This window comes from Mustelus asterias, chromosome 6, assembly GCF_964213995.1.
Source record: "Mustelus asterias chromosome 6, sMusAst1.hap1.1, whole genome shotgun sequence".
Taxonomy (NCBI): Eukaryota; Metazoa; Chordata; class Chondrichthyes; order Carcharhiniformes; family Triakidae; genus Mustelus; species Mustelus asterias.
This window is the reverse complement of record NC_135806.1, coordinates 42,071,989-42,130,339: the sequence shown is the minus strand read 5'-3', so window position 1 is coordinate 42,130,339 and position 58,351 is coordinate 42,071,989. Positions and strand designations below refer to the sequence as shown.

Genomic DNA, 58,351 nt, shown 5'->3' with positions numbered 1-58,351 from the left:
GATAATATAATCAAGACATCTCTAAGCACTTTGCAGCTGAGAATGACATGACCAACAATCAGTCGTTACATGGGTAAATATGACAAATAATATACGATTAATGAATGAATGACTAATCTGTTTTTATATGATTTTAATTTGATAATTGTAACATTTAGTCTGTATCTAATGGATAGCAAATGGCACTTTTCAATTTTGATATCACGGAGACAGGAATTCAAATTCGGTAGCATCTTGCCAACTGCCTCTCATCAGTTTGAAACTATTAGTGTGACAAAGAAGGCTGCAAGTTTTTAAGATTGCCTCATGATTTGAATTTCAGTAGAATATCACTTTAATATACTATGGCAAAGATCAAGAGATCCTTGGAGAGGCATTCTGTACCAGCTTAATCAAAATGTTTATTATATAGTTAAGTAAAAGTTATAAATTAAATATTCTATTAACAGTGATTGATCATAGATCAATGTTATTGGGACTTGGATGGTTTGGAAGGAGGAGGTATGATGGGTCAAATTTCTCCTCTTCCACACTTTTTGCTGGGTTCTTGGTAATATCAATTCAGATCATAGAATCCTGTAGAATAGAAAGCCATTTGACCAATTGTGCTTGTGTGACTCTTAAAGTTCCCCACTCCTTTCTCCACAGTGCTGCATTTTCTATCTTTTTCCTGTGAATATTCAATTCTCTTTTGAAAGTTAGTACATTTCAGAATTTGAATTTGTCATCTGGTCACTGATCTTCCTTTCAGTAGAAACAGTTGCTTTTCATTTACTTTATTTAAACCCCCTCAAAATTTGAGCATCTCTGTTGAATCTTCCCATATCCTCTTTGCTGTAAGATAAAAATAAACCCATATTGCAGCAGGTGCTCAGGTTGGGAATGAGGTTCAAACTGAAACTTTGCAGTTGAGAGCATTGTTGGATTACTTCTACGTTCAGTAATATAGGATGCTGTGAATACTACAAAGCTGTGTGTATTGTGGTGAGGTTTGAGGGGAAAACTCATGTTTGGCTTGTCCTTACAAGACTCCAAAAATAGCATTTCCTTTACTCTATACTTTTGTAACTTGGCTGGAAATTGACATGAACCCAAACATTTTTTATGTGCACTTGCTTTATATGCTGGTATTTCTTTGAATTGTTTGACATTGGAAGCTCCTTGCCTAGATTGCTGCTGTTTATGTATGTAGGCTTATCCATTCTACTCTTTGGAGAGAATGGGCAGAGTTGTGCAAAGTCAGAGGCACCAAGAAAAGCATTTGGGCCATTGGATGCATTTAGGACAAGGGAACACATCAAGCAGATTCTTGGTATTCAGGCAGAATTGATTGCCTACCCTTTGTAGAACCTGCCTGATTTTCATTCTGTTGATTTCAGTGCATTGAAGATTGGTCTGCTCTCTGCCAGGTAATCTGTAGTTCGGTACTGGATAACAAGTGTTCCATTCCTTGATGGTTTTTCTTACCTTGATTAGTGCAATCTGTAAAATTAAATTCAGTACATGCAGAACTGTGTTTCATCGAATACTCATACACCTATTACACTCTTCGTTGGATAGGTATCAATGATCATTTTTCCTCAATGTTTATAGGTGTCACACTATGATTATGCATGAGATCTGGCCACTTAGTTACTACAAATTATTCAATGCTTTCTAAATATTCTCAGGAACTGAAATTTCAAAAGCCCAAAATAAATGTGCAAACAATTTTATAATATACAAATTTTACAGGATTAAACTAATTGTGAATTATCTTTTTAATCTCTTAATGCTTTTGTTAGTCTTTATTGAAAGACCTTGTCTTTTCTCAAAAGCCCAAGCTTGAACTTGATATTTTTTGCAACAGCTGAACTTCGATTATGCAGTCAGAGTATATGCATTAATACAGTATGATTTTCTTCAAATCATTACGTTCTCTATTTAATTGTGGGAGAGCAGTAGAAAACAAATGCTAAAATGGATGTTGTAGCTTTGATTTTGTATTCAAAATTTGGATGCATTAAGCTGAAGGGGAGGGAGAGAGTTGATGTTTAATTTTTTAAAAATAGAATAGTTGAATTTTTAAGTCAACTAATTATTTAAAACTCTAAAAAATAGCTAGGATCTCTGAGGGAGACAAAGACAGACAAATGTTATTGCTAGAGTGAAATGGAGGTGTTGAGTAACATTTTACTGGTAAGATTTTAATTGGTTTTCAGCCAACATTTTGTCCTGTGCTCCTGCAGAACTAGACAGAGCACTAATTGATGATCCATCTTTAGTCATTGTGCATAAGGCAAGTGACTAATTATCTGGTGTGTTACTGGGTTAATCTTCCTCCGATGGCATTACAGCCAAACTCAGTGCATTCTTGCCCTAGCTAATGGCATTACCAGTTGACAGATTTTGTAACATGTAGACCACGCTTTGTTGCTGTTGTCTTCACACTATCTGGTCTAATATGGTGAAGAGATCCCATGGCTCAAATTGAATTTACACTTACAAATTGGTTCAGAGGCTTCATGCAAGGTGGGACTAGAAAAAAACAAACATTTTTTCATAAGCCAACAGGGAAAAGAATAGCAATGATGTTGTGATAACCTGTTAATCTGCAAAAAGGCTTGGGAGAATTGTTTAATGGTAATAAACCTAGAAATTGAAAAGCTCATTCCATATATAATCAATTTCAAAAGAATGATTGAATATAGAGTTCTAAAATTTTACCATTTGTACTTGAAGTAAAACCAAATTGCATATTGTCTAAAACAGAGACAGACTTCAGCTTCTGGTGAGATTTCAAATGGCCAGTAGTGGCTTGGTTACCTATTATAGGACCCTGCTGATATTCATCTTGCAGGATTTTCCTTTTAAAGTGCACTGTTGTTTAAAGTTTGCTCCCTTACTCTTAGGTTTCTAAATGTTCAATAATTGATTTTATTGTCCCCACCTTATCTTTTAAATGCTAATACAATCAACTGAGGTTGTATAGAGAAAAAGTTGTAATTACTTGTAAGTGTGAGGTAGCTGTTCACATTCTACCTCAAGCATCTCCCTCGAGTCCAAATAAGAGTGTGATGAGACATGATCACAATTATAATAGGACTCCAAAAACAACAACTTTTCAATTTCTATTTTATTACCATTAAACAATTCTCCCAAGCCTTCTTGCGGACTGACAGGTTTTCAAGACGCCATTGCTATTCTTTTCCCTGTTAGTGAAAAATGTTTTTTTTTCCAGTCCCACCTTTCCCCACCCCTACCACCTGTAACTTCAGAAGAGGAGTTACAGTACAGTTTATAGTTCTCCAATGACAAAGCCCACAACATGATATGAAATGTTCTTTTACTCTTGAAGATAAAAACTTTAGAAGGAATTTGGTACTAGTCCACAAAGAAAATTAAAATTTTACGAAAAATGAAATGTATGGTAGCTTCTCAAATAGGTGAAATTACATTCATAACCATCACTTATTTAAGTGCTCAGAGAAATCTTATTTCTGTGTAGATGTCAGCTCAAAACAGTCATGTTCAGAATTGCATGGACACGAGAGTAAACGTCATCCCTTGTTACATTGCAGCTGGAGTAAAAATACATGTATAAGATTGGCAGCTGTTAATAATGGTACGAAACTAGGAACTTTAATAAGCAGGTCTACACTTCTATTAGAGGGTTGCACCATGTTATTAAACTCCAAATGGAGATTGCCAACAATAGAGGCATTTATTTGATTATATTATCTCCAAGCTAACCTGCGAGGAAGTGAATTAATTAAAGACAATGCCTCCAAGTTTCTTTTCCATTATTAAAAACACGTTTGATACAGGAATTGAGGCATTAAATCATTTTAGTGGCACATTCTGTACCAGTGCTGATTTTAATTAATTAAAGGATGGAACAGAAAATGCTCCCGTTGTCATGGCAGCCCCCTTCAACCCTTGCAGCTATTCGAGTTGTCATGGATGCAACTCTTTGACGAGTCTGAACCATGGAGGTGGCTCGATTTGATCCATCAACAAGTGGCCGTGCTGGAGGATTGTCCAGTTTCCAGGCTATGCCAGATCTGCAAGAACTAACAGAGAAATGTTCCATTAAAGACGTGAGGAATATTGTTTACAGGTTTCACTTGATATCGTGCACAAGCAACAATGGTGTTCAACCCACAGGCTGATACAATGAAGCAACCATTACTCAGTCTGTAGAGAAAGCCGAGTGACTAATCTCATTCATTCTTGACATCAATTCCCATTTGCTGAAATAGCGCTGTATTGTACAAGAACCAAACCAATCACATTTGAAATAGAACGTATAGCATAAAAATCTCAAATGCATTAGTGTTGACGTGCTGCAGTTTACTATAAAAATTATAAAGGACATATCCAGGTTTGGAGACCACCATGGATATACTGTGCTCACCACTTACCCTCATTTAGGTTAGAGGGATTAGCCATGCTAAATATGTGGGCAGGATATGGGCCTGGGTAAGGTATTCTTGTCAGAGAGTCATTGCAGACTCAACAGGCCGAATCGCCTCTCTGCACTGTAGGGATTCTATGAAAGGTCACTTTTACATGAATCTTTATCAGACTATTGTAATAAGAGTTATTGAAGCAATCAAACTTTACCTGCTACCTTGGCAAAGATAAAATGGAATAAACCATCCAGGAAAGATGGTCCCATGTTTCCCTCCGTCATACTTGAGAGGTATCATTTCAAGACTAAGTCAAGAATTTTACCATGTTGTGCAAGACGGAGTGCAGCAATTAGTAATACAAATGGAAAATGATTTATAGGAGACGCATCATGGCAAGCATTCCAAAATAGTAACAGGACTACATCCAAATCATGTTTGTACCAAAGCACTCAGTATTCGTGATGGGGACTGTATTCACAGTTTGATGTCATAGCAGTGAACACAACACTGAGCATGTTTAATGTCCCCTTATCAGTAGATAATCGTTGTGGAGATCATAAAACCCTCCCACCATTGGAATATAATCATTCTATTGAGTGGTATGATGATGATCATGGCCATGGAAGAAGTGTTCACACTACCAATCAGCCTGCAAATTCTTCCAATACTTCACATTTTCCTCTAAAGAAAGAATGTGAAGATTTGAAAATAGCAAATAAACTTGTTAAAATCAGGAGTGTCAATACTGACTCAGATATGTCTCACTGATTTCCCACTTTGAAAAGTATTAAGGAATAACAAGTAAATATAATTTCCAATCCTTTAAAACCCCAATGAAAACCATGGATGTATCTAAATATACATCTCTTCATCCACACAAAATTAACTTTGACTCTTTAAATCCCAATGTATTACATTTCCCTGAAATGTAATTGCATACATTTGTCTTTAGTTAGCATGAAAGAAACAACTTTGAATAAAAGAGCCTCGACAAAGTTAGGGAGAGAAGCCATTAGCTTTAGAAATAGCTTGTCCACTGGAATCAGGTGGTGCTGATGCTACATGGATATCAGAAGTAAATTGGAGTAAACAACTGATTCAGAGATTCTCTTTCTACTCAGAATGAAATGATTCCCTGCAGATTACTTTTTTTAGTTTTTCTATCTTGTGGCATAAGAGCTAGCACTTAAAAAGGAAAATTCACCAACTCCACCCTGCCTTTTAAAAAAAATTTTTTTACTCCATCCTTAAAATTACAAAGCCAATGCTCAGAATGGACTGGGCAAATCCAAATCCGTTCCTTGCTTCAAAATCCAATTGAATCCAATTCATGTCCCCAAAAAAGGGACAAAAATTATCCAAAGCTGACAAGATGAGGCATTATACCGCATCTTGGAATTGGTCTGATTGCTTGATCTTAGCCAAAAGACCGAGACTCCAGCCTGCCAGCAGAATACTGAGCTCATAGGGAGGAAAGGATTAAAAAACGCTGTTCCAGGCCACCCACTGAAACTTGTCACCTTTGAGTAGCAGTTGCTGCAGGAAGTGTTGAATTGATTAACTTATCCAGCTACCAAGCCCTTAAACTGAGCTCACACTTACTCTATGATCCATTAGAAAAGCCTCACTGAAATTCAGTCTAACCCTTAGCTTTCCACTCTCAATACTGATTCAATCCCAATTTCAATTATTCGAGACCTGCCAAGTTTGGTAAACTATGGGCAGATTGGCCAGCATAGCATTAACACACTGGTACACGAGGGGAGAAATTAGACCAGGAATTTTAATAACTTTAAACTTCTAATACAGGGTCACACACAGACTCCTGAAGCATTCCCAATGGATCCGGAAGATGGAAATATACTGTTTGGCATATCACAGAAAGATCCCATGTTAATCCCTGGCTTTATCCAATCAAGTTACAGCAGCAGTAGGGGTGCCTGAATTAGTCTTGGCACTATGGGCTGACCACCTCTGAATAACTGTTGCAGTGGATGAATTATGTGCTGATGGGATGGGTCTGTGACGTAACGCTTAGATGCGTTTTGCTACAGGTGACAAAAAACAGACAACTGCTGTTATAAGGTAAGCATTTTTTATTACTTTAATTGGAAGGAGAGGTTGTGCCTCACTAACCTGATTGACTTTTTCGAGGAAGTGATGAAGATGACTGATGAGAGTAGGGCAGTGGATGTTATCTACATGGACTTCAATAGGGCCTTTGACAAGGTCCCTCATGGCAGACTGGTACAGAAGGTGAAATTGCACGGAACTGGCTCGGTCATAGCGGCACGGTAGCACAGTGGTTAGCACTGCTGCTTCACAGCTCCAGGGTCCCGGGTTCGATTCCCGGCTCGGGTCACTGTCTGTGTGGAGTTTGCACATTCTCCTCGTGTCTGCGTGGGTTTCCTCCGGGTGCTCCGGTTTCCTCCCACAGTCCAAAGATGTGCGGGTTAGGTTGATTGGCTAGGTTAAAAATTGCCCCTTAGAGTCCTGGGATGCGTAGGTTAGAGGGATTAGTGGGTAAAATATGTGGGGGTAGGGCCTGGGTGGGATTGTGGTCGGTGCAGACTCGATGGGCCGAATGGCCTCCTTCTGCACTGTAGGGTTTCTATGATTTCTATGATAGGAGACAGACAGTAGCAGTGGAAGGGTGCATTTCTGAATGGAGGGCTGTGACTAGTGGCATTCTTCGGAGATCAGTGCTGGGACCTTTGCTGTTTGTAATATATAAATGATTTGGAAGAAAATGTAACTGGTTTGATTAGCAAGTTTGTGGACGACACAAAGGTTGGTGGATTTGCAGATAGCAATGAGGACCATCAGAGGATAGAGCAGGATATAGATCGGTTGGAGGCTAGGGCGGAGAGATGACAGATGGAGTTTAATCCGGACAAATGTGAAGTAATGCATTTTGGAAGGTCTAATACAGATGGGAAATATACAGCAAAATGACAGAACCCTTAAGAGTATTGATAGGCAGAGGGATCTGGGTGTACAGGTACACAGGTCACAAAGTAGCAACGCAGGTGGAGAAGATAGTCAAGAAGGCATACGGCTTGCTTGCTTTCATCGGCCAGGGCATTGAGTTTAAAAATTGGCAAGTCATGTTGCAGCTTTATAGAAACTTGGTTAGGCCGCACTTGGAATATAGTGTTCAATTCTGGTCGCCGCACTACCAGAAGGATGTGGAGGCTTTGGAAAGGGTACAGAAAAGATTTGCCAGGATGTTGCCTGGTGTGGCGGGCATTAACTATGAAGTGAGGTTGGCGAAACTTGGTTTGTTCTCACTGGAACGACAGAGATTGAGGGGTGACCTGATAGAAGTCTACAAGTTTATGATGGGCATGGACAAAGTGGATAGTCAGAAGCTTTCCCCCAGGGTGGAAGAGTCAATTACTAGGGGGCAGATGGTTTAAGGTGCAAGGGGCAAGGTTTAAAGGAGATCATAGAATCATCATAGAAACCCTACAGTACAGAAAGAGGCCATTCGGCCTATCGAGTCTGCACCGACCACAATCCCACCCAGGCCCTACCCCCATATCCTACCCACTAATCCCTCTAATCTACGCATCCCAGGACACTAAGGGGCAATTTTAGCATGGCCAATCAACCTAACCCGCACATCTTTGGACTGTGGGAGGAAACCGGAGCACCTGGAGGAAACCCACGCAGACACGAGGAGAATGTGCAAACTCCACACAGACAGTGACCCAAGCCGGGAATCGAACCCAGGTCCCTGGAGCTGTGAAGCAGCAGTGCTAACCACTGTGCTACCGTGCCGCCCCTTATGTATGAGGCAAGTTGTTTTTTTTTTTAAACAGAGGGTGGTGGATGCCTGGAACTCGCTGCCGGAGGTGGTAGTGGAAGCAGATACGATACTGACTTTTAAGGGGCAACTGGACAAATACATGAATAGAAATAGAGGGATATGGTCCCCGTAAGGGTCGTTCAGACGGGCAGCATAGTCGATGCAGGCTTGGAGGGCCGAAGGGCCTGTTCCTGTGCTGTAATTTTCTTTGTTCTTTGGAAAAGGTATTCACATAAAGTTAAAAGCAAGCCAAGTAATAAAATTCTGATGGTTTATTTCATATGCATCAGTCTTATGATATAACCATCATGCATTTTTTTTAAAAATGGAACTGAAATTGTCAGGTTAGGAGAAGTGAAATTCCAGCAGGTGCACTTCCCCCCACCTCTCTCCAAACCAGAAATCCTAAAATGGCAGGTCCCACCCTAACCTTTCCCAGCCTGAGAAAGTGTAGGCAGAAAGAGAAGAAAATAAGCAGGTAGAGGACATGACCGCAGTGCAGATGGCCATGTGGTGGATGACATATTTATCTAAGGAAATTTTTTCCGAAAATAAATAACTTACAAAGAACAGAACTCACTTTTTGTTGCAGGCTAAAATTTCATTATTCTGCACGGTACATCTCTCTGGGTTTTCAGTTTTCTCCAAAATAGTCTTCCCTACTTTTCCTCTGAAGATTTGATTCTCTTGCACTGCTCCCTTAGCTTGGTCCAAGATTGCAATCCCATAGTCGTGAAGAGATTGGATTCTGTTCTTTGTCACCTGAAGCAAAGCGCATCTAGGCATTAGGTCACAGACTCATCCTGTCAGTACTTAATTCATCTACAGTCAATGAAAGTGCAGGGTATTTTAACATTGATGAGTAATGTAGCCTAATTAGACAAGATGATAGAGGGAGACATATTCTGGATTACACTCTAGATGCAAAATACTGCAACTGTACACTCAGAAAATAATGGTCAAGGTTACTAAAAGACAATTTAAAATTCTGATGCAGAACCCACCTTCATGTCTGCATTCTCGAGTAGCTGCAGACCACATCCATGATTTCCCAGGATGTCATTTTCCAAGACAGTGCCTTCTCCCTTCGAGGTGACACCATGGCTGCTGTTGTCATAGATACCATTCCCCCGAAGTTCAACTTTGCATCCTGCTTCTACAAGAACTCCACCTACACTGTTGCAGGTGATGCTATTGTTTGTGATGTGGGTGAATTGACTGCTCTGATAAACTGCAATCCCATTGTCATGGTTGGCATGGACTGCATTGGCTATTATGTTGAGTGTCTCGCTGCTTTTTATGTACAGTCCAGCAGCTGATAAGAAATGAGAGGAAAAAGAACATCAGCCAGCACATGAAACTGCAGTAGTAATAAATGCACAGGATGGAACAGGAAAAGGGAATAAACAATAATCCTTTCTATAACCAATTTAATTGCATTATGGCTAAATTTCTATCGATATGAACTGATAATTCCAATTATGCCTTTTTGGGAGCACCATTACTGCAAGGAGACGGCCCAAACCTTCACAGGGCAACTAGACTTGGGCAATAGTTATGGCCTGGTCAACGTCACCCACATAGGAACAGGAGGAGTAAACCTGTTCTGTCATTCTATTAGATTACGGCTAATCTGTACCTCAACTCCATTTACCAGTCTTTGATCCAAATCTCTTGATAACCTTATAAAAAAACATTTAATCAATCTCAGTCTTAATTTCAACTGACACTATCTTTCAGGAAAAAGAGTATCAGATTTCCACTACCCCTTTCATGCAAAGAGCAGTAGAGAACAAAGCAAAAGACTGAACAACATGCCACTGGGACAAGTTAATGGATGGGAGAGCATCATATTATTACTGTGGGATAATATAATGATACACCTGGCCTTTAAATCAGGTTGCTTGAAAAGTAACAACCCAGATATCAATCCATACAGCCAATCCTAGTGATGTTTCTTGTTACCATCACTTCTCAATCCTCTGTGCACTTTCAGTCTTGGCAAAAGCTACTAACTGCTGAGATTACACTCTTAAAACCTTTCAACATTTCTGACATGTCTGTGGAGCAAAGAGATATTTCAACTTTGGCAGCAAATCAAAATAAAAGCAACAGAAGATCAGGAAAATCAGGATGTTGTGTATAATGAACAACCGATCTGCCACTGCCTGTTCTTCCCACGCAATGAAACTGAATTTTAATCTTCAACCAATTATATTGCACATACATGCAATTTTCCATTCTCAGTGCAAGTACCTACATCAGCTAGTATTTGCAAATAATTAAGGAAGTGGGCTGATCCAGAAATCTTGAGTGGTGTTCGCACATTGTGGGAGTATAACTGAAGTCAACAGAAATGACTGAGAGAATGTTTAATGGTTGACTGAAACAAAACTACTTTTTAAATACCATCACCCCATGTCAAAATTACTTTGGTGGGGGTGGGAGGGATTTAGAACTGAATTATAACAGTGTTCTTTGCATGGTACGATGCCCCTTTCCTTGTAACACAGCCTATCTTCCAATATACATTGAGCAGCAAATGGGAGATTTGCTGGTGGCTAAAAAAAAACACTTCACCAGAGGCACCTCTTCATTCAGAACAAAATTGAAACCAAAGAAGAAACCAGCACAGAAACTGGTCATTCAGCCCAACAGGTCTTTATCAATGTCTAAATTCCATATGTACCTCCATCCACCTTCAACATTAGGAGCATTCCCACCAAGTTTACAAGCTTTTATTAGAATTACAAAATGGTTTTATTTTCAATAACAATTACTTTATAGTCTCCATCAGCCAAATTGTGATTTTGTCTTTAAATTAAGTTATCCTACCTTAGCTTTGTGACCAAATGTCTGAAGACATTTAAAATCAATTAGTCACACGTTTTTCTCAAGCTACTTACAAAAGTTGCTGTGGCTCGGATTGCCCACTTACCGCCATTGTGATTGATGTTGTTAAACTCAATCAGTGCCACAGTGATTGGCTTGTGTGATGTGTATCGCTCCTCATCACTGTCAAAGTCATTTTCCCAATTGATGATCTCCCCTTCGTCATTGAAATTCTCATTGCCTCCTTGGTTGTTGAGGTAGTCATTTGCGTCATCTTTACGACAGAAGACAGCCACTCCGTAGATGTTGTTACGGCTGATCTGATTATTGGCAATGTGGGGGAGACTAGAGGACATGACCCACACACCACAACCCTTGTTACCTGCATAAATGTTTACCAACAAAATTAATTTTTAAAATTGGGATTCAGAAAACAAAGAACAGTTTTATTTAAGATGCATTTTTCTTTCAGATTCCCCCCTCCCCCCTCTTTAGAAGTGTGTACCCACACAGGTGTACAATTCCACCAGTAATCCCACCCCAGGACTTTGTCTAGTAACTGATCTTCTTGCAGGAAGTTAGGCAGTGAGTACTGCCACACAAATCGCAGAGATTGTACCCCATTCGCACAGATATGGCCCTTTCCAACTGCTATTTGTTGACAGCAGCTACTGTGGTACTGACTAGAAATGGAAACCAAGACCATTCTGGTCACTGTGAGGGGGGTGCGGGATAGTGATTTTAACCCTGCCTAACTGTTATAAGAAAGCAAGGAAAGCATTACCTTTACAGGGCAACTGAAGTCTGGCTGACTGACAGGATGGTAATGAGACTAACACAGGGATGGACTCTCTATATGAAGCACTAAAACTATAGCTTATTCAGAATTTTCAGATACCAGTCCGTTTACATTGATTTATGGAAATTTCTAAAGAAACCTTTCTCCTGTAATCACAAATTTACAACACAGCAACCAGCTGTTTGACTCAACTAATCTATGCCAGCATTTATGCACCACACAGGCCCTTCTTTGTCTAACTCTAACAGCACAGCTTTCTATTCACAGAAACAGGAGGAGTAGCTACTTAGCCTCTTGAGCCTGTTCCACCGTCATTCAATGTGAGATCACAGCTGATCTGGGACCTAACTCACATACCCGCTTTTTAATGTGAAAATCCTCTTGATAGAACCACAGGAAATTACAGCTCAGAAACAGGCCTTTTGGCCCTTCTTGTCTGTGCCGAACCATTTTTTGGTTACCTTTGGTTTAACAAAAATCTATCAATCTCAGATTTAAAATTAACAATTGGTCTAGCATCAGTTGCTGTTTCCACATTACTGTGGAAACAACAGTATGTGAACAAGTGTTTCCCAGTTTCACTCCTGAAAAGGCTGGCTCTAATTTTTTGACTATGTCACTTAGTCCTCGGCTCTCTAACTCACAGAAATAGTTTCTATCCACCCTGTTTCCCCTTAATATCTTGAAAACTTCAACCAGTCACCCTATAAACTTCTAAATTCCAGGAAATACAACCTCTACACTGCACTCCAGCCAAATCCAATACATCCTTCCCAAGACTTGGTATCCAGAACTGTGGTGTGGTCTGACCTGGGCTATGTATAGCTGTAGCATGATTCTAAAGACCAATATTCTATTAGCCTTTCTGATTATTTCACGAAGAACACTTGGACCCTATCTCAAATCTTTGGAGCTCCAGTGTTTTGAATTTTTCACTTTTTAGAAAGACCGCTGTTCTAACCATTTAAAGTCCAAAGTGGATAACCTCACATTTGTCTGCATTGAAATCCATTTATTACAGTTTGCCCATTCACTTAAATCTATTAATATATTTTTGTAATTTTATGCTTCCTTCTAAACTGTTTACAATGCCACCTACCATAGTATCATTGGCAAATTTAGATATGCAACTCTCTAGCCCATCATCCAAGTCATTAATGAATAGAATGAATCGTTGAGGCCCCAATACAGATTCTTGCAGGACACCACTTATCACATCCTGGAAATAGAGCACTTTCCTATTATTCCTAGTCTCTGGCTCCTGTTTCAGCAATTTCCTAACTAGGTTAATAATTTGCCTTCAGTTTGATTAACTTGAACTTTAGCTAACAGAATGCATTTAATAAAATCCCTCTTGAGAGACTGAAAGTCTAGATACATGACATGCATTCTGATGAAAGGTCACAGACCTGAAAAATTGACTGTGTTTCTCCACAGATGCTGCCAGACCTACTGAATATTTCCAACATTCTCTGTTTTAATCTTTATAAACTCCCCCATCCACCATGCCAGCTACCTGTTCATAAAATTCAAATCAGATTTGTCAGGCATTATCTATTCTTTACAAATCCATGCTGGCTCTCCCTGATGAGATGAAAATTTTCAAGGTGGTCAGTCATCTGATACTTAATTATAGACTCTAGCAATTTCCTGACAACAGATGTTAGGCTAACTGTTCTATAATTCCCCAGTTTCTCTCCTAAACAGAGGAATGACATGCACAATTTTCCAATCTAAAAAAAGGGTCTCTGAATTGATAGAACTTTGGCAGGCTATAGTTCAGGCATCTGAAATATTTTGACCGCCTTCCTTTAAAATCCATGGAATGGAAACAATTTGCTCTGGGATTTGTCATCTTTTTTTGGTACAGTACCAAAACTTTTATATAGATTCTACCCAAGCTCCTAAACAAATACAAGCAGAATTACAAATTTAAGTCTGAAATTCCATGGAATGTGCACTCATTTCCTCAGCAGGACATGGCCTGTGGTTTTATTGTGTTTTGAAAGATGAAGATGATATTTGTCGTCCTTTAGTGTCATCAATTTTTCCACAAGTTATCTTGCTAACGTTAACTTTTGTTATGTCACCGATTTAATAACAGTTTTCTTGGGGATGTCTGGCATGCTGACCTCTTCCTCTATTGTAAATACTGAAGCAAAGTTTTGCATGCCTAGAACTTCCTTATATTCACTGACATCACCATTAACAGTTTTGAAGGAGCTCACATTCCTCCTAACCACCCTCTTTTCCTCATCAAATTGTAAAAGTTTTGTTCTGTTTTGTGCTGATTTTGATAGCCCTTGCCAATTGATTTTGATGATCCTTTTTTGTAGCTCTCACTATTTGCTTGGTCACCCTTTGCTGCTCAGTTATTATCTTTCCGTTTGTCAGGATCCACACTTGTAAGCTTTTTCTTTTTAGTTCTATGTTGTTTTTTAGTTGTCTATGGCTGTCTTTTTTAGCAAGTAAAATCCTTGCCCTTTTGAGGTAATTACAGGTTGTATTCTTTTAAGAATCAGATTTGCCCAGTTTACAGTGGACAGTCTCGACGTCATCCCATTGAAGTCAGCCTTACCGAAATCCAGAACCTTAGCTGTTCCCTTTCAACCACTGCACTGTACGCAATCATATAAATAATCATTATTAGTGTTCACACATCGTTAGGCTATTAACTAAATATAAATCTGGCACATGCCTAAATTCAATACAGTTCACCTTTTCCTACATATGTTGTGTGTAGCTTCCCCTCAAATGTATCTATGCCATTCACTTCAACTACTTGTGATAGTAAATTCCACATTCTCACCACTCAGTGAAGAAGTTTCTCCTGAATTCTATACTGGTTCATTAGTGACTGTTGTATATTTACGACCTCTAGTTTTGGTCCTCCTCAAATGGAAATATTTTCTCCAAGTCTAGCCTCTCAAATCCTTTCATCATCTTAAAGACCTCTATTCGGTTACCTCTTCAACTTTGTTTCTAAAGGAAGTGCCCCAGGCTGTATAGTCTTTCCTAGTGAAACAAAAATATTTTCTCTTGTCTTGATTTGTTGCAACCAGTACTTGGGCACCCCATCCTGGAATAGTTTCTACATATTTTACTATAGAATGGAATGCACCTGGGCCACAGGAGTAAGGAATGGTGTTGAAGCAGATCAGTTTAAAGAGATCAAGACCTTAGTAAGTACAATGTTCAACATGCCCAACCAGTGCAGAGCAGCAATCAACAGAGCTCAATAGGATGATAAGCAACAGTACATCATAAAACAGTAAAATACAAGTCAGAGAAATTAATGATCTCTCAATTCTGTCATCCTTGTGAACCTTTTTTGCATTCTCTCAGCCATCTTTATATCCTTTTTGCATTATAGAAACCAGAATTGTGCACAGTACATACCAGATATGGCACATGATGATAGAATAAAACAGACATACTGGGAGCATCATTTTGAATAATTGAAAAGACTAATTGGAAGCCCAATTCCAATGCAATTGTAAAGCATTAATAATATTGCAAACAAACTTTACAGCGAAAAAGCAATACCTGTTCAATAAAGTGCCAGAACTCCCTAATGAAAAGAAAATAGACACAAGCGCCCAAACGTGTTCAGATTTTATTCAGCATGATTAATTCCAAATGTAAAAGGTTAATTTCCTACTCTGGCCTTGTGATGGCTGTGAAGGAGGTTGTTAACAGAGCAGACTCATTTAGGACTATGTAAATTAAATCAGGGAGATTAACTGCATTGCATTCTCATCACAGCTATGGAATTCAGTGCAATGTTTATATGAAGTCATTGTGAATTAATAACACAGTTGTTGAACCTTCAGCAGTCCTGTGCATAAAAGAAGTGCAATGTCAAAAGATGATGTAATTAAGATTGTGAGGGTCTATCAACAATTTTCCATCCAGTTAATTAATCACTTATTAATTAAACTAAGAAAGCAAGATGCTTTTCATGGTCTCCAGATTTGGCCATACCTTATGGAACTGTCCAAGCACCACTTTTACAGTGCAGAAACAGGTCATTGGACCCATCATGCCTGTGCTGGCTTTTAGAAAGAGCTATTCAATTAATCCCACTCATCTGTTCCTTCCCCGTAGCCCTGCAATGTTTTATTTTTAAGTATATATCCATTTATCTTTTGTCTCCCTCCACATTAGAATATCCAATTGTTTCTTAAATGATCCAAGGGGTTTCATTATTCCACCCAAGTCCATTCAAAGTGTTGACCACAGTGTGCGTGAAGGAACTTCCTAATATCAGACCTAGATTTGTCATTTACAAGTTTGAATCTGTGTCCTATTTTCCCTCTCTGATGATTTAGTTTTGAGCAATTCTCTAATCTACCTTTTCCATTCTGTTTATAATCCCATAAAGTTCTACAAGGTCATTTCTTGGACACCACCTTTCTATGCTGAAAAGCCAAGCTTTCACCTAGTTTTACCCTTAACAATGGGAGTTTAGCCTTTTGGCTCTTTTCTGCATGACATAATCCATTGAATGCCTGTCTTGTGTCTCGGTGACCAGAACTAGACACAATGCTCACAGTGCCATCTTACCAAAGCACTATACAGTTTGATCATTAATTTCTCTGACTTGTATTTTACTGTTTTATGATGTACTGTTGCTTATCATCCGATTGAGCTCTGTTGAATGCTGCTCTGCACTGGTTGGGCATGTTGAACATTGTACTTACTAAGGTCTTGATCTCTTTAAACTGATCTGCTTCAACACCATTCCTTACTCCTGTGGCCCAGGTGCACTCCATTCTATAGTAAAATATGTAGAAACTATTCCAGGATGGGGTGCCCAAGTACTGGTTGCAACAAATCAAGACAGAAGAGAAAATATTTTTGTTTCACTAGCAATCTATTTGGATACAGCAATAGGATGGAAAGAGTTAGAGTCAGCTTGTGTGGAATATAAATGTTGGCATAGGATTGTTGGGCCAAATGGCCTGTTTCTGTGCTATAGCATCTATATAATTCTGATTGGTATTCTATAAATCCCTTTCAACATTAAGAAGATCTTTGCCACATCATTAATTGGACAGGACATCTTAATTATAACCAACCAATCTGCACTGAGGCTAATGTAATTAACAAGAACAAACTTGCGTTGAGATTTGATTACATAAGGCATAAGATGAGTTGAAATATAATCTATTGCACTCTTACCATATATGGTATTTCCTTCTATTAACCCTTTCCCTCGCTCTCCCACAACAACTCCATCTGAATAACCGTAACAGATGAGATTCTTTCTCAGAATAGGATCTCCTCCTCGCCGAATATCTGCACCTCCCCAATGATTTTCACGTATAATATTTTCTAAAATTGAAACAAAATGTAGGTAATATAGCCAGTTGGAATGCAAACCACATTAAATGTCATAGAAGTACTTACTCATCTGTAACCAAGTAACTAAAGTCAGTGGATTTTTGGTGAAGCTGGCAGTGTTTACCTGTTCATGCCCATCTCTGGGGCTAGGGGTTGAACCTCGATAGAAATTACCAGTGCGATGCATATTAAACTCTAAGGAATAGGGCAGTGCTCAAGGTGCATACTTGCCTGTAAAACACTGCGCTGTGCCTTTGCCAAGACTATTTACAGCAACTCTCCATCATTCTCTTGTTTCCAATCCTCTGCTGAAGACTGTGACCAATGCTCACGCATGCTTCTATGAGCTGCAGACACCCTGCTCTAGCTATTTTTCATTTGTGGGTCTAAACAGTAAATGTCACCAGGTTATATGACAGTAAGGAGCATCACAGCAGAGGTCAATCCTGCCCTAACCTGCATACTTCTCCAGCAGCTGTACTGGGCAAGGAATAACCATAGATGATAGACACAAATTATTTTAAAGTTTCAATTAACAGAAAAGCTCCAAACTCCAACCAGAAGATCAAATCATGAACAGTCAAGAGTTGCACACTACATGTGGGGAAAATTTGAAGAAGAGAGCCCTCCCCTGATGGATGCAGTTTTTTGAAAGGTTGTGAATATTAAGTGGGAACGAAAGATGCTTTTTATTCCAAAACAACAGGTAAATCAGACATGAGAAAGTTTATACAAACAATAAGGATAATAAAAATACACCTTCTATCAGTTTTTTAAAAAGCAGTGTGTTTGAGTTCTTGATACAATATAGAATAGGAAGATAAGCATAGACTCATAGAATACTTAATTCAAATACTTGTGTCTTGGTTAAAAAGCCCATGTTGTAAAGCTGCATACTGACCTAATATTTGGCCCCTTCCATTTTCATTCACTGCAACACCTGCAGCAAGTCCTTGGTAAATGTGATTCCCACTGTGAAGAGACACATTATTAACTAAACACACACTGCATTAGAGAGTGTTGCTGTCCATGCTGATGACAGTTGAAGGGGGAAATCTCTGACTACACCTGCAAAGTCACCACTGGCATACCTCAGGATTCCAGCCTTACCCCCCCACCACATTCTCTCCATTAAATGCTCTTCCTCTGGAATGTTACCCAGAGGCTTTCGCATGCATTTCAATGACATTCGGCACTTTGAGCGAGTGAAAAAAGAAACAACTTAAAGTTATTTAGCATCTTTCATGATCTCAGACTGCCTCACAGCCAGTGAAGTGCTCGTGATGTGTAGTTACTCTTGTAATGGGGGAAAGGCAACCAATTTAGGCCAGCAAGATCCCACAAACAATAATGAAATAATTGATCAATTTGGGTTTTTTTTTCAGTGATGGTGGTTGAGATAAATATTGCCCAGGATCACCTGAAGGGGCAGACAGGACCGTGGCTTAATGCCTCCTCAAAAAGAAAGCACAACATTGAAGCATTCCCTCAGTACGGAGTTGAAATGTCGATCTGGATTTTGTGTTCAAGTCTCTGGAAGGGGACTTGAACCCATAGCCTTCTGACTGAGGCAAAAGTGATACCATGGAGTCAAACCTCTACCATCAACACAATACTTGGGTTATGACAATTTGGGAGCTAAACAATGTTACTATCTGTTTGAGATGCCATAAAGACATTCATTGCCATATCACCAGCACCGTTTTAACCTAGAATTCATGCTAAAACAGACATAGCATAGTCTATTAACTGTTTGATAGTTAACTTTATCACAAGTCATTTATAATTGACTTTTAAAAATAAATACTCAGTACCTACATATGACCTTAGCTTGGGAATATTCCATAGTATCCTTTTAAAAAAAAATCAATGCTTTGAAAGCATGTTTTAGTAAAACTCAGTGGAATGGCTGATATCCAGGCTTCCAGACTTTGTTACACAAATGGCACAATGTACCTTTTTCCACTGTTACTTTTTAATGAAGATGTGCAGATTACATTTAACTATTCATGATATACACACAAAGGAGGTAATGCAACTTGGGATTTGTAGATTCAGCAATTACTCTTGACAAAAACATGGTGTATTGACTATTTATACCTCAGGTGCTAAGCAACAAAATGCAATTCTCAGTTACTACAAATGTATTTAGAAGATTCCTGGTCATGCAAATATCTTTAATGCTCAGTCAGGCATTACACAAACCCCAGGAATCACAGCTGTGCCTGAGAGATTAAGACCAAAATGACAGAAGCTGCAAACGAGACTGGTTACTGGAGCACTCACCTCACCACAGGGTTTCCGTTATATAAAATGTAGATGCCAGCTTCTTTATTTCCAAAGATTCGATTACTGCGAATGATGCCTTTTCCATTCCCAAGCACAACAATTCCAGAGCGATGGCCACTGTGTATCTGGTTACACTGCAGAGCAAAGCAAAAAAGACAGGGAACTGCCACAGTTAAGTATTGCTGTTTGAATGCCATCATTAAAAGATCTAAACATTCAGACTCAAACCATGAGGCCATTGCAAAATAGCTCAGATAGAGCTCAAGTTGAGTAACTGACCCACGCAGACAAGAACATCTCTCTTTCTCCATCCCGAACAGATTCAGTCACCAAATTCATGTTGCTAGGGATGCTCGGGTGGTGCACACAGTTAGGGCACTCCTCTGAGATTGGGAATAAAGGAATATTATTAGGCCAGAATAGATAGGAGTTTTATGGATCCAAGTTTGGATCCTAGACCAAGTTTGGATGTTCAAAAGAGTCAAAGTTAGTGTTAGTGGGATGGAAATGTGCTATAGTTAATCTCAGACCATTGGTTCCAGCTCCCGATCACAATCCAATGATTCTTTTCAGATGTCAGGTGATGACAGAATTGCATTTGTCTGACTGAATTAGCATTATCAGTCTTCATGAAGAAAAAAGTCAGTTGCTTTCTGGCCAACAGATCAGTGTATCAGTTTTGATTATCAGGGTCTCCAAGTTGTATTTCTAATTGGAGTTTGTTTTCACCCAGCCCAATTTCCTAATCTAATAAAAAAAGACTTAAGCAGTCGGGGAGAAAACAATAATAGGAGTAGGATAATTCAAAAATTGTTTTTTTTTTGCACCCTTCTGTACAGATTGAAGAATCTGGCTGTTGTAGAGAGAAGCATTCACCACACTGATGAGCCAAATATGGGCTAGGTGGAGTAAGTTGTTCTCCAGTCTGTCCTAACACTTTTTAACCCCAATATCAGAGGAGTAGCATTTCCATTTCCCAAAACAGCATTGCTCATCGCAGTTCTCAATGTGATTTCCAATTTAATGGCAATTTAAGCAACTTGGAGGTTCCTTTGTGCTACAAGGGGCAGGTCACTTGAACATGGCTCAAAGTCATTCATGTAGAATCAGTACAACCAGCAGAATGGTGGAGATTTTCATCCGATCAGCTTGGACTGAATTCAACTTCTGACATTAAAAAGATAAGAACACGTGTAACCTGTTACATCATTAAAGTAAAAATAAAGTTTATTTATTAGTCACAAGTAAGGCTTACATTAACACTGCAATGAAGTTACTGTGAAATTCCCCTAGTCGCCACACTCCGGCACCTGTTCAGGTCAATGCACCTAACCAGCATGTCTTTCAGACTGTGGGAGGAAACTGGAGCACCTGGAGGAAACCGATAAGAGGGTTGGTAGGAGGAGAGGTACTCAATACAATTAATGTTACCAGGGAGCAGTGCTTGGTAGACTAACGGGACTGAAGGTGGACAAGTCCCCGGGCCCGGATGGAATGCATCCCAGGGTACTGAAAGAAATGTCAGAGGTAATAGCGGATGCGTTAGTGGTTATTTATCAAAATTCGTTGGATTCTGGGGTAGTGCCGGCGGATTGGAAAATGGCTAATGTTATGCCGCTGTTTAAAAAAGGAAATAGACAAAAGGCGGGTAACTACAGGCCGGTTAGCTTAACGTCTGTAGTTGGGAAAATGCTGGAATCCATCATTAAAGAAGAAATAGCAGGCCATCTGGATAAGAATGGTTCGATTAAGCAGACGCAGCATGGATTCATGAGGGGAAAGTCGTGCTTGATGAACTTGTTGGATTTTTATGAAGTTGTGACTAGTGCGGTTGACGGAGGGGAACCGGCAGATGCAGTGTTTTTGGATTTCCAAAAGGCGTTTGATAAGGTGCCTCATAAAAGGTTGCTGAAGAAGATTGGGTCACACGGAGTTGGGGGTAGGGTGTGAGCGTGGATTGGGGATTGGCTATCCGACAGGAAGCAGAGAGTCGGAATAAAGGATGCTTTTCTGGTTGGCAGATGGTAACTAGTGGCATGCCGCAGGGATCGGTACTGGGGCCTCAACTATTTACCATTTATATAGACGATCTGGAGGAGGGGACTGAGTGTAGGGTAACAAAGTTTGCAGACAACACAAAGATAAGTGGAAAAGTGAATCGTGTGAAGGGCGTAGAAGGTCTGCAGAGAGATTGGGACAGGCTGAGTGAGTGGGCGAGGATCTGGCAGATGGAGTATAATGTTGACAAATGCGAGGTTATTCACTTTGGAGGAAATAATAGCAAATTGGATTATCTAAATGGAAAAAAATTACAACATGCTACTGTGCAAAGGGACCTGGGGGTCCTTGTGCATGAGACGCAAAAACCCAGTCTGCAGGTGCAACAGGTGATCAAGAAGGCAAATGGGATGTTGGCCTATATCGCAAGGGGGATAGAATATAAAAGCAGAGATGTCTTGCTGCATCTGTACAGGGCATTGGTGAGGCCGCAGCTGGAATACTGTGTGCAGTATCGGTCTCCTTATTTGCGGAAGGATATATTGGCCTTGGAGGGAGTGCAGAGAAGGTTCACCAGGTTGATACCAGAGATGAGGGGTGTTGATTATGAGGAGAGACTGAGCAGATTGGGTTTGTATTCGTTGGAATTTAGAAGGCTGAGGGGGGATCTTATAGAGACCTATAAGATAATGAAGGGGCTGGATAGGGTAGAGGTGGAGAGATTCTTTCCACTTAGAAAGGAAGCTAGAACTAGAGGGCACAGCCTCAAAATAAAGGGGGGTCAGTTTAGGACAGAGTTGAGGAGGAACTTCTTCTCTCAGAGGGTGGTGAATCTCTGGAATTCTCTGCCCACTGAAGTGGTGGAGGCTACCTCGTTGAATATGTTTAAATCACGGATAGATGGATTCCTGATCGGTAAGGGAATTAGGGGCTATAGGGATCAGGCAGGTAAGTGGAACTGATCCACTTCAGATCAGCCATGATCTTATTGAATGGCGGGGTAGGCTCGAGGGGCTAGATGGCCTACTCCTGCTCTTATTTCTTATGTTCATGCAGATACGAGGCGAACGTGCAAACTTCACACAGACAGTGACCCAAGCCAGGAATCGAAACCAGGTCCCTGGCGCCGTGAAGCAGCAGTGCTAACCCATAAGAAATGTCAAAGTGATGGTGTTGCCAAATAGGAAACAACCTACATGATTATTTTTCGTGTGCTAAAGTGAAAAATACTTCTGTCTGTTTGGAAGCAAATTCTGATACAGCTAGACTGAGATTGGCTGCATGTTAAAATTAATGGTAGGAGACAAACAGTCATGCAGAACAAAGGGTTAATTACCAGTATCAAAGGGTTGGCTCCCTTCCGGATATCAATACCAGCCTCTGAATTGGAGTGGATGTTGTTGTCCGCAATTAGACCACCTGCTGCCAGTCGTAAAAAGATTCCTGATGCTTTGCACTGACTAATTTCATTCTTTATCATTATAATCTGAAGGCAAAAAGCAGGATCATTAGCTACTTATCAAGCAGAGCGTATTTGATTAATACGAAACCACATTAGCCATCCATGTTCACAAGCTACTATAGAACATAGAACAGTACAGCACAGAACAGGCCCTTCGGCCCACGATGTTGTGCCGAGCTTTGTCTGAAACCCAAATCAAGCTATTTCCTCCCTATCATCCCGAAGTACTCCATGTGCCTATCCAATAGCTTCTTAAATGTTCCTAAAGTTTCTGACTCCACTATCCCTGCAGGCAGTCCATTCCACACCCCAACCACTCTCTGAGTAAAAAACCTACCTCGGACATCCTTCCTATATCTCCCACCATGAACCCTATAGTTATGCCCCCAAGTTACCACTCCGTTCACCCGAGGAAATAGTCTTTGAACGTTCACTCTATCTATCCCCCTCATCATCTTATAAACCTCTATCAAGTCTCCTCTCAACCTCCTCCGCTCCAAAGAGAAAAGCCCAAGTTCCCGCAACCTTTCCTCATAAGACCTACCCTCCAAACCAGGCAGCATCCTGGTAAATCTCCTTTGCACTCTTTCGTGTTTCTCCACATCCTTCTTGTAGTGAGGTGACCAGAACTGCACACAATATTCCAAATGTGGTCTCACCAAGGTCCTGTACAGTTGCAGCATAACCCCACGGCTCTTAAACTCAAACCCCCTGTTAATGAACGCCAACACACTATAGGCCTTCTTCACGGCTCTATCCACTTGAGTGGCAACCTTCAGAGATCTATGGACATGAACCCCAATATCTCTCTGTTCCTCCACATTCTTCAGAACCCTACCTTTGACCCTGTAATCCACATTTAAATTTGTCCTACCAAAATGAATCACCTCGCATTTGTCAGGGTTAAACTCCATTTGCCATTTTTCAGCCCAGCTCTGCATCCTATCTATATCTCTTTGCAGCCTACAACAGCCCTCCACCTCATCCACTACTCCACCAATCTTGGTGTCATCAGCAAATTTACTGATCCACCCTTCAGCCCCCTCCTCCAAGTCATTTATAAAAATGACAAATAGCAGAGGACCAAGCACTGATCCCTGTGGCACTCCGCTGGTAACCAGTTTCCAGTCCGAAAATTTTCCATCCACCACCACCCTCTGTCTTCTGTTAGATAGCCAGTTACCTATCCAATTGGCCAAACTTCCCTCTATCCCACACATCCTTACTTTCTTCATAAGCCGACCATGGGGGACTTTATCAAACGCCTTACTAAAATCCATGTATATGACATCAACTGCACTACCTTCATCTACATACTTAGTTACCTCCTCAAAAAATTCTATCAAATTTGTGAGGCAAGACTTGCCCTTCACAAATCCGTGCTGACTATCCCGGATTAAGCTGCATCTTTCTAAATGGTCGTAAGTCCTATCCCTGAGGACCTTTTCCATCAACTTACCGACCACCGAAGTAAGACTAACCGGCCTATAATTACCAGGGTCATTTCTATTCCCTTTCTTAAACAGAGGAACCACATTCGCCACTCTCCAGTCCTCTGGCACCACCCCCATGGACAGCGAGGACGCAAAGATCAATGCCAAAGGCTCTGCTATCTCATCCCTTGCCTCCCAAAGACTCCTAGGATATATTTCATCAGGCCCAGGGGACTTATCAACTTTCAGTTTATTCAAAATTGCTAGTACATCTTCCATCCGAACATCTACTTCCTCCAGCCTATCAGCCTGTGACACCCTCTCTTCCTCAAAAACATGGCCCCTCTCCTTGGTGAACACCGAAGAAAAGTATTCATTCATCACCTCTCCTATCTCTTCTGACTCCATGCACAAATTCCCACTGCCGTCCTTGACCGGCCCCAACCTCACCCTGGTCAGCCTTTTATTCCTCACGTAAGAGTAAAAAGCCTTGGGGTTTTCCTTGATCCGACCCGCCAAGGACTTCTCGTGCCCCCTCCTAGCTCTCCTAAGCCCCTTTTTCAGCTCATTTCTTGCTAACTTGTAACCCTCCATCGAGCCAACTGAACCTTGTTTTCTCAATCTTACATACGCTTCCTTCTTCCTCTTGACAAGACATTCCACCTCTTTTGTGAACCATGGTTCCCTCACTCGGCCATTTCCTCTCTGCCTGGCAGGGACATACCTATCAAGGACACGCAGTATTTGTTCCTCGAAAAACTTCCACTTTTCATTAGTGCCTTTCCCTGACAGTTTCTGTTCCCATCCTATGCTTCCTAATTCCCGCCTGATTGCATCATAATTACCTCTCCCCCAATTGTAAACTATGCCCTGCCATATGGCCCTCTCCCTCTCCATTGCAATAACAAAAGACACCGAATTGTGGTCACTATCTCCAAAGTGCTCTCCCACAACCAAATCCAACTCTTGGCCCGGTTCATTTCCCATTACCAAATCCAATGTGGCCCCACCTCTTGTCGGCTTATCCACATATTGTGTCAGGAACCCCTCCTGCACACACTGCACAAAAACTGCCCCATCCGAACTATTCGACCTATAAAGGCTCCAATCAATATTTGGAAAGTTAAAGTCCCTCATGACAACTACCCTGTGACCCCCACACCTATCCATAATCTGCTTAGCAATTTCTTGCTCCACATCTCTATTACTATTTGGGGGCCTATAGTAAACTCCTAACAACGTGACCGCTCCTCTCCTATTCCTAATCTCAGCCCATATTACCTCTGTAGGCAGATCCCCTTCGAAATGCCTCTCTGCAGCCATTACACTCTCCTTGATTAACAGTGACACTCCTCCACCTCTTTTACCAGCTACCCTACACTTATTGAAACATCTATACCCCGGAACTTCCAACAACCATTCCTGTCCTTGTTCTACCCATGTCTCCGTAGTCCCAAGTGCCAATCCACGCCCCAAGTTCACCGACCTTATTTCGGATGCTCCTTGCATTGAAGTAGACACACTTCAACCCACCTTCTTGTCTGCTGGTACCCACCTTTGACCATGATACCCTTCCCAGTACCTCACTACACTCACTGACCTCCGGAGTACAACTCCTTTTCCCATCCCCCTGACAAATTAGTTTAAACCCCCCTGAAGAGCTGTAGCAAATTTCCCTCCCAGGATATTGGTGCCCCTCTGGTTCAGGTGCACCCCGTCCTGTTGGTACAGGTCCCACCTTCCCCAGAAAGTGTTCCAATTATCCACATAGCTGAAACCCTCCCTCCTACACCATCCCTGCATCCATGTGTTTAACTGCACTCTCTCCCTGTTCCTCAACTCGCTATCTCGTGGCACCGGCAACATACCAGAGACGACAACCTGTTTTGTCCTGGCTCTCAGCTTCCACCCTAGCTCCCTGAATTCCTGTTTTAAATCCCCGTCCCCTCTCTTACCTATGTCTTTGGTGCCGACGTGCACGATGTACGACATTAACTCATTAAACAATTGTATTTGATGGAAATTCAGCATATGTGGTCAGCCTTGGCTCAGTAGTGACACTTGTACAAAAGTCAACAGGTTTTGGGTTCTCACCTCAGCAATATATAACCTAGCTCAACACTTCAGAGCAATACTGAGGGGATGCTGCACTATCAAAGATGGCATCTCTCCTATGAGACTTTAAATCAAGGCTGTATCTCAGAAATTTCCTCCAGTTCTACAATACACTGAGAAATCTGCATTCCTCATATTTGGTTCAATCCTGTCTTTCATTCCACAATTGGTCTGATTAGCCTCTAACCTCTGGAACTCCCTCCCTAAACCTCACCCCATATCTCTCCTCTTTTAAGAACCCCTTAAAATAACCTTTCATCAAGCTTTTGGTCATATGTAATAAGGACTCTCATTGCTTGGTGTCAATTTTTGTCTGATTACTTTATGGCTTAGTCTTACATTAAAGATGCTATATAAATGCAAGTTTTCTTGTGCATGTATTATGAGGTTTTTTTTTTAATGAGAGGATTGGGAGAACAAAGAACTTGTACCTCCCATTTTTCAAAATAACATTTTCCCAATTTTTGGAACAATATTTTGGACTGCATTTCCCCACTAGTCATTCCAAGCTGTTACTGACCAACTCTATGTTAATACACTGTGAAATGTAAAGGCAATGACCCTCATCACAACTAGCACATTGAAAATGTTTCTGGAAAGGCTTTTTCCTAGTACCATCATTGCCTAAAGACCCAATAATTCTGCCCAAGATCCTGGACTATTTCTTCTGCATTGTTCACTTGTTCCACAGGTTATATTTGCTTTTTTGAGGCCCCCTTATAGCTTGAGATAAAACTATGGGTTAGGGTTTCAAACTCTACTCCCTAATAAGTGTGTGCAACTTTTTCAATTTTTGAACTTGGACCATTTTTACTTTTATATTCAAAAACTCTTTCAATTTTCATTCCACTTCAAAGTTGCTTCTAAAATAAATTGCAAAATTACAGCCAAAGAATGTATCAAATGAACACTTTATGTGAATCACAAACTGCATTTGGTTAGGGAAAAAATAGCAGAGAAGAAGAGAGACTGGAGGAGGAAATGCCAAAATACTAACTCAATATCTCTAAAACAGGTAGAGTGGTTTGAAAGTGGCCCTTGATAAAAATGACAGCACATGGAATGGGAAACCATCTCTGTGACCTGGGCTGATTATCAGTTGGGAGGAGTAAAGAGAGTAGGGATAGTGGATATGACAAATGGTGCTCCCTGGGGCCTGTATTGGGGCATCAGCTATATACCATATATAATCAATATCTTGAAAGAAGGAAGAGTTTTATATCCAAATTTGCAGATGACAGCAAATTAAACGACACATTGAGTTATGTAGATGGGAGCAGGAATGGGGAACTATGGCAGATGGAGCATAAATGGCTTGTGCTTCCTCAAGCTTAGATAACTGAGTGGTAATCTAATCAAGGTCTTTAAAATAAAAGTCTATAAATTTAGGTAAAGATAAATTATTTCCTCTGGTGGAAGAATCCAGAACAATGAGACAAATTTTAAAATTAAAGACAGTTCATTCAGGAGTGAAATGGGAAGCATGTTTTTCACACAAAGGATAGTGGCAACCTGGAACCCCCTCCTCCAAACAGCCATGAATGTTGGGCCAGTTAATTTTTTAATACTGAGATAGAAGGACCTCATCACTAGTGAGCAGTGGCTGGCTGTCCTGAGCATGGATACCATTAACCAATTGTGACCTCTTATTTACTCATGGGATATGGGTGTCGCTAGCTGGGCTAGCACTTACTGCCCATCGCTAATTGCCCTTGAACTGAGTGGCTTGCTTGATCATTTCAGAGGGGCAGTTAAGAGTCACATTGCTGTGGGTCTGGAGTCACATGTAGGCCAGACCAGGTAAGGATGGCAGATTTCTTTCCCTAAAGGGACATTAATGAATCAGATGGGTTTTTATGACAATCAACAATGGCTTCATTGTCATCATTGGATTTTTAACAAATTCAAATTTCACTATCTACCATGATGGGATTCAAACCTAGGTCCCCAGACCTTTAATCTGGGTCTCTGGATTACTAGTCCAGTGACAATACTACGATGCCACCACCTCCCCTATTGCACAAATCTGTCTGACAATGGGGCTCACAATAGTAGGAGGTCCAATGATATTTTCTTCCCTTCTCTAGCCAGGGGTCCTGAGCCAATTGATCATCATCATCTTGCTTTGACCGACTAACTTAGTAGAGACTTTGCTCTCCTGATTTAAGATCTCGTCTGAGCTGCTACTCCAGAGATCATTTAGTCACAGGACAATTTAAAGTCAATTGCACTTTAGTGGTAAAACAAATTACAAATATAGGGAGGAAGTTAATGAGCTGAATGACCTACAGCCTCTATAGTCTACTTAAAAGAACAGCAGCAACCTTTGTTAAATGGCATAAAATTAGTGTTAGTCTTAGATTATATCATTTAAGAACCTCTGTTTTTTAAGCAAATTACAGCTCATTCAACCAATTAACTGCTCTTCTGTCCGTGAAGTCCCTGTCTCTCCCTCCTCTGTTTGAAATGATTAAAATGCTTCTCCCTCTTTCAATTTTGAAGCACCAGGAAAAAAAACAAAAAGTCCGTTTTCATGATAGATGCTGACTGATGTACTGTGTCTCAAGTATTTGCTGCTTCACCTCCCAACTTGGTGTTTTTTTCTCCACATCTTATATTCAATTATGAAAATTGCCGTTTAAGTCTTTTTTCAGTGCAATATAAAGATCAGTATTTAAAATGTTATGATGACAATTTAACTATTTATATAGTAAATGTCCCAAGACACCTCACAGGAGCATGATCAATAATTTAATACTTAAGCTAGGTGATCAAAGAGGTAGGTTTTAAGCAGAGTCTTAAAGGAGAAAGGAGAAGTGAATTGGTTTGGCAGGGAATGCCAGAGGTTAAGGCTACTATACACAATACAATAGTGGGACAAAAGGAAGTGTGGAATGTACAAGAGGCTGGAGTTGGAGGAATGCAGAGTTACGGATTTCTTCATTCAATGGGTTGTAAATCTTTGGAATTCTCTGCACCAGGGGGTTGTGGATATTTCATAATTGAATATATTTATTGCTGAGATAGACAGATCTTTTGGAAAAGGGAGTTGATGTTGAAGATCAGCTATGATTGTATTGAATGATGAAGCAGGCTCCATGGGCTGTATGGTCTGCTCCTATTGTGCTCTTATAACCTGAAATTTAAAATTTGATGGAGATATTTTTAAAAATATATTTTTCAATACAAATTGTCACGGGCTAAATAATTAAGTCATTACATTTTGAACTATTTTTGGCTGCTAAATCTAATTACAAATATATGATTGTTTCATATACAATTTATCTTCATTCAATAAACATTTAGCAGCTGACATGAGCAGATTTAAGATTGGATGAAATAAAATTACGCTGACTTAGATTGCATCTCAGTGACATTTTAAAAATTGTCATTGTAACGGTGGGGGCTTTCCACAGCAAACACACCCCCTTTGCATTATGTGCAGGATTACTTTAATACTTAGAAAATACTTTACCTCATTTCAGTTGGTGTCATATTTGAATCCAGATTGATTGAGTTATGACACAGGCTGTAGACAGCATCAAATCAGTGTCAAAGGGCCAAATTTGAATCCTAAATCTCTGCATGTTAATAGTTGCTCAATGTACTGTTCAAATTAAAATGGCCATGCAAGAATGAGGAAAAGCTAAAGAGAAGGAGAAACGTCGAGAAAAAGATGAACTGAGATTCAAGATGGGAAAGGAGAAAGAGGAATGGCCTCTAATTTATTTTTGAAAAGGAAAGGGCCACCCAGAAACAGACAATAGGGCATAAAATCCCAAATACATTCACAGTTCCAGAAATAATTTGTAAATAAAACATACAGAATTTGCTTTACGCATGTTCAGCAGATCCTGAAATGCTTCACAAATGAATTATACCAATTAAGGGAGGAATTTTGACAGATAGCAAGGGAATTCCCCTGCTGTTGAAACAGTGTTGTAGATCTTTTCCATTCTCCTTTTGGTGTCTTTGTTTGCTGTCGTACCCCTGTTAATACTGCACACATTACCTATAGTGCACTGAAGCTAGATGGTATACTCAAATTCTGGAGTCTTGAACCTAAAGTCTTCTGACCCCAAGGTACGAGTCCTAGCGACTGAGTCAGACCAACATCAAATTATTGTGTTTATGAATATCTATTCACTGTAACTGTATTAAACACTTTTTCTTTCAGCAAGAAGCTTTGCTTAATCTCACTACCAGTGGCTCAAAATTAAATGAAGCTCTATTTTTAAACTTGTGTTGCTCTCCTGACACCTTGATACTTGTTTATTTAGAGAAGTTTAACTATTAGGTTTAATGATTCCTACAAATACTTGCTTGATCTCACCCCATTCTCAGCAGCACCAAGTTAGATGAAAATATTTAGAAATAGTCAACTTTCTGGCATTATTAATTATAAAATCTTGTAGAGAAAGAAATTGTGAATAGCATTAATTGAGACATTTCATCTTTAAACATTAATTTTATAAATGTAGACCTTGGAAAACACACCATTGCTGTTGTGAATCCAACTGGCTCTCTGTTTTAGCTCATCAAGATCTTTATGTACCAGAAAAATCTGTTCTTCTGCAAACTAATCACACCAATTAGGTTGTATTTGCCTCAATAGCACAGGTAGAATATCTAAACTAAGCTTAATGCCAGTAAATGATTATTAATCCAATTCAATTTTAAAAACATTTTTTGGCCATTTCCTCCTGTCTTGTATTAAGTATTTGCCTTCAGTTTTTTTTCCTCTTCCTCCACTCCCAAAGATGACATATGATGCATCAAAATGTAGCCGGTACTATAGCCTTCGTCTTGAATTGATCACTGCTGAAGAATGCTGATTCAACAGACAGCTAGATTATCAAGGATCAACGTGGAGTCCTGCTGTGCTATTGTTATGCTTCTTATCCAATAGTTAGAAGAAAATATTGAACTAGCATCAAAAATGATCACAGATAGGTTTGTTTAGAGCCTGCAGTTTTCCTTTATACGGCACGGTGGCACAATGTTTCGCACTGCTGCCTCACAGCGCCAGGGACCCCAGTTCAATTCTGGTCTTGGGTCACTGTGTGTGGAATTTGCAAGTTCTCCTGTGTCTGTGCGGGTTTCCTCCCACAATCCAAAGATGTGTGGGTTAGGTTGATTGGCCATGATAAATTGCCCCTTAGTGTTAGGGGGACCAGCAGGATAAATACATGGGCTTACGGGGATAGGGCCTTGGTGGGATTGTTCTTGGTGCAGACTCAATGGGCCAAATGGCCTCCTTCTGCACTGTAAGGATTCTATGGTTCTATAAGCAAATGAACAGGATAGACAGTGTATGCATACACTTTACAGCAGGACTGAGGGAGTGCTGCAATGTTGAAGGTGTCATCTTTCAGATGAGACGATAATCCCCATCTACCCTCTAAAAGATCACAGAACACTATCCAGGAAGAACTGGAGCGTTCCCTCCAGTGTCCGGGAGAATATTTTTCCTTTAACCAACATCATTAAAAACAGATTATCTGGTCATTTAACTCGTGAAGTAACTACACTTCAAAAGTATTTAATCGACTGTAAAACACTTTGAGACATCGGATGTTGTGAAACATGCTATATTAATTCTCTCTATAAATAGATAGAATTTCTACAATACCTAAGTTATATCTGAAATTTATTTTCGATTGTGTCCTCCACACAATAAAATCAGGTCTCAGAGTGGATGCATTTCCACCTCCTGACATCAGCTCTTCTGGGAACATCAATAGCCACTTTTTTCCATCAGATCATATGCACAGTGTTTATAAGATCAAATAGACAAAGTCATGGCCTTTCGGAACCTTTGTCCTACAGCCAAAGTACAGAGTGGTAATTAACTCTGGAATTATTAGAATTCACTATCCCTGTTCCTCTGATGGTTGTCACACTATCCTTGGGGGATGTTTGAAGGCAACATCCACTTACTGTAATAAGTACATTACAGTATTGAACCCTGATATTAGTGGAAAACTGACTTCCACCAGGTCACTATTGATGGAAATAGCCACAGTGGACTGTATGTTGTGTGAATATTGTTCCCTCTGACTAGTAATGAATCCCTCAGAGGGTTTTGGTAAATTCAACATTCAGAGAAGATAGTGGAGGAAAACCCAGTGCAGATGTCTGTTTTGAAAGTGTAGAGCAAGACAAAACTTGCATCTATTTATGGTCTTTTATAATTTCAGAATGTTCCAAAAGCATTCAAGTTTCCCCTCTTTATCAAAATCCTTCATAAATATGAGCCCCATTATTAAAATTCCCCCAATACCATCTCAGCTCTAAGAAAAACAATCCCAGATGCTCTAATTCCTCACCATAACCAAAGTAGCTCATCCCTCAAAAAATTCAGGTAATTCTCATTTGCATCCTCTCAGAGGCTTTGACATCCTTCCTAAAGTGTGGTGACTAGAATTGAATATAACAAGTGATTTATAAACTTTTAGCATAACTTCCTTGCTTTTGTACTAAACAAAGCCAAGGATCCTACATGCCTATTTAAAAAAAAACAGCCTTAACAACTTGTCCTGCCATCTTCAAACATTTATGTATGCAAACCCCAGGTGTCTCTGTTTCTGCACCCCATTTAAAACTGGACCATTTCATTCATAATGTTTTGCCTCATCCTTCCAAACGTCATCATTTCACAGCATTAAATTGCAGCTGCCATGTGCCCACCCATTTCACCCATCGACATCATCCTGAAGTGTTCAGGGGTTCCCCCGTTATTTAAAACTCTGTAACCTTGCCCTTCTGTGATTTAAATCATTACTCTTAGTTATACCTTGGCATTTTGGATGCATCGTACAGCGTAGCTCAGATTTCTGAAGATATTGCATTCCAGCCTAGCTTGTCCTTGACTGCAGACAAACACACCGCCCTTTCCATCCCGAAACAGGCACTTCCGGATTAAGCAGCCCTGCAGGGTGGTGGCAAGAATCTGAGCATCTTTATCCTTCTGCAGCTCCTTTTGGAGAGTTTTTAACTCCAAGTCCATTTGCAGGAGGTCAGTTCCCTTCTTCTGAGATCTAAATGGATTGGTCCTTGCCAACAAACGACTCAGGCCATGAGACTGATAGGAGAGTTTATACACAGACTGCTCATCATCTTCATTCTCACTACACGTGCTCATTTCACTGTCACTGTAATCTGTCTCCAAGGTGATGACCTCCCCCTCACAAGGGCTCCGTTTTGTAACAAATCCTTCTCCATTACACTGACCATCCTTCTCGCAGGGCATCTGGAAATTTTGTTTGGAGGCCGAAGCCTGGCGTGAATCAGTCACATTCTCATTCAATTCAAATGTTCTAAAGTTGCTTGATGAACGCTGACAGTGATTTTCAGAGCTACAAGCATTTGTAAGTGTTTGGCCTGGCACATTCAAAACAGAGTTGGATTTGGCAGCCACCGCCAGGTGTTTGCAGGCCCAGTTTCTGTCAGTCAGACCAGGGCCCTCTACAGTCACCGATGTGCTCTCACTCCCAATAAACTCGCAGTTTTCAATTATGCTGAGAGCTACATTGTGGAAATTGATGCTAGACTGGCTGAAAGTACAGAACTTCACTTGACAGGTTCCAGGTGCGTGGATCTGCAGCTGCCCATTTTCTATATTGCAGTTATCAAACTGGACATGGCCGGACAACGTCTGTTGATTAAAAGTGACAAAGTCAACATGCATGCTTGTCAATCTCTTCACATCATGTTAGACTAGTTCTTTTCCGTTTTATTTGAGATGGGGGAGGTGACACTGACAAGGTAGTACTTATTGCTCAACATTGCTTGCTCTGAGGGCATTGGGTCCATCATGTAACATGGGACCAGAGCCATATATAGACCCAGATGGGCTAAGGGTGGCAGCTTCCCCTTTCTGAAGGACATAAGGTGAACCTGTTAGGTTTTTAATAAACCAACAGCTTTCACTGCCTCACTTGCCTCATCCACAAATTATCAGATTTATTGGTGGCATTTTAACTTGCAATCTCTGGATTACTTGCCCAATACCAAGGTAACACATCCTGTATAAATACAAACAATTCCAAAATTGTTACCGGTTGACTTATGATTCCCTCATTTGCAGTATAGGGCTTTTTTGCAACAGAAACATACATCAGGAATTCAGGAGTGAAACTCAGCATGATTTATGGCAGTCATGATTTTTTCAGTGATTAATTTCAATGGTGTTCAAATCATCCAACTGATTTTCATGCCCCTGTTGGTTTTACGGAGGTCTGTGCCAGAGCTAAAGCTAAACTGCTATATTTAGTTACTAATAGAAATAAATTAATGATTAGGGATTTTTCTAATACCAGAAAAATAGCATTTATTCAATAGTTTACTTTGTATTTTTTCTAACACTGGTCTTCTCAACAACAGACACTCCTTAGAAGCAATGTCCATGGATACATTCACCAACATTATTTCATATTGCCACTAAGTTGTGCAAATGGGGCGGCACGGTGGCACAATGATTGGCACTGCTGTCTCACAGCACCAGGGACCCAGGTTCAATTCCAGCTTCGGGTCACTGTCTGTGTGGAGCTTGCACATTCTCCCCATGTCTGCGTGGGTTTCCTCTGGGTGCTCCAGTTTCCTCCCACAATCCAAAGATGTGTGGGTTAGGTTGATTGGCCATGCTAAAATTAACCCTAGTGTCAGGGGGATTAGCAGGGTGAATGACGGGTTACGGGAATAGGGCCTGGGTGGGATTGTGGTCAGTGCAGACTCAAATGGGCCGAATGGCCTCCTTCTGCACTGTAGGGATTCTATGAAATGCTGCCCCATTGCAACTCATCACCTGATTTGTCTCCATGATGGGGAGGTGGTGCAAGGAAAGCTGATTGGATCATCTCCTCAATGCGGAATCAGTTTACTCATGCACAAAGCAGAGCTGGGGGGAATTAAGCTTGCACTATTCAGCCTGTGGATCTGCACAACGAAACCAAAAATTAAACTGTACCCCATCAATCTGTGTCACTGTGCACACAAACCCAGTGTCCTAAAAATCTGAGAGACTATAATGATATCCAATATTGAGCGGTGACCTAGTCTGTGGCACTAAGTTTTCTATGTATTGATGTTGTGCTGCACCCAGTAGTAGTAGTGTCTTCTCAGTGGTAACACTGGTAATTTATCACACACGTTACAGATATAACACAGCATCGTGACCAATGAAAGGTACTGCAGTCACTGTTTACCCAGCTTCAACAGCTGTGACAACTAAGACTCCCCAACGAGAAACGAATGTTCCTCACTGGCAGTATATGTGTTGACAAGTCTAACCTGACGTTGCTGCCAACTGCTGGAAGCAACAATGACTGAGGATTGGTATAAAAACACACTGTAAATACTTATCCTGAACCAAGTGCCGGTAAAATCAGCTTTGACTCCATTGTGTGAATAATTCCAATTACTCCAAGCTGCCCTGGATTCACCAGTGGCTCAGCAAAGAATGAAATACAAAGCCAAATCAAATACACTAATAGACACCGCAGACACCTGAGTTAGCTGGTAAAGATGCAGTACAAGGATATTCCCCTTACAGCAACAATCTTGCCTCCTCTATCTCCATGGTACCTTGCCTCCATCTTTTCTCCTGACAAATGCCGTCAGACCTGCTGAGTTTTTCCAGCACACTCTGTTTTTGGTTCAGATTCCAGCATCCGCGGTATTTTGCTTTTAATCTTACCTCCTCCTTTGACACAGATGAGCAAAAGACTACATGAAGCAGCCGAGGACTATCTTATAGCAAAAAGGAAAATGAACGGAATTGCCAACATTTGTATGTGAATTACTGAGAGTACAGTTCCTTAGTTGCTCAGCCCCTCTGCATCAGACAGATCCCACTCCCCATTTGGACCAAATGAAAATTAATTTCAAACTAGGGTTCTAATAATCAGTTCTGACTGTTTAATCCAGGAACTGAGAAACAAAACTTTTTGAAGGGATCATAGAAATCATAGAAACCCTACAGTGCAGAAGGAGGCCATTTGGCCCATCGAGTCTGCACCGACCACATTCCCACCCAGGCCCTATCCCCATATCCCCACATATTTACCCACTAATCCCTCTAACCTACACATCTCAGGACACTAAGGGGCAATTTTAGCATGGCCAATCAACCTAACCCGCACATCTTTGGACTGTGGGAGGAAACCGGAGCACCCGGAGGAAACCCACGCAGACACGAGGCGAATGTGCAAACTCCACACAGACACTGACCCAAGCCGGGAATCGAACCCAGGTCCCTGGAGCTGTGAAGCAGCAGTGCTAACCACTGTGCTACCATGCCGATCCTGTATTCAAAATGACCAAAATCCAGTTAGAGTTTTGAGTGTTGGATCATTAACACAGTATTAAGAAATTCGGGTCCAATTCTACTTCTTGATGGAGCCACGTTGACATGGGCCAATGCTGAGATGAGGCTGACGAATGAAGGAAGATCAGATCTTAGAATCTTAGAATTAGATGGGGAAATCAAGCCAAGATGGCATCTTGCACCTTTAATCCACCTGCAGGGGCACTTGTGGAGGGGTGTGGGAGCTCATCATCCACTCAATTCTTTTTAAAAATTGCAAGTCAAGACTGAGTCTAAACAACAGTGTGGAAGTGATGAACAAGGGAAATAAATTAGCATAAATTCACATAAAGAAAGTGTTCTGACTCATCACATAGCAATGGAACCTCAAAAGCTAGAGGGGCACTTGATAATTTTAGCTCTCTAAAATTGTAGAATTACGCACTTACAATTGCAGCTTCAAATCCCAAAATCTATTTTTTCAATAGTTGTTCTAAGTATCTGTAACTACAGCCTTGCAATAGAATTCCTCTTACTCAAAAGGCCCATATTGAAAAGTCCAGTACAATCTTCCATTAAAGATGAATAAGTTGTCCATTGTACATTAATCAAGCTCTAAGGGACTTAGTTTTCTCAGGTAGTGTGCAGCTTGGTGCTTTCCACAGTATTAAAGAAATTTATAGCACAGCTGGAGGCCATTCAGATGATATGGTGTGTGCCATGTCTTTGCTAGAGCAATCAAAAATCTAGTCCACTGCTCTGCTCTCCCCATGATCCAGTGTGTTCTCTGCTTCAACTACTTATATTCTCTTAAAGATGCCCCAAATCCCTCACTACTCCATTAATTCTGTTCCAGTGAATCAATCCCAGTATCTTAAAACTCTTCCCATAATTATCACTTCTGAATGGTTGTAAAGGGTGAAGGATTTTGCAACTGTCTCCAGCTCTGACTTACTTCATCTGGATTCCATCTGAAATTCCACCCTTCATGTTTTACTTCATCTCACAATTACAGATATCTCCTAGACATTCAGTGTTCCTCGAACCATTGTTCTCATCACATTCTGCAATCCACACCCAAATGCACACACTCAGCTTCTCTCTTCAGCAGCAAGAACTCTCTCAAAGCTCTCCTGGTCCACACTTTCATTTCATTCTGTCTCATTCGAAAGATCACAAGCTTCAGCAATTCATGGATAGCAATGGCCCTGCAGATTTTTCTTCCACTTCAATTCCCTCTGACCCCATCCCTTCTTCTAATCTTACCTCTTGCCACGTATTTACAACACCCTCTCACCTTCCGCTCTCTGACTTAAAATGATCTGTCCTGAGCAAAGGCCTCAATCCCCTCCCCTTACAACCCAATCTCAATGACTTTTGAACATGGCATAACACGGAGCTCTTCTTCCGTCACTTTCAACTTCCCACCCACTTCCTTGGCCAGGTGTCTTCCCTTCCCAGTGTTTTTAGAATCTTCCCTCTATCCGGACCCCTCCCTCTGGCTCCTCACCTTCTCCAGATCTTAAGAACTGCCAGTATGGCACTGGCCATCTCAATTTCTCTGCTCCTCTCACTCACTTTAACCGGTCTTCCTCTGAAATCTCTGCACTCCATTCTCTTAGGCCAAAAAACAGCTCTCTGACACCACCTTCTACCTCCCCTTGGACCATGATCCCACCACCAAAGATCAAGCCTTCATCTCTAGGTCTGTCACTGACCTCATCTCCTCTGGAGCTCTTCTTTTCAAGGCCTCCAATCTCATTGTCCCCAAACTCTGAACTGCCTGTTTTTACCTCCTTCCCAAGGTCAACTGCCCTGGCAGCCCTGTTCAGCATCTATCTAATCTCCTCACAATTTCCCTTCTCTAAGGCAAACAACCCCAGCTGCTCCAATCTGTAACTGAAGTCTCTCATCCCTGCAACCATTCTCCCAAATAGCTTCTGCATCCTCTCTAATGACTTCACATCCTTCCTCAAGTGTGGTGCCCTGAATTGGACACAATGGGGGTGATTCTCCCATCCTGCTGCGCTAATTTCTTAGCACAGCAGGCTGGGAGAATCTCATGGCGGCCGATGTGCGGCATTCACGCAGGCATTCCTGCCCCAATAGCGTCGGGGTGGGGGGGTGTCGGCGATCAGGCTGGCCAGCAGTCGGGAGGCCAGCAGTGTGAGGCTACAGCGCACGCGCCAATCTTGGCACCGACAGATCAGCGCATGCACAGTCGGCCGCTCAGCATGCCGATTTCAGTCTCTCCAGTGGGGATAGGCTCTGCTTACTGATTTATAATGATATACACGCTAGTGACTTCTGCAGTGCACAGAGTGTGGGAGATTCTTCTCTGAATTCCCACCGAGAATTACTCCAGTTTTCACGCAAATTCTACACTTAGAATTGTTTTGGGAGAATTCCGGTCAATATTCCTGTTAAAGCCAAATCAGAGTTTATAAGTTTATCTTAACTTCCTCTTCCTTTCTGTTGAGCACTATGCCCTGATTTATATGGCCCAAAATCGTGCATGTCTTTTTAACCACTCACGTGCCCTTCAACCATGTGCGCACACATACCTCAGGACTCTTGGTTTCACCATCCCCATTAGAATTATGCACTTTATTTCATATTGGCGCTCCTTGTTCTTCTTACCAAAATATACCACTTCATATTTCTCCACATCTGCTACAATCTGCCCATTCCACCAGCCTGTCCTAGTCCTCGTCTATCATTATCCTCCTCACAGTTTACAATGCTTCCAAGTTTTGTGTCACCTGAAAATTTTGAAATTGTGCCACGCACACCCAGGTCTAAGTCACCAAGAAAAGCAAGGGTCCTAACACCAGGCCCTGTGGAACCTTGCTGTATAGTTTCCTCCAGTCCAAAAAAGCAACCATTCACCACTACTCTGTTTTCTATCACTAACCAACTTTGTATCCATGCTGCCATCGTACCTTTTATTTCATGGACTTCAGCTCTGCAAGTCTATTAGGTAACACTTCATTAAATATCTTTTGGAAGTCCATACACAACACATCAAGAACATTACCCTCATCAACCATTCCTGTTAACTCATCAAAAAATTCAATCAAGTTAGTTAAACACAATTTGCCTTCAACAAATCCATGCTGGCTATCCTAATCTGTATTAAGAAAACTGAAATCCTCCATTTTTCACTACTCCCCAGTTTTTGCAACTCCTGGCAATTTTTCTCCATTGTATCTTCCCCACTCATTGCTGGCCTTTGCAACATACCTATTAGTGTTTTTCCATTTCTATTTTGTTAAAATCTTCAAAAAATCTCCCTGTCGGTAATTCTTGCACCTTAATTTATGCATGACAAGGAATTTTTAAAAGCATAAATCAGTGAGTCACTAGACAAAATGTACCCTTAATTAAAACTCTCCATTAATTTTTATAAACAGTTTTCAAGGAAGTAGCAAAAAACTGTTCTCTCCTTTTCTATATTACTTTTCCTTTCCCACATCTACATTAACACCTATGCTAGCTCCTTCCATATTTGCTCCAATCTGCCTTTGGCATTACGAAAAGCACAATCCACACCTTTATCGTCTCTACATTCAATTTTTCAAGCGCTACTCTTGCAAGCTCCACAGGTTACAATTCCGACTGAATACCTCAACATGTATGCTCACCCATGTAAAATCCCACACTCTCATCTCGCTGCACTGCATCCCCAGTGAATTGGTTTTAAGTTTCCCATCCTTGTTTACTTTGTGGCCTTGCTGCACCCAATTTCAGCAGCTTCTTTCACTCATACAGCTGCACACAGCCCTGTTTGTTTCATATTGGCCTACAAGTCACTCCCCTATCCACTCTTTCAGTCATTTATGCTTCTTCCCAAATGCCTCCATCTTCCACCATACCCTCAAATGGAGCATGGCCATAGACCAATGGATGATCAGTGGGATGCAATCAGCCATAAATAGGTAATGCAATGAATTTCTGACTGACTGGCTCATAAAGAAATTTCAAAATGATTATTTTAGACATCATTATTCAGGAGATTAAACAAGGTTTGGAGATTTATAATGGTGTCAGTTGGACGTGGACCATTTTAGGTAATTGCCCCTAGATAGGTTAAACACTTATTTAATTCCATATGTATATTTCCATGATGTTTCCGCAAAGTTCAAATTGTTTGAGAGTGTACTCCTTTCTCTGTGCTCAAAAATGCACAAAATAAGATTTTCCTCAAGCTATTATTCATGCTAAACTTTTCTACAGTGACCAAGTACCAGTAAGACCACACCTTCACTTCACCTTTTAATCTTATGTTTGACTATTTATTGACAGTGCAATTATATAAATTATCGGAATAAAATTTGACAAGCTACTGATTTAGCCTAACTACAAGCAAAATGAATATTGACATTTAGAGAGGTTTATAATCAATAATCTAATAAACTGATTTAAATTATTAATCTAAATTATTGAACATGACTATTTGCCGCATATCAGCAACTAGGCATTTTCAATTAAATACAAAATGGCCAGCTACTCAAATTAATAATGTTAAGGACTATTTTTTCACAATGCACCAAGTTATTGTGTGTAGGCCATAGGACTGAAGTACAACATCTATATGCTGGGCCATCCAAAATGTTCTGCACTAGGGAACTGAGGAATAGGAGTAAGCCTTTCAGACCCTTGCGCCTGTTCTAGCATTCAATTAGTTCATGGCTGATCTGCAGCTCGACTCCATTTACTTCCCTTTAATTTATGTCTCTAGATACCCTTACCCAACATAAATCTATCAGTCTTGAATATTACACAGTTTTGAACAGTGCAAAAAATATCGTCAAAAATATGCAAATCCCCCCCCCCCATACCAAAAACATTGTAAGGTCCCTTAAATTTGCAGGCCACTTGTTGACAGGTGGCAAATGCAGATAACCAGTATTGGCCAAAGCGACCCACTTCCTCCATCCCCCCTACAGATTTAATCCACACCATTACCTGGAAAGGCAGCAAGAGCATCTAATGTCTGGCAGGTTAAATCTTAGCTTTTAGCTGTAGGAAATTGGATGTGTTTGGCAAAGAAAAGTGCAAACTAATATGGATTGAGCATGTAATTTATTAAATCCATAAACCAGCAGCTTCAAGAACGGTCAGACAACCAGAGCCTTTGTAGCAATTACTCAACCTTCCTTTTCAGTACACACTCTTATATACAGCCTGAATGATCACTGGCCATTATCAAATGGCACTCTAAGTAAAAGGCCTCTCACTTCAAGACATGTTCATGTGACTGGTGTGCATGTTAGATCAAACTCTAGTCTTTAGCCTCTCAAACCTGGTTTCAAATCAATTCAGACTACCAAGGCAATCATCTCCTTTGCTGTTTGCAAGGATCCTACATAGGATATTCAGTCTAATGCCTATTGTGAACAAGCCTGTAGCACAAGTCTAATGTTAAACTGCAAACCAACTCAGGGGCACAGGGTATCCGGTGCAGGAAATGGCGAACAGCTGATGGTGCTAGCCAGTGACTGGCAGTGCCCACTCATATTGGGGTGAAACATTAGATTGCTAAGTTCCTACTAGATATTCTAGAATAGATGCTCACCTTGTACACAACAGGTGTGAACCATGCGGGCATGAGGGCCAGATTGCATAGTCGTACTGTTGGACAATGTTGGTCGAAACTAATGAGGAGTGCCACATCCCCTAGCTTTCCATGTCCAATTATTTCCACAGGGACTTTTAACGTCACCTCATTCTGTTCTTCATATACTCCAGGGGAAATAATAATCTTATCATACACATTGGCAACTGCTAAGGCACTCCTGAGGTTTACATGTTCACTTGTTGGGCCAACAAATATAGTTTTTCTATCCTTCTTCCGCCTAAATAAATACAAGCAGTTTGAGGATTCCAGGTCCTGGGCATTTCTGGTCCAGATCTTTGAAGTTAAATGATGTTGTTTAAAAGCATCCCGCCAGGAATGAGGCTCAACATTAGGATGAATAGGCCAGTTTGGGTGTTTGCACTCACTACATCCAAGACACAGTTGCCTCCAACGGGTATTATCCAGGCTGATAATCAGTTCTTGCCAAGCTCTGCACACCACGCAGCAGCGACCCAGGTCTGGAAGAGGTAAATAAGCCAGAATCAGGCGCCACAACTCCAGTGGGAGACCACTGATCTCCATGGTTACCTATGAATTAAATAGAGACCATTAGACAAACTTATTAAAACATAAAGAAAGGGGTTACATTGGTGTAGTGCTATTGAGTCATCAAAATATTGCTAATGCCAATGAATTACTTTTAAGTGCAGTCATTGTGTTTATTATTTAGCCAGTTTTGTGCACAAACAGCAGTACAATGACCAATGATGTGTTTGACTGATGTTTGTCAAGGGATGTCTATTTTCAGGATACCCATGATCTTTTTCAAACAACAGCACAGAAACTTCTGCAACCATCTGAACAGGAAGACAGAACCTCATATCATCCAAAGTCAGCATCTGTGACACTGCAGCACTCCCTGCGTAATACAGTGAATTGTCAGCCTGGATTACATGCTTAAATCCTAGGTTAAGAATTAAATAAAACCTTCCATTTCAGAGGCAAGAGTGCTATCATGGGGCCACGGTCATAGTTGGTAAATCTTGGAATGACAAATGTTGTCTGTTTTTATCCTCCATACTACTTTTGGGATGTGTCACTGACTGTGCATGGTCCTTTAGGATATCAAATGTGAGGTTTATCTGGGTTAGTTACCAGAATGCCTGAGGAATTACAGTTCTTGATCGGAATACTGTTTTTAACCACTCATTCATTGAACTTGGGTTTTGGATGAACAGCATATGCAAGCACGACATGGTACAACTCACATTTTCACTCAATGCTGTTTCTGGGTATTGTTTCGCTCATAGGAAATCCCTATGATCTACGTGGATGTAGTCATTTAAGCAGTGAGGCCAATCCAACAAGGAGTCAGAGGATCTCCTCTGATTGCTTGATCAGCAGCTACTGTGAAAAATAACTCATCCAATTCTGCCTGTTCATTTCCAACTCATTGATCAAAGCTGTGTCATAAACAATTAAGTAGGAGGAATAACAAGCAGCAACAGTGACTATTTTCATATAAATGTTTCAGAGTGCACTTGAATCATACAACTGTATCACCGAATCATTTTGCACCAAAAAGAACATGAATTTATATAACATTTTTCACGGCCCCAGCACAAATTAGAGAGACAGCCAGTTAATCTAGCACTATAAACTTTACACACTCAATCTTCCTGTCCTGTCTGCAGACTTTGACACAGTTGACCCCACCACCCTCCTCCAACATTTCTCCATCTTTGCTCAGTTGGGTGGCACTATCCTCACTTGGTTTAATTCTTGTCGATCCAGTAACAGCCAGAGAATCTCTTGCAATGACTTCTCTTTCCACTTCTGCATAATTACCTCCAAGGTACCCAAAGGATTTTTCCTGGGCCCCATTCTATTCCTCACCTGCATATTGCCTCTTAGCAGCATCACCTGAAAACAAATCAGATTCCACAGATATATCCTGACAAACAACTCAACCTCAGCACCACTTCTCTTGAACCCTACAAAATCTCTGGTAAGTAAGTTGGTTAGACATCCAGTATTGAATTGACAGAAATTTCCTCCAATTTAGATAATAGGAAGATCAAAGCAATTGTCTTCAGTTCCCGCCACAAACTCCATTCCCTAGCCATCAATTTTATTCCCCTCCCTGGCCACTATCTGAAGCTGAACCTTAGCATTCTATTTGATCCAAAGTTGTGTTCCATGTCCTCTATCACTAAGACTGCAATCTCCATAATATTACCCATCTCTGCTCCTGCCTCAGTCCATCTGCAATTTAAATACTCATCAATACTTTGTTATCTCCAGACGCAGCTATTTCAATGTTCTCCTAACAAGCCTCCCATCTTTCACCCTTAGTAAACTTAAACTTATCTAAAACTGTTCACCATCACCTACACTTGGTGACCTATAGTGGTTCCCAGTCCAGCAACACCTCACATCTAAAATTGTCTCCTCTATTCTCTCACTAGTCTCCCCCTCCATATTTCTATAACTTCCCCCAGCCCTACAACACTTCAGGAACCTCCAAGTCTGGCCTATTAAGTGTCGCCGACTTCTTTCACCCCACTGTTGGTAGCCTTGTCTAGACTCCAAACTCTGGCATTCTTAAACCTCTAGCTTTCTCTCCTCTTTTCAGATACTCCTTAAAACCTAGCTTTTTGATCAAGCATTTGGTCATCTTGTGGCTCAGTGTCAAATTTTATGTTAACTTTCCTGCAAAATACCTGGTACCTTTCTCACATTAAAGGCACTATACAAATGCAAGCTTTTGTTGTTATATTGGTTGAGGAAGGAAATGAGAACTTCCTGCTCTCCTAGCTAAGCAGTGGAAGTGCACGAAAATGCAAAAACAACCTTAGTTTTCCTACATTGGTAACCTTCATTAGTAGCCTCGCAAGATCCTTCACAGGGCAACGATGCTCCTTAAGGCGGCACAAAATACATTTATATAAAAAGCCAAACTGTTCAGCTGTAACTGAATCAAACTGTTTCAAGAAGGCTTAAATTGTTCATCTGGAACTGCACTCATTCCCATCACTGACTTTCTGATAAACTAAATCAAATTAAAAACCTAAACAAGAACTGGAATGTACAGGAATACCAAAAAATTCAAAAGGCTGCAAAGAGACTGACACTAACCCATCTAATTGCAATATTGGTACATAAGGAACTAAATAAAGGCAAGTAATGTATCAAAAGATTTTAAAGGACTTCAGACACAATTACTAGTAGCTGTTATGTAGCCAAACTATCAACATTCGGCATATTTTTCTGGTGCTATTGGTTGAGAAAGGAATGTAATCAGAACACCAGGAACATGGTCCACTCTTCTTCAGATGCTGGAGTTGTTTTCCTGCATTTTCTGTTTTTATTTCAGATGCCAGGGGCCTTTAACGTCCACCTCTAGCAGACAGACAGAAACCAAGTCTTTGGTTTATAATTGGACAGATCAAAAGATAGAACATAGAACAGTACAGCACAGAACAGGCCCTTCGGCCCACGATGTTGTGCCGAGCTTTATCTGAAACCAAGATCAAGCTATCCCACTCCCTATCATCCTGGTGTGCTCCATGTGCCTATCCCATAACCGCTTAAATGTTCCTAAAGTGTCTGACTCCACTATCACTGCAGGCAGTCCATTCCACACCCCAACCACTCTCTGCGTAAAGAACCTACCTCTGATATCCTTCCTGTATCTCCCACCACGAACCCTATAGTTATGCCCCCTTGTAATAGCTCCATCCACCCGAGGAAATAGTCTTTGAACGTTCACTCTATCTATCCCCTTCATCATTTTATAAACCTCTATTAAGTCTCCCCTCAGCCTCCTCCGCTCCAGAGAGAACAGCCCTAGCTCCCTCAACCTTTCCTCATAAGACCTACCCTCCAAACCAGGCAGCATCCTGGTAAATCTCCTCTGCACTCTTTCCAGCGCTTCCACATCCTTCTTATAGTGAGGTGACCAGAACTGCACACAATATTCCAAATGTGGTCTCACCAAGGTCCTGTACAGTTGCAGCATAACCCCACGGCTCTTAAACTCCAACCCCGTTAATAAAAGCTAACACACTATAGGCCTTCTTCACAGCTCTATCCACTTGAGTGGCAACCTTTAGAGATCTGTGGATATGAACCCCAAGATCTCTCTGTTCCTCCATAGTCTTCAGAACCCTACCTTTGACCCTGTAATCCAGGAGATGTGCAGGAGAGAGTTTAAAATGGATAAGGTGCTCAATTTATTCCTTCATGAAGAATAATTAACTTGAATTTATACCACACCCAATCACTTCTCACAAATAGGGGAGGTGACGGCATTATCGCTAGACTATTAATCCAGAAACTCAGCTAATGTTCTGGGGATCCAGGTTCAAATCCCACCAAGACAGATGGTGGAATTTGATTTCAATATAAAGAATCTGGAATTAAGAATCTACTGATGAAGCAAGTGTGAACAACAATGTATTGAGATAACAAGAGTAAAATAGTGAATCAGGTATTACTGAGGTACAGTCACAAATTCAGCAACATTTCAACATCAGCATTTGTTGATTCCAATTTCCCAAATCTTTGAAACCAATGGGATATTCTTACCATTGTCTTAAAGGGGTTAATGTGCACCAATGTAGTAACTCCTTTACTACAACACGTTATTTAACGGTCATTTGGACCAATGGGTCTATTCCGCAACATGCTGCAAACAAGGATCCTCCCACTCTATTTCGCGTAATCCGAGCCCGTAACCTTTGATTATTTTCTTCCTTATGTACTTATCTAGCTTCCTCTTAAACATATCTACATGTCAATTACTCCGCACTGTAGCAAGTTTCACATTCTGATCACTCTCTAGGTGAAGAATTCTCACCCAAAATTTTATTGGATTCATGACTATTTTATATTTATGATCCCTGTTTTGGATTCTCCAGAAACAGAACCACTTTCTCTACATCTACTCGACTGAATCCCTTCATATTTTTTAAAGACCTGTGTTTGGTCACCCCTCAGCCCTCATCCTGTTTAGTCTCAGTTGTGGTCTCATCCTTGCACTTATTTTTACTCCCCCCTCCAGTGCCATTCAATATTCTTTCTGTAATATAGAAATCAGAACCGTCTCCAACCAAGGTTCTATGCAAAGTTAACACAAGTACATGAGTAGTGACTAACTTTCCTTGCCAAACAACAACCAAAAAGTTTGCAAATAAAACACAAATAGATAGAAGGGCAACAGGACCATAATGCAATCAGAATTATTGGCTGCATTTTCCATAAACACACAGTAAGGTGTCACACTGAACCATCCAAATCAGGAGAGTTAGAGCTGAGTTATCTTCTATCAGTTGGTACAACTCCATACTAAAGTGTGAGATATCCCTTTAATGGCCTTAATGTCTTACGACACATGATCTTATCTCTCAAAACATCCCAAGACATTTCATGTACAATGAATTACTCTGAAACGCAGTCACCATTAATATTACTGTCAATCTTTTAGTTAAAAGTTCATGAGCTCATCTGTTAAAGATGAGCTGTTATTATTGAAATGACTTAAAAGGGTTTTCTCATGTTACCAAGGTTCACTGGGTCCCCTTATCAAATTGCCTAGCATCACATCCAGAGGAAGTGTTTGTGCAGCGTATTGTCTACTAGAATAGGGAAAGTGAAAACAGCACAATTTGGAGGGCTGAATCCAACACCTCATTTCTTCCATGGTCCTTTAAGTGAAGAAAAGATTATTTGGTCACACTTAATAAAACACTGGTTTGGCCTCCGCTGAAGTAGTGTGGGCACAAAACTTTAGAAAGATTGGGAAGGCCTTAGAGAGGATGCACAAGAGGTTTATTGGAATGGTACCAGGGACTGGAGACGGGAAAAGTTCTGAGAACAAAGTTCTGATTGTTCTCCTTCGAACATAGAGGTTAAGAAGAGATTTGACAGAAATGTTCAAAATCATGAAGGGCTTTAATAGAAGGAGGAACTGTTTCCTGTGGTAGAGGGTTAGTTCAGCCTTTCATCCCAGATCCTGGATCAGGCTTTCCCAGAACACATTTCATCCCAAAACTTTGGGCTCTTTAAAGCATCAGGCGGCAAGTTCATAGTTTGTGTTCGGGCCTGTGCAGGAGTGCAGACCTAGCATGTATGTCAGAGTTGGGGTGTGTCAAGTGCCTGCATCCTCCTGCTCTTAGAAGTTTTACTACCCCACACATAGGTTTGTCAGCCCTGCTGTCAAGGCTTCACTAGTACCCACACAGTGAAGTGTCCCATATTTTTGATCAGAGTTGGTCACTCAGAGTTGTGATTAGGAATGGACTGCCTGGGAGAGAGGCAGAAACAGATTCATTAGTAACTTTCAATATGGAATTGAATAAATACTTAAAAAGGAAAACACTGCAAATTGTGAAGGATGAGGAGAGTGGGACTAATTGGATAACTCTACCCAAGATCCAGTATTGGGCATGTGGCCTCTTCTGTGCAGTATTATGCTATGATAATAGGGTTACTTGCCATGACCTCAGCTAGGAAAGATGCACTGTAAGGAAATGCATGGGATAACTGACACTTTCCCACTTAAAATGTAGATTTAATTGAAGATCTTTCTGTGGATTTGTTTTGAATGTACATTGTTTTGCTCTCTCTCATGTGATGATGTAAACTCATTTGTTCCGATTCCAGAGCAGGACCCAGCTCGGGAGGGGGTTCATCCACCAACTCTCCCAGTGCCGGTACCGGGCTCCGAACTCACCTTTTTTTTTGTTTCTTCAGTGAGGCCGACACATGGCGCCCGCAGAGCTCCGAGTCCGCGGACTCTCACTCTCCGCTCGGCCCGGCCTGGCCGCAGCAACCACCAGCCGCCTTCTGCCGCTCCATCGGCCTCCGAGGGCAGCCGAGAGCAGCCAGCTGAGCCTCCGTCCTCCGCCGCCGCCTGGCCGGCCGGCTGCCTCCACCCGAATGTCGCAAGCAGCCGCCGCCGCCACCACCGCCCGGCATCCCGAGCCCGGGGGGAGGGGGTGACATCACCTAGCAACAGCACGGTCGTTAGGGAGATGAGCTGGAGGCTTCCAAAAGGCAAAGAAGGACACTCAGGGTAAGAGATGTCTCCAATGAACACTTAACACAGAAAGGAAGAGGACATTGTTACATAATGTAACTCACTGACAGATTGTATCAATTGGTTATTAAAAATCCATTCAAAGCACTGCCTGTGCGCTGTGAACACTAAAAACCTGACACTTTCAATTAATCCATCTGACAAATATGTCATAGGTGCTCTTAATTCTCCAATTCAGACACTTTCACGGGTAGTTGATAAAATGCACCTAAATCATGGAAAATTTCAAAAGTCATTCCCTTGCCATTGATTCCAAATGGCTTTGCTGTCATCCAGATCCTAAATATGAAGTACGAGATTGTAAGTAGAAGTGATCTTGCCCAGCTTTAACCCAAGTTACAAATACTGGCAGGTTATAGACTTGTCAACTGGTCTTCTAGACGAATCATCTTTCTGGTCTTCGTACACTCCATTCCTCGACGATACTCAGGGGCTTGACCGAACACTTAAAATATTGTTAGTAAAGCCAATTTGTAACATTCTAAATAGTTACCTTGAGTACAGCAAATACTAAGCTCTTCTGTATTTTGAATCACTGATTTTCTTTATAATTGCGGCATTACTTACCAGGAAAATCTTTGTAGTAGCACACTGGAATCAAAATCTTGGGACGACTTTTCCCTTTTCTGTTCCCCAAGTTACCTCTTCAAGAATTATAAACCGAAATTCCTCTAAGCAAGCACTGGGACATTTATTGTTAAGTAGACCATGAATCATTAACGTTTTCTGACAGTATCTGACGGTACTTATGGGATAGTCTATAAAAAGCAGTGTTATACGATAGACTTCTATGCTAAACAGAACATCTTCAAAGCCTATCAACAGTTTTTGAACAGCAGAATTGAAACTTAAACTTGTCAATTACAAAGCAGAACAACGACGCCCCCAGATGTTATTTTTGGATATATTGTGATCCTTGCATGTAAAATATAGAATTTCCAGGACTGTAGTGATACCATCATAGGCGGTATTACGTCTAAGTAAGCCTAATCTTGTAAGAGAAAGCCCCTACCTCTAGGTTTATTCCAAATAGTAAACATTATATAGTTGACTTAACCTTCCGCATTTAGAATGGCATTATTTTCGAGCAGCTCTTAACTCCGGAAGTACCCTTACAGATCCTGGGTTGCATCGGAACTGTTTTAGTATACATTTATTACAACTCAATCTCCATCATCTTGGCACGGTGGCACAGTGGTTAGCACTGCTGCCTCACAACACCAGGGACCTGGGTTCAATTCCCAGCTTGGGTCACTGTGTGGAGTTTGTACGTTCTTCCCATGTCTGCGTGGGTTTCCTCCAGGTGCTCCGGTTTCCTCCCATGCTGGTTAGGTGAATTGGCTATGCTAAATTCTCCCCCAGTATACCCAAACAGGTGCCCGAGTGTGGCGACTAGGGGATTTTCACAGTAACTTCATTGCAGTGTTTATGTAAGCCTACTTGTGACTAATAAATGAACTTTAACTTTTTACTTTAGGTACAAAGTGACATAGAGAAAGATCAGGATAAGAAATCAGGGCAGAAATAGGCAATTTGGCCCCTTGAGCCTGATCTGCTATTCAATTAGATCATGGCTAATGTGTTTATGGACTCCACTCCACTTTCCTGCCTATATATCATAAGCCTTGACTCCCTTGAAGATCAAAAATCTATCTAACCCAGCCTTAATATATTTAATGTCCAGCCTCCACAGCTCTCTGGGGCAGAGAATTCCAATGATTAACATTCTGAGAGAAGAAATTCCTTCTCATCTCCATCTTAAATAGAGGATCATTTATTCTGAAACTGTGCCCTAGTCCTAGACTGCTGTGAGGGGAAATAGCCTCTTGGCATCTATCTTGAGACTCACGTGATGAAGAAACAGCACTCTGAAAGCTCGTGCTACCAAATAAACCTGTTGGACTTTAACTTGGTGTTGTGAGACTTCTTACTGTTCTTATCTTGTAGCAAGCAGAACTGCACACACCATTCTCATAGATTCATAGAATCCCTACAATGCAGAAGGGAGCCATGTGGCTCATCAAGTCTAAACGAGCAGAATTCCACCCAGGCTCTATCCCCGTAACCCCACATATTTACCCTGCTAATCTCCCTGACACTAATGGGCAATTTAGCATGGCCATTCAACCTAACCCGCACATCTTTGGAGTGTGGGAGGAAATTGGAGCACCTGGAGGAAACTCATGCAGACACGGGGAGAATGTGCAAACTCCACACAGTCATCCAACGCCAGAATTGAACGTGGGTCCCTGGCGCTTTGAGGCAGCAGTGCTAACCACTGGACCCTTCCAGCTGTGGCATAGCAAACATTTTATGCAACTCTATCAAAACTTCCCTGTTCTATGCCTCAGCTAATAAAGGCAAGTATCCCAGATGCCTTCTTAACTACCTTATCTGCCTGTCCTGCTTACTTCAGGGATCTATGGAAATGTATCCCAAGGTCCCTCTGCTATTCTGTACTTCCTAATGTCCAACTATTCATTGTGTATTCTCTTGTCTTGTTAATCCTACCAAAATGCATCACCTCACACTTTTCAGGGTTAAATTCCATTTGTCACTGTTCTGCCCATCTGACCAGTTTGTCCATATCCTCCTGTAATATAAGGCTTTCCTCCTCGCCATTTACTACACCACCATTTTTAAGCACACATAGAATCTTAAGCACTTCAATAAGATCACTTTTCATTCATCTGAACTCCAGTGAATCAGGGCCCAACAATTCTTCATAAGACTACCACTTCATCCCAGGAAACAACCTACTCTGAACTAGTGCAAGTATATTCCTCCTTTAATTAGGGGATCAAAACTGTACATAGTACTCTAGGTGTAGTTCACCAATGCCCTGTATAGTTGTAACAAGACTTCTCTACTTTTATTCTCCATCGAGGTGGCATGGTGGCACAGTGGTTAGCACTGCTGCCTCACAGCATCAGGGACTTGGGTTCAATTCCTGGCTCAGGTCACGGTCTGTGTGGAGTTTGCACATTAGAGTCATAGAGGTTTACAGCATAGGAACAGGCCCTTCGGCCCAACTTGTCCAGGCCGCTGTTTTTTTTAACCACTAAGTTAGTCCCAGTTGCCCGCATTTGGCCTATATCCCTCTATACCCATCTTACCCATGTAACTGTCTAAATGTTATTTAAAATTGTACCCGCTTCTACTACTGCCTCTGGCAGTTTGTTCCAGATACTCACCACCCTCTGTGTGAAAAAATAGCCCCTCTGGACCCTTTTGTATCTCTCCCCTCTCACCTTAAACCTATGTCCTCTGGTTTTAGACTCCCCTATCTTTGGGAAAAGATGTTGACTATCTAGCTGATCTATGCCCCTCATTATTTTACAGACTTCTATAAGGTCACCCCTAAGTCTCCTATGCTCCACGGAAAAAAATCCCAGTCTATCCAGCCTCTCCTTATAACTCAAACCATCAAGTCCCGGTAGCATCCTAGTATATCTTTTCTCCACTCTTTCTAGTTTAATAATATCCTTGCTATAATAGGGTGACCAGAACTGTACACAGTATTCCAAGTGTGGCCTTACCAATGTCTTGTACAACTTCAACAAGATGTCCCAACTCCTGTATTCAATGTTCTGACCAATGAAACCAAGCATGCCGAATGTCTTCTTCACCATTCTGGCCACCTGTGACTCCACTTTCAAGGAGCTAAGAACCTGTACCCCTAGATCTCTTTATTCTATAACTTTCCCCAACGCCCTACCATTAACTGAATAAGTCCTGCCCTGGTTCAATCTACCAAAATGCATCACCTCACATTTATCTAAATTAAACTCCATCTGCCATTCGTCAGCCCACTGGCCCAATTGACTAAAATCCCGTTGCAATCCTAGATAACCTTCTTCACTGTGCACTATGCTATCAATCTTAATGCCATCTGCAAATTTACTAACCATGCCTACTAAATTCTCATCCAAATCATTAATATAAATGACAATTAACAGTGGACCCAGTACTGATCCCTGAGGCACACCGCTGGTCACAGGCCTCCAGTTTGCAACACAATCCTCTACAACCACCCTGTCTTCTGTCATCAAGCCAATTTTGTATCCATTTGGCTACCTCACCTCGGATCCCGTCCGTGTCTGCGTGTGTTTCTTCCGGATGCTCTGGTTTCCTCCCACAGTCCGAAGATGTGTGGGTTAGATAGATCGGCTATGCTAAATTGCCCCTTAGTGTCAGGGGGACTACTTAGGGTAAATGCATGGGATTATGGGGATAGGGCCTTGGTGGGATTGTGGTCGGTGCAGACTCGATGGGCCAAGTGGCTTCCTTCTGCACTGTAGGATTCTATCCCCCTTGCAATAAAGTTTAACATTCCACTTGTCTTCTTAATTACTTGCTGACCTGCATGCTGACCTTTTGTGATTCATGTAGAAGGACATCCAGGTGCCTCTGTACTGCAGCATATTGTAATCTCTCTCTATTTAAATAATAATCTGCTTTCCTGTTCTTCCTACCAAAGTGGATAACCACACATCTTTCCATGTAATACTCCATCTGTCAAATTTTTGTCCATTCACTTAAACTATCTATATCCCACACCCTGCACTCTTGACCTGGTTAGCTCCATTGTGGGGACAGACATGACTAGTCCTCTGCAGTTTTCATGCAGTTGGGTCGGCTATTAAAGGACTCATTGGCGCCCTCACATAAATCATGAATCATAGTCTGTGTGAGGGGAGCTTTTAAAGTTAAGTTCAAAAGGTCCTACTTATGCCTCCACATACCAATGTAAGACCGCCCCCCCTCTTCCCCTCATGGCTTCTTATGCCCCCCCATGTCAAAGTAAAGACCCACACCCCACCAGCCCCTATGGTCCCTGTGCCAAGGCGAGGTCCCCATCCAGCCTCTATGATCCCTCATGCCCCTCCTGCCAAGGAGGGGCATGAGGGATCATACCAAACCCTATGCCCCTTCATAACCTTCATGCCAAGTTATCTCACTTCCATGTCCATTCACCCATGACACACTGTGCAGAAGTAATGAGTAAGTAAAGAGGTAGCAGAATCTGCAAGAACAGCTTTTTAAAAAAAGTCATTTAGTGTTAATTTTCTATCTTCTTAAAAATAACTCTTTAATACAGAGCAGTAAAAATGTGAATCATCTGGGCCCTTTAAAGTTTCAATAGCTTTATTGTTCAAGCACTCTCTTTGAAGGGTGTAAGAAATGACATACAATTCAGCCCATCCAAACTTCCTGGTTGTTCCATGATGTGCCACTCAGGGCTATAGCTAAAATTCATTTCCCAGTCTCCATTGATAACTGGTGGAGAGGCAGTTTGCTGTTCTTGGATGATGCAAAATGCAAAGATGAAGTTTAAACAGCCCTTCTTTTTAAAACATAATGTGGAGATGCTGGCATTGGACTGGGGTAGACACAGTAAGAAGTCTCACAGCACCAGGTTAAAGTCCAACATGTTTATTTGGTAACACAAGCTTCCGGAGCACTGCCCCTTCATCAGGTGAGTGAAGAATTGGGTTCACAAACAGGGCATATATAGACACAAACTCAATTACAAGATAATGGTTGGAATGCGAGTCTTAACAGGTAATCAAGTCTTTGCAGTTGCAGACAATGAATGGAGAGAGGGTTAAGCACCGGTTAAAGAGATGTGAATTGTCTCAGGCCAGGACGGTTAGTGAGATTTTGTAAGCCCAGGCAAGTCGTGAGGGTTACAGATTGTGTGACATGAACCCAAGATCCCAGTTGAGGCCGTCCTCATGTGTGCGGAACTTGGCTATCAATTTCTGCTCAGCGATTCTGCGTTGTCATGTGTCTTGAAGAACACTTAGCCGAAGATCAGAGGCTCAATGCCCTTGACTGCTGAGGTGTTCCTCAACAGGAAGGGAACATTCCTGCCTGGTGATCGTCGAGTGGTGTCCATTCATTTGTTGTTGTAGTGTCTGCATGGTCTCACCAATGTACCATGCCTCAGGACATCCTTTCCTGCAGCGTATCAGGCAGACAGCATTGGCCGAGTTGCAAGAGTATGTGCCATGTATCTGTTGGATGGTGTTCTCACGTGAGATGATGGCATCCGTGTCGATGATCCAGCACGTCTTGCAGAGGTTGCTGTGGCAGGGTTGTGTGGTGTCGTGGTCACTGTTCTCCTGAAGGCTGAGTAGTTTACTGCGTAGAATGGTCTGTTTGAGGTTGCGCGGTTGTTTGAAGGCAAGTAGTGGGGTTGTGGGGATGGCCTTGGCGAGATGTTCAACATGTCTTCATCGATGACATGTTGAAGGCTCCGGAGAAGATGTCGTAGCTTCTCCGCTCTGGGGAAGTACTGGACGACAAAGGATACTCTGTCCACCGTGTTCCATGTTTGTCTTCTGAGGAGGTCTTCATCCAGACACATGGAACAGCCATGGGGACCAAATTCGCACCTCAATATGCCAATATCTTCATGCACAAGTTCAAATAAGACCTCTTCACTGCACAGGACCTTCAACCGACGCAATACACTAGATACATCAATGACATTTTCTTCCTTTTGGACTCACGGTGAACACTGAAACAAGTATATGATGACATCAACAAGTTCCATCCCACCATCAGACTCACCATGGACTACTCTCCAGAATTGGTTGCATTCTTGGACACACACATCTCCATCAAGGACAGTCACCTCCGCACTTCACTGTACCGCAAGCCCACAGATAACCTCACGATGCTCCACTTCTCCTGCTTCCACCCTAAACACGTTAAAGAAGCCATCCCCTATGGACAAGCCCTCTGTATACACAGGATCTGCTCAAATGAGGAGGATCACAACAGACACCTCCAGACACTGAAAGATGCCCCCGTAAGAACAGGATATGATGCTCGACTCATCGATTGACAGTTCCGACGTGCCACAGCGAAAAACCGCACTGACCTCCTCAGAAGGCAAACACGGGACACGGCGGACAGAATACCCTTCGTCATCCAGTACTTCCCTGGAGCGGAGAAGCTATGACATCTTCTCCAGAGCCTTCAACATGTCATCGGTGAAGACGAACATCTCGCCAAGGCCATCCCCACAGCCCCACTACTTTCCTTCAAACAGCCACGCAACCTCAAACCTACCATTGTCTGCAGCAAACTACCCAGCCTTCAGGAGAACAGTGACCACAACAACACATAACCCTGCCACAGCAGCCTCTGCAAGATGTACTGGATCATCGACGTGGATGCCATCATCTCACGTGAGAACACCATCCAACAGGTACACGGTACCTACTCTTGCAACTCGGCCAACATTGTCTACCTGATACGCTGCAGGAAAGGATGTCCTGAGGCATGGTACATTGGCGAGACCATGCAGACGCTGCGACAATGAATGAATGAACACCGCTCGACAATCACCAGGCAGGAGTGTTCCCTTCCTGTCAGGGAATACTTCAGCAGTCAAGGGCATTCAGCCTCTGATCTTCGGGTAAGTGTTCTCCAAGGTGGCCTTCAAGACACACGACAATGCAGAATTGCCAAGCAGAAACTGATAGCCAAGTTCCGCACACATGAGGATGGCCTCAACCGGGATCTTGGGTTCATGTCACACTATCTGTAACCCTCACGACTTGCTTGGACTTGCAAAATCTCACTAACTGTCCTGGCTTGAGACAATTCACACCTCTTTAACCTGTGCTTAACCCTCTCTCCACTTGCATTGTCTGCACCTGTAAAGACTTGATTACCTGTTAAGATTTGCATTCCAATCATTATTTGTAATTGAGTTTGTGTCTATATATGCCCTGTTTGTGAACCTAATTCTTCACTCACCTGATGAAGGGGCAGCGCTACCAACTAAACCTGTTGGACTTTAACCTGGTGTTGTGAGACTTCTTACTTTAAGACATAAACATGGGCGTTTTTAAAAGCTGACAATTCTTGTGGTGCAATTTCAATCCTGGTTTGCAGTGCTAACCGACAGAATCTGGAATAAAAACAGAAAAATTTAAATGCACAGCAGTTGACTTAGCATTTAATAGAGAAAGTTGATTCAGATTTCAGGTGAGTCCCTTCACCAAGACAGGCCAGGAGCCCACTTCACTATTGATTGAATTAAATGAGGATGTAGCACCCAACACAGAAAATATTCATATCCATAGGCACAATATTAAACTTAACTGGGTTAAACTCGAGAGCAAGCAACTTTCAAATGTGTAAACAGCCCGGCTGTGACCCTTTAAACAGGTTAGAGAACCTCCCATTGAAACAGCCCAGGGAATGTTCAGCCTGCAATTTTTCCCAGTGGATTTATGGTATTCTATTGTGGCCTGCTAACTGTTATGTAGTTTGTGGAAAGATGCTATATTTCACATGTGAATCATTGTTTACTACTTCACACAGTGGACTGAAATGATTTATTTCCATGCTACAAATAGAGGATAGTCCTCTGGGAAGAATTATGTGAAGTATGAATTATTTTTTCATGGGGCGACATTTTATGAAGTGTAATTCACCATGGAAATTCTGCTTATCCAACACAACTATAACTAATGTATAAAGAAAAGTGGCATTCCAAGGCTCCCCTAGCTCTCCTTCACCCTCTGTAAACTTCAGTTCAACCTAAACACTGCTGCCGTTATCCTATCAAGCACCAGATCTTGCTTATGTTTCATTTGTGTGTGCAATATCCACTCCACCAATGTCTCCAAAATAACACTTACATCCTTGTGCTTAATTCACTTTATGGCTTCATCTCTTCCAAACCTGTTCCAGCTCTACAACTTCTCCTGAACCCTCCATGATTCAGACTCTGGCCTCCTGTGAATCCCTCCTCACTTTGTCCCACCATTGGTAGTTTTGATTTCAGTCATCTAAGCCCCAGGCTCTGGAACTTTACCGTGGGTTGTTGGCTTGACATGATGGACATTTGTGCACTCT

The 58,351-nt window shown here is 41.4% G+C and overlaps 1 protein-coding gene across 1 annotated transcript; it reads right to left on the bottom strand.

Moving 5' to 3' along the window:
• Positions 1 to 3,308: 3,308 nt before the first annotated feature.
• fbxo10 (F-box protein 10) lies at positions 3,309 to 49,339 on the bottom strand. The gene is made up of 11 exons (XM_078214227.1): positions 49,103 to 49,339; positions 42,364 to 42,954; positions 33,276 to 34,136; positions 22,806 to 22,955; positions 19,469 to 19,605; positions 18,084 to 18,154; positions 17,021 to 17,173; positions 11,144 to 11,419; positions 9,210 to 9,520; positions 8,786 to 8,967; positions 3,309 to 4,052 (listed from the first exon to the last, which is right to left on the bottom strand). The coding sequence occupies exons 2-11, from the start codon at positions 42,946 to 42,948 to the stop codon at positions 3,866 to 3,868; spliced, it is 2,913 nt and encodes a 970-aa protein (XP_078070353.1). The 5' UTR covers positions 42,949 to 42,954; positions 49,103 to 49,339; the 3' UTR covers positions 3,309 to 3,865.
• Between the last annotated feature and the right edge of the window lie 9,012 nt (positions 49,340 to 58,351).

Excerpts from the sequence above, each read along its gene's own strand:
- fbxo10 (XM_078214227.1), bottom strand. The coding sequence starts at position 42,948 with ATGGAGATCAGTGGTCTCCCACTGGAGTTGTGGCGCCTGATTCTGGCT. Across the intron at positions 22,956-33,275 it reads GATGCATCCAAAATGCCAAG|ATTATAATGATAAAGAATGA; the intron begins GTATAACTAAGA and ends TTTTGCCTTCAG. Across the intron at positions 8,968-9,209 it reads TCGAGAATGCAGACATGAAG|GTGACAAAGAACAGAATCCA; the intron begins GTGGGTTCTGCA and ends GCTTTGCTTCAG.